We start from the raw sequence: 72,089 nt of genomic DNA on the forward strand, positions 1-72,089 counted from the left end.
GTGTCGGACCTCCTTTTGTCCGGCGTAGTGCAGCAACACGACGTGGCATGGACTCAACTAGTTGTTGGAAGAACTCAGCAGAAATATTGAGCCACGCTGCCTCTATAGCCGTCCATAATTGCAAATGTGTTGCCGATGCAGGATTTTATGCACGAACTGACCTCTAGATTATGTCACATAATCGAGAATGAAGTTGTAATTAAATCTAGACCTTTCTCTCATTACAGGCGTTAATAATTATCGCGGGGACAGTTGAAAAATGTGTGCTCCACCGGGACTCGAAACCGGGACCTCCTGCTTATATGGCAGACACTCTATCCGATTCAGCCACCGAGGAAGCAGACGATAGTGCTACTGCAGGGACTTACCTCTGGCACACTTCCCGTGAGACCCACACTTTCCAACTTTCTGTCCACACACCACATTTTTAGTGCCCCTGCCCACTATACTCACTATTCGCGGCAGTCAAGCTACCGATTCCCATAAGAGTCCGGGCAATTTGAGTGCATCCCAACTGAAGACGATGACTGGCCGGTAAGCCTTATATGTATGAAGCCGATAGTCTTCAGTGTGGATGCACTCAAATTGCCCGAACTCTTACGGGAATCGGTAGATTGACTGCCGCGAGCAATGAATATGGTGGGCAGGAGCACTACAAATGTAGTGTGGGGACAGGAAGTTGGAAAGTGTGGGTCTCACGGGGAGCGTGTCAGAGATAAGTCCCTGCTGTCGCACTGTCGTCTGTGTCTTTGGTGGCTCAGTCGCACAGTTCCGTTTCAGCCGCGTTAGCGAGTGGCCGCTGTTAACTGCTGCGCTACACTTCCGTGTTTACATCGCTGTACTTGTGCTTCGCCGAGTGCTGTCCGTCAGTTGATCTCCGTGTTCGTTCATATTCCTTGTGATCTGATCGCTTTTTCTGGTCTTGTTGCTGCTAATTGGAATTTCGGATGTGACTACGGGACTCATCAGCAGAAGCAGCATTTCCTGAAGATGGCGAACAGTTGGATCGCCGAAATATCGAGTCAAGTTGATTTTAGGATCCGGCAGCAAAGCCGAAAAGATTTTCAAGTCTGGAATTTCGGATGTTTAACCGAAATTGCGTCGCTGGATTAACCATGGCTACAAACCTCAGGAAGAGTACTCTTTTCTCAAGGAATCCCTTCATGTTTAGCCGACATTTCCGGAAACAGATGGATGCATAACACAGGTAAGTGGCCTCAGTACTGAAACCGTCCATACATGGCAACTGGATCAAGAAAAATACAGTCTTTTTGTCAAGTTAATCAATGCTGCAACTGTTGATAAAGTGTTATGAAAGTGGGATTATGAAGTAGATTTTGTGCATAGAAATGGTTATAAAAGTAAGTTTTCCATCTATTCAGCGGAAATTAATTACAAAACCGTTCATGTCTTGAATCTCCCCATTGAAATTGAAAATGATAAAATTAAGGAAGGTCTTCCAGACTACGGGCCGGCCGTTGTGGCCGAGCGGTTCTAGGCGCTTCAGCCTGGAACCACGCGACCGCTACGGTCGCAGGTTCGAATCCTGCATCGGGCATGGATGTGTGTGATGTCCTTATGTTAGTTAGGTTTAAGTAGTTCTAAGTTCTAGGGGACTGATGACCTCAGATGTTAAATACCATAGTGCTCAGAGCCATTTGAACCATTTTCAAGCTACGGGGACGTTAAATCGATTGGAAATGAAAGATGGTCGCCGCGCTTTAAACTGCAGTGTTTCAACGGGGTCTGATGTGTAGAGATGGACATTAAGACGAATATTCCGTCTCACATATCTGTTTGTGGGTATAAGGTACAAATTGTTTGTACAGGTCAGGAAGCTACATGTCATATATGTAACGAAACCGGCCACTTCAGACAGGAATGTCCGCGGCGAACTTCAGTTCTTAAAAGTAATTTGATACAGTGTCAGAAGCTTACCTTAAATGATCTGTTACCAAAGAATAGCCCGGATCAACTGGTTGAGGAAGTTAACGCAGCGGGCCAAGCCGATGTCTCCCTTCACGATAACAGTCAATTTCCCCGTTAACAACAAAGGGAAACCCTGTTAACAATACTCATGAAACTGAAATGCAACCGAAAAAACGACCTCTGGAGTCAACTGATAATTGTTCAGAGGACGAGCTGTCCTGTCCAACTCCCTCTCTTCGCAAGCAAAAACAGTGCATTGAGGAGACAGAGGAACCGGAAGGCAAAATGCGAATGGAAAGTGATGAACAGAAAGATAATACACATACGGTACTAGAAAATGAAGGGGACGTAATCAGTATTAATTTGCAAGAAACAACAGGTGTAGTAGCCGATTGCAAAGATCAGCAGCTATCTGTTAATAAACAAATTCAGGAAGAGGTTGAAAAACTGCAGTTTCCATTTATTTCCCTCGATCAGGAAGTAAGTGATATTAATAAAGAACGAGGAAGTGGTGGCCAAACTGAAATCACGGTCAACACCTCAGGGCAGGCGCCGGCAACAGAAATTGCGAAAGCGTCTGCTGCTGCTCCAGATACGCCGCGAAGTAAAATACCGACGCAACCAAATGAGAATGTAGCTCGTAACCAAAGGAGGGGAAAATCCGGTAAGGGCGACACAAGCCCAAAGAAAGTTCGGTCCGAAACGGTCCTACACGAATCACTGGAGGAAAAATCAGAAAGTTTACCAGGAAATCAGTCTGCTTGTGGTACCAGAGGAAACATCAGAAGTAGAAAAAAACGGGACAGTAACTGATAAACTGATTGAAGTGTTATTCCATATTCAGCCTTCCGAGAAAACTACTATAGCTTAACTGAACCCTGAACCACAGGTAGCTAAATTAGTTCATCAAAACAATTACATAGTGCAGCGCAATGACGCAGTTTTATTCTGTCACCACTATAAACATAAATATTATTACGTCCGGTTTGAAATTATTGGCCCTTAAGGAATTTTTGTACGAATCCGCCACTGATATTGCCCTGTTGCAAGAAGTTCTAATTTCGAATTTAGTTATTTCCGGTTTTATCAGTTACATAAATGTGTCTTTAGAAACAAGCGTTGGAACAGCTGTTTTGGTGCGGTAAGGGACTACAGTAAGCGAGGTGGAACGACTGGGATCCGGAAGGGGAATAGGACTAAATATCTATGACGTGACTATCATCAACCTGTATGCCCCTTCAGGAAGTTCTGGCCAGCTGACAGGGCACGTTTCCTCAAAGAAGACCTGATATGCTTGTTAAGGAAAACTCCAAGACAGTTATTACTTGGAGGTGATATTAATTGTGTTTTGAATCGAAAATATCAGTTACCGAATTTTAATTTCTCAAGTGAACTAAAACAGCTAGTTACTTGTTTAGAATTAAAGAATATATTGGAAATCAAATACCCCTCCATTGCCATTGTTGAGTTCACTTATGCCACGGCAACATCACGTAGCAGGATTGATAGATTACATATTTCTAAAAATCTTGAAACTTCCGTGACAAAAGTAGAAATCATTCCTACGTACTTTTCAGACCATTTAAGTGTCTTAGATCACATAAATCTAATAAGACAGCCAGTTCGCCAATTCAAGAATCAGTGGAATTTGAACACTTCCTTATTAGTAAATCATGATTTAGAAGACCTGAGTAAAGAAACATGGACAATATGCCTGCATGCTCGTAGTAGATATGTCACTGCTATCGACTGATGGGTTAAAATGGCGAAGCCAAAGTTGAGAAAGGTTCTTATTTAATACAGTGCCCAGAGCGCAAGAGAAGTGAAATGCACTATAGAATATTACTATTTCGTTTCGAGAGATCTATATGATCAAGTCTCAGCAGGTTCCTCGCATCAGATAGCAGAAAAAAAAAAAAAAAAAAGCCAAAGCCAAGTTACTTAATGTCAATAGAAGTCTAATGGAAGCGTTGAAAATAAAATCGAAGGTAAATTCGGTGCCAGAAGATGAAAATACTTCCCTGTATCATTTAGTGAAGCATACGAAAAACGGGAGAAGGGCTTTTAATGATGAAATTCGAACAAAACACGGTACGATTCTCAGAACCGAGCAGGGTATCATGGACGAGATTTATCGCTATTATTGCGAGCTATATTCTGTACATCAAAGTAGTGATACTTACTTGGAAGAATTCCTTGACATCCTAGCCCCACAGAACGAAAATTTTCTCGAGGTTATCAGTGAAGAGGACGTGTATGAGACTCTATGCGCCTCACCATAAGAAAAAAACCCCAGGACCGTATGGTCTGCCACCAGAGTTTTACATCCGTTACTAGCCAATAGTAGGTGCGAAAATCACAGACATTATAAATGAGGTTATTCAGGGTAAAATGATTCCGGCTGAGTTTCAGGTGAGTAGAATTGTTCCGGTGCCAAAAAATAATGGAAACAAAGATTTAAATAATTTTCGTCCAGTTTCGCTGCTGAATTCTGATTATAATTAATAGGTAGAATAGTGAACAAGAGAGTTTCATGCGTTACAGACAAAATTATTAGTCAACACCAGAACTGCGCGCAAGGCAGAACCATTTTTCAAAATCTATCAGAATTCAGGGATAGCATTGCAATAACTTCTGTAACGAACATAAAGTGTGCTTCATTTTTTTTTTAGATTTTTATAAAGCGTTCGATGTAGTAAATCATGAATATCTTCTACAAACGTTGAAGAAAATAGGTTTCAACGATAGGGTCATACAGTTGATTAAGAACATAGCAACTGAAATAAATGCTAAAATAGCGGTGAATTGTCAATAATCCAGGTATATGCAAATACAACGAGGTATTCCTCAAGGAAGTCCTCTGTCCATGTTGCTCTTCACCAATTCGCTGGAACCTTTCCTCCGACACGTCCGTTCTAGATAAAAAGGCTTAACATTGTCAGGACATAACACAGTTATGCTGACGATATAGGGGTCTTTATAATGAATAATGATGAGGTAGCCACGCTAGCAACATTGACTGATTCGAACTGTAGAGCATCTGGAGCCAATGCAAACGAAAGAAAAGTAAAATGTTAAATCTCAGAGGTTTTGATAATATCAACGTCGAGTGGGCAAAATTAGTCCGAAAATATAAAACACTTTGGATCACCCTGACAGCATGACCCAAGAAAACGACGGCTTTAAATTGGAAAGTTGCAGCAGATAAAGTGCAAGGAGCCATTAAAGAGAATTTAACTCGATATATGAACTAAGTTCAAAGAACAAAGTATATCAACTCATGCATCCTTGCTAAAGCTTATTATACTGGCCAGCTGTTTCCAATACCGAGAATGATAGAGAGGAGAATAATGTATAAAATCACCAACTTTTTGTGGAGATGCGAAGTGTTCAGAGTATCTGCTAAAGTAGCAACTTTAGATCCTAAAAATGGTGGACTAGGATTAACTGATATAACGGATAAAGCCTCTGCACTTTTTATGAAAAGGCAAGTTCATTTAATAAGAGACTCGCGAGAAAGCATAACCAGCCAACTTTTCGAGATCATTAAATCTTGAAGCCTGCTTCCCCAGATTGACGTGCAGAATATCAACAGTAATTTACAGCAAGTGAGGATTTGCTGTGTTAAGTTTGGTTATGTAAGTGTCGATCGCAGGCAGTCACGACACTTAACATCAAGAGCCATAATGCGGGAACGAAAGAAAAGCGAAGGAAGGAAGAAAATAGAACGACAGTTTCCGAACATTGAGTGGAGTGAGATTTGGAAAAAAACATTAGTACTAATGTGCTCACGTCTAATATAAAAACGTTATGGTACAAGTCAGTTAACAACTTAGTTAGCACCAATGAAAGACTGTAAGCAATCGGACTCCGTGAAACAGATTTATGTCAACAATGCCATCTAGTTGACACAATAATTCATAGATATACTTGCAGGGTCACATGAATAGTTGGAAGTGGATCCAGTAGCAAATAGCTCTAATTTCAAGGACATCTCCTGAGTATATATCGCTGTCCTTGATACACAGGCCTGAAACACGCTATTTCCCATAGGCAAAAAATAACGCTGTGTATTGGTTTCTGGGAAATTTTGTTAATTACGTCCTTAACAAATTAGCATCCGACAGCACCATAGAGTTTAAGGTACACACGCCGTGTGAATTCCACAAAATTAGAAGGTTAAAAGTTATATTTGAAAGAACGGGCATTGGTTAATATAAAAAAGAAGACTGTGTTGACAGTGATGTATTGTAGTTACCTTAGGGATATTATTTAAAATTTTACTGTATATTTTTGGTGTGTGCTTTTTCTACTTCAGAGAGTAGTTTTGGAAATTTTATAAGCTAATGTGCAGAACTTATGTGACAGTCAGATTGTGTGTGTGTCTAATAGTGTAAAAACACAAAACATTAAAGTTGCATTATTGGGGCCGGCCGGGTTGGCCGAGCTGTTCTAGGCGCTACAGTCGGGAACCTTGCGACCGCTACGGTCGCAGGTTAGAATCCTGCCTCGGGCATGGATGTGTGTGATGTCCTTAGGTTAGTTAGGTTTAAGTAGTTCTAAGGTCTAGGGGACTGATGACCTCAGAAGTTAAGTCCCATAGTGCTCAGAGCCATTTGAACCCATTTTTGCATTATTGGTTTATATTATAAATCTGGAAATTGACAGTTTTTATGGAAATGTCCTTATCGATTGGTTAAAACCATAATATTCTATCTGATATAATGTAATATTCAATGGCTGGCACATTGCCCTGTTCATTTTTCGCTGTGACATGTAAGTCAGTTTTGCAGTGAAAGACTTATTATATAGGTATGATCACTTCAGTACTTAACAGTCAATTAATGTGCAGAAAGTGTAGTTGGAAGGCTAGTCAACTTTATAATATCACCTTTCCGCCATTATCAAGTATTTAAGAAATTGTCTTATATGATTTTTAAGTTGTTTTTATGTGCGATGGGCATAAATCTTCCATATTCTGTATTTTCTGACTTCCATCCATTTGTGTGAAATGCTCATAGCTAGTGTGACTAAGCTGAGAAGGCTTAAGATCAGTTTCTACCTTAACGTGTTTCTCACAGAGACGATTTCCTTGTGTACATTAATATATTGAAAATTATCCCACCAAATTGCTGATATGCTTCATAAAGAGCTATTTATGCTTCTGTAAAGATTGAAGCACATGTTATTCAAAATGCAGATTTTATTTCTTCATGTTTGAAGTTTGAATATCTTTAAAAAAAGAAAAACTTTTCTTGATGTTTAACTTCATTCTTTCTGGTAATTTAGTCAGTAACACAATCTTCTGTTTTATTTCTTTAACATCGGCATAATTGCAATGATCAAACTGTTTTTGTTTAAATTATTTCATGTATAACATGTGTACATGGTTAGTATATGTACTTAGTATGTATATGGAATGTGTAACGTTGTTTCTTTAATAAATATTTTTATAAAAAAAGTCGCATAAAGCATCTGCCATGTAAGCAGGAGGTCCTGGGTTTGAGTCCCGGTCGGGCCACACATTTTTCAACTGTCCCCGTTGATAACTATCAACGCCTGTAAGCAGCGGAAGGTCTAGATTTAATTATACCTTCATTATTCGAGAGCTGCAGAATCGCCAATGATATTTGTACAGATACCAGCTTCATATAATACAGAATGTGGCCTGGTGATAGGGCGCATTCTCATCCATAAAAATTCCATCATTGTTTCGACTGCAAATGGTCTCCATGTATGAAATAGAGAATTACCAGGATCAGGGAAATGATATGGAAGACCTAGACCCCTTTAACTAACATCATTTATGCTTGAACAACAATATTTATTTTTAAGAATTTTTTTGAGTAATAACAGGTCCCCTTTTAAAAATAGATAAGAAAATTATGGGTGATTTGAATCTACAAACATGAAGGTGGCCCAAATGATGAATAAAACAGTCGTTAAATTACAATGATAATAATAACATTAAACCAATTCAAGAAATAAGACCATATCAATATCGGCCTTTAAAAAATTTAAATTAAACAGTTTTAAATAAACCAGCCAATTAAAATAATTAAAACAGTTCTATATTTATCTCTTCAAAACATTAGACAGACGTTCAACAGATTAGCCTCAGAAGATTTACAATAATCCTAGAATAAGGTTAGAATCTGTATTAAATATTAAAGGGAAAACTTCTTATGAGAAGCTAGGTAGGTAAATAAAGGCCTCTTGGCCGAGAGCAAAATTTCATTTACAGTGAAAGTCACATAACATAAGAAACTCAGCTTGAGCACGGACAGCCAGGACGCGCGACTGCAAACAAGCAGCAAGCTGCTCTAGGAAATGCTCGAGATGCGCAAGTAAGCCACGGTCAAATGGCGAGAAACCGCCGACACGAAACACTCTCCCAGCAACTTAGTATGTACTGTTACCAACAAGATAGATTATACAAACAAAGATATAGTTTAGCCATGATTGCATCTATAGAACGTTTATAATAAGTTCATACGCTAACAGAGAGCTGCCGGCCGGTGTGCCTGAGCGGTTCTAGGCGCTTCAGTCTGGAACCACCCGACCGCTACGGTCGCAGGTTCGAATCCTGCCTTGGGCATGGGTGTTTGTGATCTCCTTAGGTTAGTTAGGTTTAAGTAGTTCTAAGTTCTAGGGGACTGATGACCACAGATGTTAAGTCCCATAGTGCTCAGAGCCATTTGAACCATTTCAACCCTAAAGCCGTTATTGACAATAGCTGAATCTTAATGATGCTGCTGCTTCTTTATTCAGGCAGCTCCTCATCTGGCCTCACGAAGCTGAGTGGATGTCGTTCCAGATCTCTGAACGTCTGAAGAAAACTGAGTAAGTGTCGGGAATTTTAACATGGGACCTGTCGCACCAAAGGCAACGACGCTAACCGTTTTTCATTTTCATTTCGTTCATTTAATAATTCTTGTAAAATATTTGATCAAAGAAAAATAGTATTAATGTGGTTCGTCGGCAGAACGACGTATCACGCAAAATTTAGTACCTCAAGATGGGACAATAAGTAAAAATTGTCTCAGCCAAATAAAACGATGAATCGAAAACATCGGCTTAGAGACACCCCCTCCTGTTCCCTATGCCGATAACCTCGGCGTTGAGCGCCCATAGCCTACTTCCTGTTTTCTTATGCCCCTGCATTCCGAAAGTTATTTATGTCTGAGCGCAGAACCGCTTCCCCCGTTATCTTTGTAATCAGCGCTCAATTGTAATCATCGTTTAAGATGACCCTATCGTCGTACTACAGATCCGGCTTCGTGAGAACAGAGCAGTTGTTCTGAACGCATTATCAGTTACAGACTAGTGTACTCTGATGTAAAACATTCATTTTTGAATGACGTGCTAGGTATTATGTCAGCGACAACAATTTCATGTCATTTTTGTGGACACTACTTGTTTCCTATGTTAGGTATTTACCAAGTTCAGGTTGTAATAAATTTCTGATAAGTTGTGTGCGTTTTTTACTATCTGCTAGACCTTCTCCTGAATTATTAATATAAGTAATATATGAAAAAGTTTGTTGTTATTCTGTATTTACTATTGAAACCATTCGGCTGTGGAGGTGGTCATTACTGCGAATAAAATGTCAGAAATATTAAAAGGAGTGGAGATTAAAAAAATTATTGGCAACTTGAATACTGAAGTAACTGTAATATGTTAGATAGGATACAAAATCCTGGAGTCTGATTCCCCTCCCGCTAATAAATATTGGAGGTATCACTTAACGAACTGCATGATTACAGAAACCAGACGACAATCACAGGAAGTTTTTGTCTCAAGTTTTCTCACGTATTCTCGAGCAAACTCAGTAAACTGGAAATCAGTTTTCAATTAGCTGGTGAAATATGCACTCATTGTGTTGATTTTGGGCATTTATTTGTTATTCCAGTGTGTCAACAGGTCAACGGTGGTAAATTTACACAGCTGACGAAAATATCAGAACGCATATGGCTTTCTAATGACACGATACACGTAAAAATGTTTGGAAAACATTTGACATTTAGCAAAAAGCAGTGCTGCGATAACAGTGATGTTAAAAGCCCAAGCGGTTAAACTCATTCAGTGTTTGTTTGCGCTAAGGGATCGCTTTTTTTCGAACAGAAGTGGATTTTTATGTCATCTGACTGAATTGTCGATTCTCGCCGTGAAAAAGCTTTAAGTAGCGGTTCGCTATGCACGTACAAACAAAAAGATTGTTCCTTATGCTTTTAACTGGCAACGACCTACCCTGATTTATCTCTTTGTATTTCTGGAAATGGTTTGAGTGAAACTTTAGCGTAAATTACTCTGCAGCCTGTTCGTCCGTGCGTTATTTTATAGCTGGAAGCAGCTTGCATTAGTAATGAATTGGAATAGTTTTGAGATTAGAGATGCTTTTCTTTTAATTCCACAATTAATTCTAATTTGGGATTCGAATAAGCTTTAACAAAGGTAAGAGGTTTTCACATGCAGACAAGCAGTTCTATTAACATGAACTGAAGTAGGAAGTTGCACGCCACTTGTCACACATTTTTTCGAGAATGCAACGGGTAAATAGGCAAGACTGGTTGTATCAAGTGGTCTGAAAATACACATATCTCAGGCAAAGAAGAAATAAAATGGGTCATCCGTGCCTGGAGAAAATAAGAACTGTCTCAAAAAGTAGGAAAATCTCATTGAATATAAATGTGAAAGTCAAGGAAAGTATTGCCATGTATTGCATTATCTGCGTAGGTAGAAAAATATGAACAATACATAAAATGTAGGCTAACACTCAAGTGATGACGAAAACCAGCCAATTTCAATCTCGGATGTCTATGACGCTTAAGTGATAAACAGGGGTTTTGCAATAAGCAGACATACGATGTGTTGTTGATCAGCTGCATCCGCAGGAAGTCCATGCCTTATAAAGTGAAGGATAGCAGTGGATAAGTATTTATGACGATATAAAATGATGCATAACAAAAGGGGAAAGGAGGAGAACATAAAAGGAGATGGAAAAGAATGAGATAAGTGGAATGAACGGACACGCATAACAGGCAGCTGACACACTGTCGTCGTATCTACTGGATGAGAGGTCGGCAGATCGCAGTTTGCAAGCCACATGCGGCTCTTCGAACCCCTGAATGTGGCTCTTCTGCAAAATATTCGGGCTTTCACACTTATTTCCAGAAAGGTAAAATGTCAATATGTTTGTCATATCGTATCTTTGCACAGTGTTCTACAATGTGTTACTACCGATCGCATGTCCCCACTGGAAACACTAGAATAGTATTTAAAATCCTTGGCAATGCACCTGCCTCTGTCCGAAGCACTTTGCCTCTACTTCAAGATTCCCCCATCAGTTGCCCTTTCCCCTCCACTGCTGCCATTCTGCGCACTGGGGCCATGAAATTTCAGTCGTCCTATTCGCGCAGGAGATGGTTAATGCTAGCCGCGATCAAAAATCGGGTGCGCCCTACAAAATTACCTACTCGAGGCATTACGTTACCTGTGATTATCCAACCAGTTGCAAATCTGACACGTATTTTTGTCATCGACTTACGACTTGGAGTTGTTTTGCGCTGATGGCTTTATTATTATGAAATCAAACATTTTTAGTAGTCCTCATTGTCTTGAGTACAAAGAAAAAGCTAAGAAAAAACGGAAGAATTTAACAGTGCGTTTGAAATTGAATGGACCAAAACTTTCACTTTTATTAGAACTTAAACTGACCTTTAAATTGTCTTACTTGTCAGGATAAATTGGTGCATAACCAGAAATCAAATTTGAACAGATAGTTTACGACTAAACACTTGTCTTTTACTACTCAATATCCTGCCGGTGGTGCAAGAAAGAGAGCAGCTGACGAACTTCAGAAGAATCAAACAAATCTAATTCTGTATTTCTTTACTCTATGCAGTCTTCTAATAAAGTTAATACTGCAGTTTTGTGATGACTCAAGAGACTGTACAGTGAGGAAAACCATATAAAGTTGGCGAAATGTACGTGGGGACTTCAAAAAGTAAGTTACGTATGTCGTCCCACGCTAGCGAGCTGATCACACAATAATTGTATTTTTGTATTTTTTTATATTTATGATGCGTGAATTTCAGAACTCATGTATCAATCCCTCTAAGGAAGTCGATGCAGCTCTAAAAAATTCTAGAACAAATCGATGTTGAAGTTTCCCGACCGTCATTAATAAGCTAAAGGTTAAGTGACATTTTCGTAACAGGCAGCGTGACACTGTGAAAGAATGCTCGCCTGTTACTTAAGGGTCTTAATTTCAATCCCCGGTGGAGGCAAATTTGTAAACAGAGGTGCATCTACATCTACATCGATACTTTACAAATCACATTTAAGAGCCAGGCAGAGATTTCATCGAACCACCTTCACAATTCTCTATTATTCCAATCACGTATAGCGCACGGAGAAAATGAACACCTATATCTTTTCGTACAAGCTCTGATTTCTCTTATTTTATCCAGGTGATCGTTTCTTTCTATGTAGGTTGGTGTCAACAAAATGTTTTCGCATTCAGAGGAGAAAGTTGGTGATTGGAATTTCGTGAGAAAATTCCATCGCAACGAAAAACGCATTTCTTTTAATGATGTCCAGCCCAAATCCTTATCATTTCAGTGACACTCTCTCACATATTTCGTGATAATACAAAATAAGCTGCCCTTCTTTGAACTTTTTCTATGTACTCCGTCAGTCCTATCTGGTAAGGATCCCACCCCGCGCAGCAGTATTCTAAAAGAGGACGGACAAGCGTAGTATAGGCAGTCTCCTTAGTAGATCTGTTCCATTTTCCATGTGTCCTGCCAATAAAACGCATTCTTTGGTTAGCCTTCCTTACAACGTTTTCTATGTGTTGCTTCCAATTTAAGTTGCTTTACTAGTACTTCTACGGAGCATAAAATACATAAAGGCAGAAAATATCAATGGTGCTTGAGACTGTCGCTGGTTCGAGGTTCGTTTCGATAATTACTTTTCCATTTTTCCGTTCATTTCGAATGTCAAAGTCATTTAAATATAAAATTCATAAATATTTACTAATTAACAGAATTCTAATTGTCATCTTTATGAAAATGTCTTCTTATTCCTAATAAATATCTTACACAAAAATCCCGTTTTCATTGCAAATATAAATTGTTAATTAGGGATATTTTATAAAAAAGGCCGTTTAACTTCGAAAAAATTAATCACTTAAACTTTTCACCTTTCTATATTGTTCACTGCGTGGTAATGTTCATGGAACATGCATCTTTGTTTGAAATATTACCATGGTCGGGCATTCTACTACATAGGTAAGCTGACCGTTGTCAAGAATATATTATGAAATCATCTTATTGACGACAACATGGAATCGTGCCTAAAGTTAAACATAACAATATACAGTAGAAACTAGAATTTATGACTTTTTCAAAGAAGATACAAGGCCGTTGTCCACATGATTGTTTGTCTGTCATTGCCATCATTTAAGTTTACCATTTAATTTGATCAATAAATAACATCTTTATTAAGTATGATATCAAGTTTTAACGTTATCTGTATCATAATTAAGACTTATAACTTTAAGCAAAGTTTCTTACGTTAACTTTTGGTAGCATGGTGGAAATGGGTTCTGAGCACTATGGGACTTAACTGCTGTGGTCATCAGTCCCCTAGAACGTAGAACTACTTAAACCTAACTAACCTAATGACATCACACACATCCATGCCCGAGGCAGGATTCGAACCGCCGACCGTAGCGGTCGCGTGGTTCTAGACTGTAGCGCCTAGAACCGCTCGGCCACTCCAGCCAGCGCACTGTGGAAAGAATGAAAATTTAAGGTCGATTATTGAGAAAGGTATGTTGAGATAATTTGGACATAAAGAGAGGATGAACGAAAGGAAATAGACAAAACAAGTACCTTTAATTTATTTGTAATTCACAAATTTATCCTATTGTCTGAGAAACCAACATACGTCACACAACTCATATTTCTTGTGGATAATAAAAATGAATATATTTAAATATTACCAAAGAAAACTAGTATACAAGACGAGTGTGGATGTTAGAGTGGGAAGAGGCCGAACTCAGCGAATGTACCACAGTTAGATGAAAACGTTTGGTGTGATTGAGTTGAGCCATGAGTCAGCAATCCAAACAGTAAATATATGTGATGATGTGTGCGATTATGGCAGCAGCCAAAATGGCCCACTTCTCTGTAGCAAATCGAGACAAGAGCGCGACCACAGGTGGAGAAGTAAAATCGAATCGTATAAAACAAGGGCTGGGAAACATTCGCACCATCAGTATAACATCACCTTTGTCAAGGATTATAGTTAATGTAACAGAGATAAATTAACCACACAACAATGAGATAAATTAAGTCGAAATGTTGATGGATACCACTTGGGAGGGTGCTGGGGTGTGCGGGAAGGAGGGGTAAGGGAACAAGAATTAACAAAAATTTGCCTTAATATTGTGTTACAAAGTCCGATAACATGAGTTAATGCAGATTTGCCGCCGTACCGGCGTGCTGCTGCCAGTTATTTTCCATCCGCTGCAGAATAGAGATGGGAAAAACCGACCGATTAAAACTGGTACCGGCATTTCAGTTCTCAGTAACAGATATTTTTCGGCATTTTTTTTGTCACGGTCGTAAAAGGTATTTTTTATTTTTTTTACTGATAACTGAGCAAAAAGTACTAACTATTAATTAGTCGTAACAGCAGTGCTAAAATATTTCGTTTTTAAATAAATATTTTCAAAAAAACGGAGTAATTTTTATTCGTAAAATTTGCATTGGTTTGAAATATTGCGTCATTATAGAAAATCGGGAAAAACCGTCAGTATTGTTTTACTAACAATGCTTGTTTCTGTTGAAACGTACAACAAACACCTCGGACAAGAATTGGTGCAGCACTGCTGGAACAATAGTCTGTCTGTTGCGGTCTGTCGTGACTTAAAGGTGTGCATGTACGAGTAGTGTGCAAGACTTGCACCCGCCTGGTCTATACAGTAGTTTCCGGCTTCCGCATCTGTTGTATTGCAGAGTGGCACCAAACCTGGTCGGAAAATATGTTTACTAAGCGACGTAAAATGCTTTATTTGCTGTAAAAAATTAAAGATTCGTTTGCCATTTCTACGAAACAATAGTACACAATAAAAACAGAAAGTACCTGATCCGCTGCCTTCATCTCCATAATACGCCTTTATCTGCTTGTAGCACTTGAAAACAGACAAGTTAACACGAAAAATAGAGTTCTTCAACCTCTGTTTATAGCCTTTAGCACTTACTACTCGTAACGCCAAATAGTAGTACGATCCCTGGTTGCAAGTTGATTCCTGAGCAGAGTTTCAAAAAATTATAATCAATGGGAGAATACTGGTGAATTTTTTTGTATTATTCATCCACTTACCACTTTTTGAGGACAGCAGTAAACAGTGGACATAATAAGTTTTCTTTTATTTAGCTATTTAATTTAATATTTTGATTCCATGTGTCTTGAAAGTGAGAGAGTCAAAATTTTTGAATCTTTATTTGCTTTCTACGTTTATTACAGGAAATAAAAACCGAAAATTGGTTATTTCATAAATTATTTATTTTGAAAGATTTTGACAGTGAAGTTAAACTGGCATGGAGAAAAACCAGTATAACCAACAGTCTGTTGTTTTAGCGATTGCCACCATCCTTATTGCAGAACGAATGATCTGGAGTAATCGTCGTTATCGCTGCGCTGTGTCACTCATCTTCTGTTTCCAGTGACTATTCGTGTTAAAAATTCTTTATTAGAGATGCACTGGTTTTTTCTAGGACACGTACGTAATGCTGATTTTACGTGATCGCACCAGTCGTTCACGGTATTATCACAAACTACTTTTACGATTTGTCGCGCTCAACATGTAATCAAGTAGTATTTGGTTCGTTCCCTTTCAGTACATTTACTCACAAATAAAGAGAGGTGTCACTCATTAGACTATTCCGCAGTTTATTGCGAGTGTCTAACAAAGACAGTTTTCTGTATACAGCATCATCGTCGAAGAAAATGGCAATAGAGAGAAGCTGTTGTTTCCTCTTAATGTTTTGACGTAAACGACCTGTTACAAAGAGGTGGTATTGCGTCACAAGAGATAACACTGGTCTAGTTTTATAAAAGAAACGACGCACCACGTAAGGAGTATATGCAAATTGGTCGGAAGCTACTGGTCATATAGATAACGTCAGAAAATGGAAAACTGTAAAATATGACTACAACACTGTTTCACCCCGCGCCGCCGGCAAGGATAGTAAAAAGGAGACTCATCGATACCAGAAGTCATTGCGAATTTCATTTCCAGGGACAGTAACTATGCGTCGCAAAAAGGCATGTGAACTATATACACAGACGTCAACATTTGGGAGAAGACGTGTAGTTGGGCTCAAAGAAGCGGATTGGAGCTTTTGGCGAACCGCTCGACATTTGAATAGTAGCAAGGCCACTATTCGGTAGTGGCCTAACAGGCGGCTCACAGAAAAAGGGCAGAGCTCACGACGCGCCTTACGCCGCCTGCCATTGATCTGTGTACACCGACAAGCCCATTTGGAGTGGGGTTGAGCACTTTCGGCCTGGAATCTCATTGACTCAAGGATAACTGTCTTCGTTGATGAGTCCCACTTAGAACTGAGTCCCGATGACCAGCTAAAACGTATCTGGAGTCGCCGTGGACAGTGTTGGTATGCCGTGCTAAGTCGATGATACGTACGCTCCGTTTTGTTGCTCTTCACGGCAAGCCATCCTCGGCTTGCATTTCTGCAAGATAATGCCCGCCCGCACCCAGTGAGAAATCCTACTACTTGTTTTCGTGCTTACCAAACACTTACTTGACCAGCAACGTCAACTGATCTCCCCTCCCCTCCCCTCCACCCTCCGCCAGGCGAGAACGTTTGGAGAATTATGGACAGGAACCTTCAACCAGCTCTGTGTTTTGAGATCTAATGCGCCAGTGGGACAGAATTTGGCAAGATATCCCTCAGGAGGACATCCAACACCTCAAAGCTAATCCGAACAGCTGCTTGAATAAGGGTCAGAGGTGGACCAACACGTTATTGACTTGCTCAATTTGTAAAGATCTTTCTCTACAATAAATCATGCAATTTTTCTGAAACTGTAATTATTTGTTTGTCTTTAGATTTCCTTCCCATCGAGATAATTCCTTCAGGGTGTATCATTTTTTGTGTTAGAGTGCATGTGAACGAAACAGTTTAGATCAGTCATTTCTTTTTGTAACTGATGTCTTGAAGTGCAAGGCAAGGCACAAAATCAGAATAAAGTTGTACTGTGTCGCAGGAGATAACAGTTTCACTATTACATTTAGATGAACAAAACAGATTATATCTGCGCGATGAGGATGTTTTGTGCTTATGTTATGTTGCTTGAGAAGTTCATAGCGTTTTTGTATAAGTTTAATAAACACAGCTTATACACATACCAGAGGCTTAAGTCATCAATAATATATTCTCCTTCAGTATTTACAACAGTCTGCCAAAGCTGTGGTCACTTTTCGATTCACGCGGCTTTGAGGCGAAGTACTCGTCGAGCCGTGTTCGGAGCGCATTTTCGTCCGGAGAGGAAGTTACTTCAAGGTAGTTCGGTAGACAGCGGAAAAGGTGAAAATCTGAGGGTGGAAGATCAGGCGAATAAGGTGGGTGCGGAATGATTTCCCAACCCAAATCCAGTCTAGTGTTATTCGTCTATCTAACAGAATGTGGGAAGTAGTTATCGCGGGGTAGCATCTCTTTACGCAGTCTTCCTAGTCGCTATCCTTGCACTAAGTCTGCAAAACATTTGAGCTGTCGACAATAAGCGTCAGCAGTGATGGGTACAACTCGGGGAAGCAATTCGCAGTACACCACACCGCCATTGTTCCACCGGATACATAACATTATCTTTCGTGGATACGCTCAAGACTATGTTCAGGAAGTTTCTGCTTTGTCTGGACTCAAACATTTCTTTCTTTTCCTTATGTTAACATGAAGACACCGTTTATCGTTACCAGTAATAATACAGGATAGGGGAGTTGTTCACGAGCCAATTGATGAAGAGCAAGTAGAGATGCACATATGGCCACCTGCTGTTTTGTGTGATTATAGCTTAGAGCGTGCGGTACCCATACACCCGATTTGGAATCTTTACTATTGATGAAAGTTTTACAAGTTGACGGAATGATCACATTTCATCACATCTGCCAGTTCTCGAGTATACCGATGTGAACCAGTGTGGATTAGTGTGTTTAAACGATCTTTTTCAGTCCCCAAAGGTCTAGCAGAACGTAGAGAGTCAATAATGTCAAAAAGATCCACCTTACAGAAGACATTTTCTTGCTGTGCTGTGACCAGTGGCATTACCTGTACACACGGCGCAAATGTTTCTGTCTGCTTCCGGTGTTGTCTACTACTGCGAAAGCAAAGAGAGCTTCACTGCAGCCGGCCGCGGTGGCCAAGTGGTTCTAGGCGCTTCAGTCCGGAACCGCGCGACTGCTACGGTCGCAGGTTCGAATCCTGCCTTGGGCATGGATGTGTGTCATGTCCTTAGGTTAGTTAGGTTTAAGTAGTTCTAAGTTCTAGGGGACTGATGACCTCAGATGTTAAGTCCCATAGTGCTCAGAGCCATTTGAGCTTCACTGCAAATTTAAACGCAGCCAAAACCTCTCAGACAAATAGAAGCTAAACGATGTCAAAGTTAGCTTAAGGAGGGCTATGCGTGAAGCGTTCAGTGAATTCGAAAGTAAAATTCTATGCACCGATGTGACAGAAAATCCTAGGAAGTTCTGGTCATACGTTAAATCAGTAAGTCGATCGAAACAGCATATCCAGACACTCTGGGATGATAATGGCATTGAAATAGAGGATGACACGAGTAAAGCTGAAATACTAAACACCTTTTTCCAAAGCTGTTTCACAGAGGAAGACCGCACTGCAGTTCCTTCTCTAAATCCTCGCACGAACGAAAAAATGGGTGACATCGAAATAAGTGTCCAAGGAATAGAAAAGCAACTGAAGAGTTTAGAGAGTTACATACTCGCAAACAGCGGGCAGAACAGCAGAACAGAGGAAAGTCCACTAGACCTGACGGGATACCAATTCTATTCTACACAGAGTACGCGAAAGAACTTGCCCCCCTTCTAACAGCCGTGTACCGAAAGTCCCTAGAGGAACGAAAGGTGCAAAATGATTGGAAAAGAGCACAGGTAGTTCCAGTTTGCAAGAAGGGTCGTCGTCGAACAGATGCGCAAAACTATAGGCCTATATCTCTGACATCTATCTGTTGTAGAATTTTAGAACCTGTTTTTTGCTCGCGTATCATGTCATTTCTGAAAACCGAGAATCATCTCTGTAGGAATCAACATATATTCCGGAAACAGCGATCGTGTGAGACCCAACTCCCTTTACTTGTTCACGAGACTCAGAAAATATTATATACAGGCTTCTAGGTAGATGCCACTTTCCATGACTTCCGGAAGGCGTTTGATACAGTTCCGCACTGTCCCCTGATAAACAAAGTAAGAGCCTACGCAATATCAGACCAGCTGTGTGGCTGGATTGAAGAGTTTTTAGCAAACAGAACACAGCATGTTGTTCTTAATGGAGAGACGTCTACAGACGTTAAAGTAACCTCTGGCGTGCCACAGGGGAGTGTTATGGGACCATTGCTTTTCACAATATATATAAATGACCTAGTAGATAGTGTCGGAAGTTCCATGCGGCTTTTCGCGGATGATGCTGTAGTATACAGAGAAGATGCAGCATTAGAAAATTGCGGCGAAATGCAGGAAGATCAGCAGCGGATAGGCACTTGGTGCAGGCAGTGGCAACTTACCCTTAACATAGACAAATGTAATGTACTGCGAATACATAGAAAGAAGGATCATTTGTAGTATGATTATATGATAGGAGAACAAACACTGGTAGTAGTTACTTCTGTAAAATATCTGGGAGTATGCGTACGGAACGATTTGAAGTGGAATGATCATATAAAATTAATTGTTGATAAGCTGGGTGCCAGGTTGAGATTCATTGGGAGAGTCCTTAGAAAATGTAGTCCATCAACAAAGGAGGTGACTTACAAAACACTCGTTCGACCTATACTTGAGTACTGCTCATCAGCGTGGAATTCGTACCAGGTCAGGTTGACAGATGAGATAGAGAACATCCAAAGAGGAGCGGCGTGTTTCGTCACAGGGTTATTTGGTAAGCGTGATAGCGTTACGGAGATGTCTAGCAAACTCAAATGGCAGACTATGCAAGAGATGCGCTCTACATCGCGGTGTAGCTTGCTATCCAGGTTTCGTGAGGGTGCGATTCTGGATGAGGTATCGAACATATTGCTTCCCCCTACTTATACCTCCCGAGGAGATCACGAACGTAAAATTAGATTCGAGCGCACACGGAGGCTTTCCGGCAGTCGTTCTTCCCGCGAACCATACGCGACTGGAACAGGAAAGGGAGGTAATGACAGCGGCACGTAAAGTGCCGTCCGCCACACACCGTTGGGTGGTTTGCAGAGTATAAATGTAGATATCTATGTACTGAACTCAAAATGAAGGCCGGCTGGTGTGGTCGAGCGGTTCTAGGCGCTTCAGTCCAGAACCGCGCTGCTGCTACGGTTGCAGGTTCGAATCCTGCCTCGGGCATCAATGTGTGTGATGTCCTTAGGTTAGTTAAGTTTAAGTAGGTCTAAGTTCTAGGGGACAGATGACCTCAGATGTTAAGTCCCATAGAGATCAGAGCCATTTGAACCATTTTTTGTTTTTTTTCAAAATGTAGAAGTGCTCCTGTTTCTCCACTTGGCACCCCATTTCCTAGTGTGCACAGTTCCACTTACTATTGTAACAGATGTGTTACTAAATGTGACACTTCTGTCACTCAATGTAACTGGATTTTCCTTTTGATGCTGTCAATTTTCAGGATGAGCATTCTAAAGCATTCTATCAGGGTGAAAATATTAAATAAATTAACTTTTCTCTCTTAACAACACGTGGGCAGGGTGGGTTCTTCCTTGGCTCGGGTATGAGGTCGAATGAAACATCATTTTTACATAAGATAACTTTTATTGAAGATTTGTACAACTGTGTCTTACGGAATGTTCTGGTTCGGAGAGCGGCAGCTGTGTCGTTTGTGAAGTCTTCTGCTGCGGCAGCGGCGGCGGCGGCGGCGGCGGCGGCGTCTGATTACGCATAGCGGTGTGTATCTCGTGTCGCCGTCTCGCCCAGTTGACTGGAGACGCGCAGCGCGAGGTGGCCAGTTTAATTATTGCGAGCGAAGTCGTGCATCGGATGGTCATACCTTGGATGTGGTGTCCCAGTGTTTCTCTTCTCTAAGCGGCCGCGTGTGTTGTGTGTTGACCAGTGGAGCGGCGCGGCGGGGCAAGGCCAGTGTCCCGAACTCGAACCATGGACTCCCGCTTGCCAGTCTTCGGCTGTCAGGTCTTCATCCCAGCTCACAGGTGACTGCTGAGGTGGGGCCGTCTCCTTCCCGTCCTCACGAGTCACCCGGGTATGTAAAAATCAGACTTCAAATACCTTTTAACTTCTGTCTTGTGGCGCCGCGGCTGTTGATTGCTATTCCATTACAGCGGCGGACTTGGTGCGTCTGTGCATGATGCAGTCTCTTCTTGCATGACGGTCTTCAGCACCGAAACTGACTGAAAACTATTGCTACGCTTTGTCACTTCTTCGTCTTCTTCGTCTCTCATCTCCGTCTCCGTCTCCGTCCTCGTCTTCGTCTCTCCGTCTCCATCTCCGTCTTCATCTGTCTGGCCCACTGCGTCTCGCGTATTTATTCACTTCAATTTACTGGAGGTGAACGACTTTACGGTCATTGCCTCTTCTGTCACGTTGAGAAGCTCCTCGAAGAATCTTCTTAACGTCGGTCATTGGCTCTTGGAATGTAGGTGAGGGCCTTTGATCCCATGTGACGACTGAGAAACACATGAGCCGGTCATTGCCTCTTCTGTCACGTTGAAAAGCTTCTGGAAGAGTCTTCTTAACGTTGGTCATTGGCTCTTGGGATGTAGGCGAGGGCCTTTGCTCACATGCGACAACTGAGAAACACGTGAGCCGGTCGGGCGATGCCCTGACGGCTGAATCGACAGCGCCCGTTTATGTGGAACTTGCTGACTTCACGGTCATTGTCTCCTCTGTTCTGCTGTTCTGCCCGCTGTTTGCGAGTATGTAACTCTCTAAACTAAACCAAGTTTTTCATTTATATTCTAATTTCTAGTTCACTTTGATTTCACTAATTTATTTACTTAAGTACCACTCAACATTCCTCCACCCTTCGGAGAAATTCGCCCTCGAATTTACCACTCAACATTCCTCCACTCTTCACACGGCAAAAGCAGAAACAATGAAAACTCTCGACTTAGAAGATTACACACGCTTCATATTAAGTATGTGGAAAATACTTTATCACTTTACAAAAGCACTGTACGGTCATGAATCACATAGTTCACACATAAAAGGTTGTAATAAGTGTAACAAATCGTGATGACAATGAATAAACAAGAATAGATTTTTCACTTAGAAAATTACATAGAAACACCTGTTTAAAATACCCTATATTAATGCAAGAATATCTATTCTACAGTATTGTTTACTTTAACATAAGACTGTTTAGTAAAGAGTCAAGTACAAGAAACGAAATTAATACACTAATGCTGAAAAGTAACCATTGAAGTACACCAGTTAAGAGTGTGGTATCCAGTTAACAGGGATTTGATGAAGTGTCATATTATGATTTGGCTTATTTTTTCGTCTTAAATAAAAGGAAACTGTACAAAGCAGAAACACCAACACAAAGGTTGCAGATATACCCGTTTCTAGCATTATAATTTTAGTTTTGTTCACCTTTTAATTGTAAGACATGTTGCACCACAACATTAGTATCAATTTTGCCTTGCTGTGAGTTTATGACTTCAGAAGGAAACTGTCAAGGGAGTCATTGAGGTAGGACAGGTTTTATGTAGGAAATGCTTGCATGGCGTTTTCTGAAAAAAGCAAACAACATGGTTATGAACCTACCAGCCTAGTAAAAACAAAAACAAAGAAAAGAAGGAATACATTGTTAACTACAAGATCTACCTGTTTCTATGTTCAACTTTTTTTTCTTAAAAAAATAAACCATTATCGTTTATTAATTATTTACATATGTATACTACAGTCTAAGATTCAACTAGGACATTCGCACTCTTGGTCGAAGATTGTATGGTGCCATGTCTGTATGTTGTGCTGGCGTGGCCACTCTTTTTCCTTTTCGGGTACTTCCTCCGCCCTTCGGAAAAGCAGACACTATTGTTGAAGGAATTACATCTGGAGCGCCCTTAAAAGGTTTTAAACGACTTGCATGGACAATAGTAGTTCGGGTGGGCAGTTGCAGTTTAACATTGACTGGTGACATGATCTCAATAATTTGGTAAGGACCTCTGTAGTTTGTTACAAATTTCTTCGTTTTTTCTCTCGCAATATATGGAGTTGACAACATCCATCACTGACCGATTTTGTAATTTGAATATTTAGCTTGGGTATTACCTAATCTTTCCTGTCGTTCCAAAGCTTTTGTATTAGATTTTTGAACCTTTTTCCATACATCCTTCATCATTCGACTGAAATCTCTTACTGTTTCTCCAACTTTTCCGTTTTTCTGCCTGATTGCATCAAAAGGGAACTGCATTTTTCTCCCATAGACCACTTCATAAGGTGACATGCCAGTTGCTTCATGCGTTTTGGCGTTGTATACTGACACGATTATTGGTAAATACGTATCCCAATTAGAATGTTGTTCGTTAATATAATAACTAAGCATCTTGCCAGTTGTCCAATGAACTCTTTCTGTGCGCCCGTTTCACTGAGGGTGTAACGGAGTTGTGCGTAATTTGCGTATTTTTAATAAGTGGCATAGCTGTGTCATTAATTCAGACATAAAATTAGATCCCTGATCTGTGATAATAGCTTCAGGTACGCCAAATTTAAGTATCCAGTTGTTAACTAAAGCTTGGGCAACTGTATTTGCTTGCTGATCTGGGAGACTCACCATAGCTAGATAGCGTGAAAAGTGATCTATAATTGTAAGGACATACTTATTACCAGCCGGTGTTTTATGAAATGGCCCGTAGAGATCCACTCCGCAGATTTGAAATGGACATGAAGCCTCGGGGAGCTTCTGCAAGGATATTTTTGAACGAGAAAGTTCAGCTCGTTGTGCGCACGCAATGCAATTACGAACGTACTGCGCAGCATCCTGCTTTCTGGTTTGCCACCAAACTCGCTCTGCTACTCGTCTTTCGGTTGTCCGCTGTCCACCGTGTCCTGCAAGGATATGATCGTGGGCCTCTGCCATTATTTCTTGTCTAAGGTGTATGGGAACAACAATTCGCGGTCCAAGTTTTGTTTTACGGCATAATACACCATCTTCAAAGCAAAATTGTTTTTGAGTTGCGTATTTTTTGCATTCTGTTCCTCATCTTGTGCCTTTGTCCAGTCCTCAGCATCTCGGCCTGTTGCTTCCAAAAGTGCTATTTTCCGACTTAGACAATCTGCATTCGTGTGTTTTTTGCCTGGTTTATGGATAACTTCGAAATCCATTTCGGAAAGACATAGGGCCTAACGGGTAAGACGACTAGATGGATCCTTTAATCCAAGCAACCATTTTAAAGCTGCGTGGTCTGTAATGACCTTGAATTTCGTACCATACAAGTAGCATTTAAAGTATTTGATACCATAAATAACACGTAACAATTCTTTCTCCGTTGTGGAATAATTTCTTTCTGCCGTTGTTAGTTGTCTCGAAGCGTAGGCTATGGGGTGTTCCGTGCCATTAATATTCTGACTCAAAACAACTCCTACTCAATGACCACTTGCGTCACAGGATAAAATAAATTCTTTATTATAATCTGGGTAGGCTAATACTGTGTGTTAACTTATCTTTAATGGTTTGAAATGCAGATTCACAATCTTCAGACCAATGAAATCTTGCACCCTTTTTCAATAATTGGGTTAAGGGTCGGGCAATTTCAGCGAAATTTTGAACATATTTCCGGTAGTACGATGCGAGACCAATGAAACTTTGTACTTCCTTAACGCGTTGTGGTGTTGGGAAGTCCTTAACTGCCGAAATTAATCGAGGATCTGTTTTAATTCCTTTTTCACTAATGACATGCCCTAGGTATGTAACCTCTGTCAATGCAAAAGTACATTTTTCCATATTTAATGTTAATTTAGCTTTTCTAAGTCTCTGGAAAACATTACACAGACGCACAGCATGCTCATTAATGTCTTTGGAGAATACAATAATATCGTCTAGATATACACAACTTTGTTGAGTTTTGAGTCCTCGCAATACTCCATCGAGTAGTCTTTGAAAAGTTGCTGGTGCATTTTTCAAACCGAAAGGCATTCTTTTAAATTGCCAATGGCCTCCAGGGGTAGAAAATGCTGTTTTATGCCTATCTTCAGGAGCAACTTTCAATTGATGATATCCGCTACGTAGATCGATTGTTGAAAAGTATTTACTGTTACCCAAACTGTCAATGATATCTGTAATGTTTGGAAGAGGATAAACATCTGAGATTGTTTGTTAAGGTGTCTGTAGTCACAACAAAACCTATATCGTTTCGTACCGTCGGGAGACTTCTTTGGAATAATTACGATATTTGAATTATAAGGCGAATCAGAATATTCTATAATTCCATCTTATAGATGCTGTTCTAAAAATTCATCCAATACTGGCTGTAAGTGATGCGGAACTCTATAAGGCTTCCTATAAACTGGGGGGCTATTTCCTGTTGGGATCCTATGCTGTGTGATATCTGTTGCTGGCAGTGGACCTTCTGCATTAAATAAATCTTGGAACTCAACTAAAACTGCTTCTATCTTGTCTCTATCATTTTCTTTGAAATGCTCAATCTTCTGGCGTAATGCGGTTTTATAGGCGTCTGGTTTCTGACCATCATTAAGATCTGACCAAATGAAATCTTCTTCTTCAAAAGTACTGACTGTAGCTACTAATATTCCCTTATGCAACTCTTTGTCCTCCACCTCGAAATTTTCAATATGTACCGGTACTTTTCTTTCTCCCTCAACGTCTTGAACCTGTACAACACTCCTACGTACAAAACAATGTGATACATCTAAGTCCTCACTTTCCTCTAAAGGCTCTATTAGACACACTGTATCTGTAGGTACTTCGGGTTCAACGGTCATCCAGAAAAGTTTTCCTGAGCCAGATGATATCCGATCCCGCGAATCAACCTTCAAGGACGTTGCACGCAGTATAGTTGATTTCGCCTTCCGGTTAGGGAAATCTTGCGGCAGAGGGCCGTTTGCAGCGGTGTCACCTAGCCGAAACACTATTCCGCTAAGTTCTACAGTTTGCTGTCTGAGGTCGATTTTAGCGTGATGTTTATTCAGGAAATCCAGTCCTAGGATCGCGTCGTACCCGTCAGTTACGTTTGTTACCACTTCTACATCTTCTTGAAATTGTACACCGTGAATATAGAAAATCAGTGATGTACATCCTAATGACTTCACTGTACCTCCTCCTACTCCACTCAATCTATACCTTGGAGGGTTATATTTCTTTTCTCCAATACATTTATTACTCACTATTGATACGTTTGCGCCTGTATCCACCAGTATCCTTGCCTCTTTATCCTGTATGGTAGCAGATAACCAGCATTCCGCCTTCACATTCGCCTTAATGGCATGAAATTTTATTGGGAACGCCTGGCGGCGGTTCCGACATTCCCGAAGGAGTTTAACTGATTTCTATTTCCAAAAACTTTCTTAGACCTGCATTCCTTGAATGTGTGACCTATTCTTTGACAATTAGTGCATTTAGGTTGTCTGCAGTTTTTTGCTATATGTCCCTGTCGATCGCACCTAAAACATCGTACTCCTGCTGAAAATATGTTTCTTTTCTCCTTGTATCTGGTGGCAATGTCAATTTCTTCAAAAGCTGTCGCCACAGATACAGCTTCTGCTAAATTTTTAGGAAACTCTGCCCTGACACGATGGGACGTTTCAGGAGGTAACCCACGTAAAAATGTATCCAGAGCTCTATCTTCTGCCTCTTGTAAAATAACTTTATTTGCTTCATCACTTGTTGTCAACTGATAGGTGTTAATATTAACTTTTGTAATCCTATCTACAAAGCTTTCTAACGACTCGTTTTGCCTTTGAGTGATAGTGTTTAATTCTTCCCTATAAAATCTACAGCTGTTCTGTTTTTGAAAACGTTTAAGCAATCCTTTCTTCAATTCCTCAAATGTTGGAGCATTCCGTAATTCTTCATGGTATAAGACATGTGCTTTACCCTCTCCTGTCAATCTTAACTTTGTCATATGTAAGAGCTGTTCATCTGACCATGATCCTAACTTTGCAGCTGCTACTAAATCATCAAAAAAGGCTGTTATGTCCTCGCCAGGTTTACCTGAAAAACGAGTTACTAAGGCTGCTGCTGAGGAATCTAGGGTGGGAGGGATTGAACTGGTTTGCCTAACCTCACTCAACTGTTTAAATAATGCATTGTTATCATTTTTAAGCTGTGCTATTTGATTAACTAAGCTCTGAATAGCTACCTCAGTAGAAAACGCTTGTTGTGCTGGCTCTGACCTTGTACGATTTCGTGTCATCATTTTACAAACTATTAGTTACACAATCTTACTACACTGAATAAAAAAGATGTTTAAATATTTTCGACAAACCCTTACAATCATGAGAGAAAGTACACTTCTAAATAAAGAAAATATTACGACTGCTATGCAAACCTCTATCCTTTCACACATTAAACAATACTAACTGTGGACCTTTAGTGACTGTCATTCACACCTCATATTGAGCCAAGGGTTTTTTTCTCTGACACCAAATCTAACAGTTGTGTTACTAAATGTGACACTTCTGTCACTCAGTGTAACTGGGTTTTCTCTTTTGATGCTGTCAGTTTTCAGGATGAGCATTCTAAAGCATTCTGTCAGGGTGAAAATATTAAATAAATTAACTTTTCTCTCTTAACAACATGTGGGCAGGGTGGTTTCTTCCTTGGCTCGGGTATGAGGTCGAATGAAACATCATTTTTACATAAGATAACTTTTATTGAAGATTTGTACAACTGTGTCTTACGGAATGTTCTGGTTCGGAGAGCGGCAGCTGTGTCGTTTGTGAAGTCTTCTGCTGCGGCAGCGGCGGCGGCGGCGGCGGCGGCGGCGTCTGATTACGCATAGCGGTGTGTATCTCGTGTCGCCGTCTCGCCCAGTTGACTGGAGACGCGCAGCGTGAGGTGGCCCGTTTAATTATTGCGAGCGAAGTCGTGCATCGGATGGTCATACCTTGGATATGGTGTCCCAGTGTTTCTCTTCTCTAAGCAGCCGCGTGTGTTGTGCATTGACCAGCAGAGCGGCGCGGCGGGGCAAGGCCAGTGTCCCGAACTCGAACCACGGACTCCCGCTTGCCAGTCTTCGGCTGTCAGGTCTTCATCCCAGCTCACAGGTGACTGCTGAGGTGGGGCCGTCTCCTTCCCGTCCTCATGAGTCACCCGGGTATGTAAAAATCAGACTTCAAATACCTTTTAACTTCTGTCTTGTGGCGCCGCGGCTGTTGCTTGCTATTCCATTACAGCGGCGGACTTGGTGCGTCTGTGCATGATGCAGTCTCTTCTTGCATGACGGTCTTCAGCACCGAAACTGACTGAAAACTATTGCTACGCTTTGTCACTTCTTCGTCTTCTTCGTCTCTCATCTCCGTCTCCGTCTCCGTCCTCGTCTTCGTCTCTCCGTCTCCATCTCCGTCTTCATCTGTCTGGCCCACTGCGTCTCGCGTATTTATTCACTTCAATTTACTGGAGGTGAACGACTTTACGGTCATTGCCTCTTCTGTCACGTTGAGAAGCTCCTCGAAGAATCTTCTTAACGTCGGTCATTGGCTCTTGGAATGTAGGTGAGGGCCTTTGATCCCATGTGACGACTGAGAAACACGTGAGCCGGTCATTGCCTCTTCTATCACGTTGAAAAGCTTCTGGAAGAGTCTTCTTAACGTCGGTCATTGGCTCTTGGGATGTAGGCGAGGGCCTTTGCTCACATGCAACAACTGAGAAACACGTGAGCCGGTCGGGCGATGCCCTGACGGCTGAATCGACAGCGCCCGCTTATGTGGAACTTGCTGACTTCACGGTCATTGTCTCTTCTGTTCTGCTGTTCTGCCCGCTGTTTGCGAGTATGTAACTCTCTAAACTAAACCAAGTTTTTCATTTATATTCTAATTTCTAGTTCACTTTGATTTCACTAATTTATTTACTTAAGTACCACTGAACACTATCTAAAAATGATAGAATGACAATATGTAAACTCAAATGACACCAGTGAACTACAAATAATAAATCATACTCGATAAATAAACCTATAGCAACCGGAATACCAGAATGCAAAACAGAAACGCTTCTAACTTATGCACCAACCTAACAGTTGCTCGAACGCCAGATTTGTTGAGACGTATGATGAACAGCTGGAGGATGTACTGTCGGGAGAGTTACACCCTCGCCCGAGGACTGGAGTGCTTACGCAACGGACTTAGCGCGAGCTTAGCCGACACCCTGAGACGCGCCGGCCGCCGCGCTGGCCTGTGTTTGCCCTTGTCTCCAGTTTCGGCGTCGGGCAGCCTGCGACGCGCAGGGAGTTTGCGCCGGCGTCTCTCCCTGACGGGAGGACCAGCCAACTTTTCGGTGTGGGCCCGCTGCTGGGCAGTTACGAACTTGGTCCTGCGCCCAGCTGTTACTGCGATAGAGTTCTTTTCCGAGCACAGTCCAGCCAACGACTTCCGGAGTTTGGCTTCGTTACTGCAGGTGCGTTATTTCCTCCACCTGGAGTTTCTTATTAACTTCCGTCAAGACTTTACGCCAGAGACTCCACACATCCCTTCTTACGACAAGTACACTGTTACACAGGGGTGAGTGTTGTACCTTGGAAAACGTTTCACAGTCGTTTGTAGCCACCCTTGTTACAAAAGTTTAAAAAATGTTCTTATTCCATCTTGAAAGTATGGCATTCACTTTATGTACGCTGCAGTCTCTTTCGGAAATTGCGAAAATTAAACCCGAAGAGATGGTATTTCTAAATGAGAAAAACTGTTCAAGTGGACAACATAATCATGTACCAAAGAACAAAGTATTCTATTCAAATTTAAGAAAATATTGTCATCATTGTACTTAACTGTATATGAGAAACATTAAGTGAAATTACATTGAGAAGTATTAGAAAATGCCACATACAAGTTAAAAACTTTTTAAACTTAAGCTAGTGGCAACTAAAACACAGTTCTGTTTTAAAGACAGGAATGATATCAAGATGTTAAACAAACTCATTTCATTTGCTAATATCGTATGTTCCATGGTAGAAGACAGTCTTCCGTTTAAAGGTACAATACTGTTCGTGATCGAAGAAGTGTGGCTTGACCAACCACAATTATGAAACTACTTTCAAAAGTATACAGAGTTTTTTCCGCCATACAAGTGCTCACTGAAGAATTAACAACATCCGCGTAACATCATTGAGTAACTTTGCTACACAGCCGTCCGAAGTGGCCGAGCAGTTCTAGGCGCTTCAGTCTGGAACCGCGTGACTGCTACGGTCGCAGGTTCGAATTCTGCCTCGGGCATGGATGTGTGTGTTGTCTTTAGGTTAGTTAGATTTAAGTAGTTCTAAGGTCTAGGGGACTGATGACCTCAGATGCTAAGTCCCATAGTGCTCAGAGCCATTTGAACCATTTAACTTAGCTACAGGGATTCTGATGCACTGTGACCGGTGAACTGGGGTAGCATGTACAGGGGCAGTCACTTCTTCAGTGACACCAGTCTTATCAGTGATGTCATGATCTTTATCAATGAGAAACCACTGACTCTCCTTATCGCCAGCCCATCATAACGGAATATAAGTAATCCACAATGGGGGAAATAGTGCAATTGTGTTAGTGGAAAATTTAAAAATCCTCCCTCTATCTCCAACAAATCACACAGTGCAGTACTTCTTATCTTTAGTGCAGTATTGAAAAAAATACGGAATAATGGATATTGCCAAATTGTGCTAATGGGAAGTTAATAGTCCCTCACTCCCCCATATATTCAGCCAATCATAGTGCAGTAATCGAAGTTTATTGAAACAGACATATTGCGTGCTAAATATCCTACAGCCCCTTCTCCTACCCAGCCATCAGAACATAGTATTCAAATGATGTCTAAAAATACAGTACAATTATAGCATTTAGACGAACATTTCCCTGTCAACAGGCAATCAGAGTGTATTATTAGAAATAATGCCAAACGTGCAGAAAGAATTACGTATACTTGAGATATATGAAAAGATATTCATTAATTCTGGAAGGCATTTACATCTAGGGTAAAAATAGTACCAAATGAAGTTACTGACCAAACGTTTGTAGCGCTGATGCAATACTGAAATGACTGTAAGGTCAAACATATGTACCATACTGGTATAAGTAAAATGGCGCAAACTCATTGCATAGTCTCCCACTTACCTCTCTCCTCTCACCTTCTCCAATCACAGTCTGGTATTAAAATGCAACGGTAAATTATAATTTAGTCTCGTGAGGGTTGTGCTCAAAAGTAACCAACAATTTGAATTATATGTATAGTCCTCTTTATCTCTCTTTGTCTCTCTCTCTTCTAATCAGAACCTAGTATTACTATTACAATCATCCCCGTCATGAACGAATCTTACATTCTTTACATCGTTTGTGATTTGACTCACCAGTAACATGGGTAAATTTCATTGAAAGCTGTATATCATCCAGTATGGAATATTGTAAAGAGTTTATGATGTTTGCTTATAAAATATAAATAATGAATTAGGAATATGTAGATGTAGAACAGGACTTTTACCATAAATACTGTTTTGCAGGCCTTGAAAATACAAAAGAAATCAACTTCTGTTTTACATCCCAGTTGCTTGTTGTCACCAACAGCTGGCTCCACTGTTGACAAGCTTCAGATGTTCATTGTCTGTACCACAAGATGTTCTCACTGTTACCAACAGGTGTTTGCACCAGATAAACATTCTCATTTCGATCCATCAACCACTCTTGGTTTATGAACAACATAGCCTTAAACTGATTCCACATCTAGAAGTCACAATATCTCAAAATGTCTTCTAAAACAATCGGCAACACAAAGTTCATCAAGTTATTTTCTTCATGTATAAGATATGATTGTGAACTGTAAAATACATGTCGGGAGGAGGGGGGAGGGGGGGGGGGGAAGGAGAGTGAAGAAAATGTATCACTAAAAGAATTTAATAGATAACAATTAGAGCGAATGACTGGCAGCTAGTTGACTTTAAGATAAAAAAATGTAAGTCTCAAATTAATTATTTTTCCTCGTCTACCATGACTCGAAAAAAAAAAAGAAATGTCAGCTGTACCATTAACTAATAACGGTACCACCACACGCACAAGACGATTACTTTAGGGAAGATGGTTCAATGTAGGAAGGAAAAAGCTGTTTATTGCAACGTATCGCTTAAAATGCAGAGCGATATGGATTTTGTGTACACAAACATATGTGAGACGACCGAAGACGGTAACCGTGACAGGTGTGACATTTCCAAAGACAATGTCAGACTTGATATCTCGTAACTTTTTACCATTTTAGGGTATTATACGTGAGATATCTCATACTTGCACAGTGAAGCTTCAAATTAAATATTCCTGCACTTAAATTGTCTGCCTTACTTATTAGTATACTTACAGCTCCCTTGTTAGCACTACTCAGAAAATTTTAGGTTAAGCAGCACTCTTAAGCGTTACACAAGTATGTTATACCTAAGTCTTCTACCATTAAAAAATCAAATTACGTTCTTGTAACAAGAATGATTTATTTTTCATGGTCTACAAACTAAAATAATGTATATCAGCAATCTATTTTACATGTCAGGACTGTTCATTGATGCTAATTTTTATTATTGTAGCTAAAACAGGTTACTGACTCTCAGTACATGATGAAAGGGACGGTGTACATTCAACGCACTCAGCGATGCGTCTATGTGGAAAGAATAGCTCTCTCTTTTCTCCCTGGAAACAAATTTTACGCAGACGAGCACTGTCAAAAGCCGAAGGTGTCATTTGCTTTTCAGATGACGAAGTAATTGCTGCTTTCGGATTAGCAATAGTAGCACTTTCCTGAAGATTTAGAGGAAGTCCAATATTAGTTGCACACTTCACTTTATTTAACACACTTTTTGTTCTGGCATATAGTATCCACAAAATCTATACCCTTAACAAGAAACACCAACACTTAGGGAAATACAGAGCATGTTCAGCCAATGGATCGTGTGATAGTTCCCAATGCTTCAATCCTCCACCACAATGGAAATACATGTTGTGGTCTTTGTTACATGTGTAAAAGAATTAAGCTTTACAGAGTTTGTGTGGATACTTTTCAATGGATAGTGAATAATCACTGAAGGGTTCTAGTTTCACCTAATATGTCTTGAATTTAGGATGATCTAACCTTATTGAGCCGCTCGCGGCTCGCGGCCATGCCGTCTTTTGCTCGTCATCTTGTTTTTATGGTTCTGTAGCGTCTTTCTTATTCAATTTTTTTGGCATCACTAAGTTGCTGGTTTGCTTGCCCGTGAGTGGCAACAGCAGCGATTTTCGATAAGTGCACTGTCGTACTGTCTCTGGAGCGACCTTTAGTATTTCCGAGTCGTCGTCAGTCAGGAGTTGAGTCGGGGACGGAGCACCAGTGAGGCGCCGATAGCCAGTACTTGCCAACCACTGGGCACACACATGAACTGTCCGACGGAAGGAGACTGGAGTGGGTACGACAGCTGGTTGGTCGTTCGGTTGGACGTCTCATTGGGCAACTTGTATTTGGTCTTTTGACCGTTTCTGGGTCTCGTCAGTTGGTCATCGTGCAGAGATGTCGTCGCCGATGGGTAAGGGTTACCTCTGCATGGGTGGGTCTGAGCCAGTGTGCCCGGGTCGCCGTATCTTCGAGTTCCGAACGACATCGAGTTGCGTTGGATTGGAGCTGCAGTGAGCTCCGGACAGCCAAGACTCGCTCGACTGTTGCTGACACTCATAACTTGAGTGGGGACGACCTTTGTTGGTCTTCCGGTCGGTCGTCTCATCGGACGACGTGTATTTGTCGCCGACCGCTTATGGAAACTCTGTGTGTGTGTGACTTGTCATTTCTCCTTGTTGTTCCACAGTGAGGTTTTAGGATATTCAGAGTTCTTGGTGCAAGTGTTTTCGTGGAACGGTGTGTAGCTTCTGTGATTTCCGCTGAGCAGATGAATGCTGTCTGTGTGCTCGAGTAGCCAGTTGGTCAGTTGTGACAGAGCAGCGAGGAAGTCTCCACAGCATGAGGTCAGGTCGGGGCCACTGGTGGCGTGCACGTGTGATCAGAGCTGTGAGGCACTAGCTGCGATACCTGCAAAGTTCGTCGCCCACCAAATCTGGATACTGAAGTTGAGTAATCAGTTCACCTGTTATGAAACCTCAACTGCCGTGACATCTCTTCGTTCATTGCCGGTTGTTGCTTCCTGGGTCGTTCCCGCTTGCGGGCAAATTTTGCAGCAGTCTTTCTGTATGGTGTTTAACTATTGAAATGATTGTAACTTATTAGTGAAGTGCACCAGCGGTATCTTCTGTCTTGTGGCCATTAACGTTCTGGTTACCTGCCCTGGTCGTTTGCATAGTTTTCCGGTAGCGTGTTTTCCTCTCTATGTTGATGCTGTCCGGCACGGCGTGTAGTTCGACAGCTTTGGTGTTTTTCATTTTTTTGTCTTTGAGTGGTTATTGTGCCATGACTGTGTTTAGATGCCAATTGTCGGCAACGGTCGGGCGAATCTTGGCTGTCCAGAGCTCACTGCACCTCCAACTCGACTCAACTCGAAGTCTGTTTGGAAGGCGGAGATACGGCGACCCGGGCACACTGGCTCGTACCCACCCATGCAGAGGTAACTCTTGCACATCAGCGACGACATCTCTGCACGTGGAAGGAACCGACCCACGTCTGGCAAGATGACCAACTGACGAAACCCAGAAACGGTCAAAAGACGAAATACACATCGCCCAATAAGACGACCAACCGGACGACCAACCGACGGTCGTTCCCACTCCAATCTCCTTCTGTCAGACAGTTCATGTGAGTGGCCAGCGGTTGGTAAGCACTGGCTGTCCGCTCCTCACTAGCGCGCTGCTGCTGCCACTCATGGGCAAGCAAATCAGCAACTTAGTGATGCCAAAAAAATTGAATAAGATAGAGGCGACAGAACCATAAAAACAAGATGACGAGCAATAAACGGTATGACCGCAAGCCGCGCATGGTTCAACCTCCTCCCCTCAAACATCAATCTGGGTGTGACATTCCAAAATGAAATTGACCAGCAGCCCCTTAAGGAAAACAAAAGACATTGGCCATGAAAAGCCCCAAGCAAAACCCTCGCTCGGACCCATCCATGCAACACCTGGCCATCGGCCACCCGACATTTCAGCACCGGAGAAGGGCCTGACCGAAGTGCCGCAAGATGACCAATTCGAAATCTATTGCTAGATCAACAATGAAACAAAGCGAGATACTGCTCGGAGCCAACCAGGCAGAGGAAACACATGCCTATAGGCAAACTGACATCCCTAGACTGAAGAAGGTACCAAGATAAGTCTCAAAAGATGACCAACTTAAAAGAGTATTCGCAGTTGAGAACGAAAAGAGCTACCAGAATTTAAGACAATAAGGTGATGTCTGGGAACTAAAGCATTAACTATACCTGTACTGTACTGTCTACCACTAATTTGAGTGCCTTTGAACACAAACAATGTCCTCAAGGCCCCTAATAGCCTAAAACAAATATTCGAAGGCTGCTTCTGTCTCACCCACCACCGCCAGCATGATGTCAACTGGGTGGCGAATGGTATCACGCAAGCGGGCCACTAAGTCCGGAACACTGTCCTCAATAGGCTGGCGCCTTATCGACAATTCATAAAGAAGGTGGTCCTTCCTCAACAGGCTGATCCCCGGACACTGCCTGACCGCCATTTAAACAAGGCACCTGAAACAATCAACAACCAAAACAATATGGTGCAACACTAATAGAAATAAAATTCAAAGTAACAGCAACTGGAATGGCAGTAACACAAACGTTACCCCGCTTTGCTACCAGATTTCACTTATGTTTCACATATCGTGCATTGAACTGCACAACGGTGTTGGTTCAGGAAATTTACGCAGGTGTACTTCACTTCTAGGTGAGGTATCTCTCACACCACGTATAGAACTGAACGACTGGGAAACGAATGCTTGGAGCCTATGATAACGTGCACGTGCAGACATCTGCATCTCTTTGCACTGACTAAGCAAGATGAGATTTAGATGAGATTTATCAAGTCATTGTTTGGTGGTAAACCTGTAGTCTCTTTCTAACACGTCATTGTCTGGAAGTTTACTGTGGTGTATAAATTGGAGAGATGATTATGAGGCAGATATGCAAACAGTGTTGAGCTGTATCGGCTGATGTTGACATTGCATGTGGTTAGACGTTTTGACTGTAATGAAGCAACAGCTTCATGTGTGGTGGCATGCGTGGTGTGCAGGCCGAATTCCAAGCATTATTCAGATGTACTGGACTCTTGATGTGGAGTCTTTGTCTGGCAGTCAAGAGGCCAGGTAATTCCAGCGATGTATTCACTCCAAGTAGACAAGCTGAAGGGGTGTCTTCAGCGCTGTACATGGCTGAGAGTATGAAGTCAGCCTCAGGGTTTGTGCGAATGAGCAGACAGCAGTAGTATGTCTGTGTTCGTTCTGGAACACTTTGAAGACGTATATATGCAGCGATTACGCGTACGCTACGGCACCGTACCCTTCTGAGTCATCGCCCTCTGGCCGTTGCGCAAGGTCGGAGCAGCTGTCCAGATGAGTCGGTTACGTAAGTACACACATATATATATACACAATGTTTACAATTACAGTTTTCTTTGTGATCAAATATACTTTGATTTGTTTCTTTAAAGGACACACACACAGATAAACTCATGTGAATCAGCATATTCTACGTGTTGTAACTGAGCAATGGCTGTGATTATTTTTTCCCCCTTCAAATTAATCCAGCCGTTGTGTGAATTGCTGAATCCGAGCCATTTTACCAAAGCTTAGTTTCCTTTTTTGCGTATGATTTTTTCAACGAGGAATGTTGATGGATATTTAGTTTTCTGTAGCTCTGGAGCGTAGAAACCTCCAGCTATGGGCTGAGACTTGTAATCTTCGAGGAGATACGTTCTTGGATTGGTTTCTTGTACTTTACGTATTCTGAAAATTTCCGTGGACCAATTTGTAGTGTATCCTTTGTCAAAGACCGCTTTCTGTTTACTAATTCTGACATAATCACCAATTTTGAATCTCGACCGGTGTGGATCAATCATTTTAATTTTATTCTACACGGTAGATAGAAGACTATTATCTCTTACGTCCACTGGCTGTGTTTTAATTGTCCTGTGTTCTGTGTGATTATATTGCTTTACTAATTTGCGTACAGTATTAATCCATTTGTAATAACCCTGAACAATAAATTTTCTGAACATAAAGTTTTTGAGAGTTCTGTTAAAGCATTCGACTACTGAAGCTTTCATATTTAGAAAGGTTGAGTAATGATTAATTTTGAGATGGTGGATTAATTTCTTAAAACTAGTATTGTAGAATTCTTTTCATAGATCGGTTTGTAAATGTACTGGAACCCGCTTGCTTTTGCAAATGCATCACCAGTTTTAGTCTTCAGAGCAGCAACCCAGGCAAATTTGAATAAACATCAATTACTTTTAATGAATATTTACACCCAGAATTCCATTTTGAATATGCAATCATGTCAACTAAATCTGCTTGATGAAGGTCATCAAGTCCTTTTGTGATAACTGCTCGTTAGCAATCGCATCTCTCTCTCTCTCTCTCTTACTCATTAACTTGTTGTTTATTGAACATAAAATGCTTTTGGACTGAGAAAACTGTGATAAAATGTTTACTTATAAGAGGTATGGAGTTAAAGACAGGAAAAAAAAGGAGAGGGGTGAGGGGTAGTAAAATTAAGACACAGATAACTGTATTCTAGAGGAGATTATTTTTATTTCCGAAATACCATTTCATAATAAGTCTTACATTAGTTTTGCTAAACACTGTTGGGTAGAAATATTATATTCTTTTTTCAGAAGTTTAAGTGATGGACGGTCTATTGTTTGCATATTTAGTACTCTCCCATGCTCTACATCAAGTAAAGTCGCTGCCCATTCAACTTTTTCTTCCCCCATTGCCATAATGTAATCACGCGATTTACAAAGTTCCCACAACGTGGTTTTCGCCGTATGGAGCGGCACTCCGTCCATCCCCCACTGTTGATGGTGGTGATTGTGTGTTAACCACAAGTTCATTTTTTGGTTTTTTTCTGATCAGCTGTTAAATGACATAAGCTGTGCAATTGTCAGATACGCTTCCGAAATGACTTGTGTACCGTCGAGGAGGATGGCAGCTGCTTGTTTCGGGATGAAAGTATTAGAATCCTCTTTGAAGCCATGCAGAGCTAAGAAAGCCACTTTAATTCTGCAAAACAAAAAATCTTTTAATGTTGATTGTAACACAATGACACATATGATATTGAGACTGTAGAGAAAATAGGATAAAGTCCTACCCGTAAATTCTTTACTGACTGGGTTGAAAGCAGGAAAAAAATAATAAATGTATATATAACTGAACCAACAAAGAATGGTCTTCACGACAGATGTGTGTACTGATAGAAGTTCTCTGAAAACATGTCATTTTATAGGTATGGTAAGTAACAGGTGGAGGTAGCGTCATATCTCCATCCCTCTCTGTCTCTCTCTATGCAAAATTTTTTGCACTCATATGAACAGTATAAAACCTGACCGTGTGAGCCCTCGAAGTTCTCCATTTGTGGGAGAGTGCTGTGTAACATGTTGATTATTCCTTGCTACTGTAGTGTTATCGTGAAGCTGTGAGAAAGGACAGGCGCTCCAAGGCATGGAAGCAGAGACGATGCTGAGGGCAGACGAAACTAGGAGAGATATCGTTACATGAAGTAAACAGTAAGGGGAGATCCTTGCGAAAATGCAGACGCCCCAAACGCTGTCCCAGGGCGCTAGTTACTCTTCAAGGAATTAACATGTAACCTCATATGTCGTCTAGACGCTGTGGTAGGTTGTCACCGTAGAAATTTGTAACCAGCAGGCACGTATTAGCGTATAAAGACGGCTTGATACCAGCCCTGAGAACAGCAACGTCAGTAGGCTCAAAAGGGTAGAAAGAGAGCGACAACGCTAAAAAATTGTTGACCTAGCAGTCCCTACTCCGAGGAGCCGGAGGGCGGGGCTAAATGACGCATAACAATAATTTTGTAAGCCTTATGTGGCAGAGCCGTTACGTTTAGCTTTCACCTGAACGATGTTGATACCAAATACGGACTTAGTTAGTGCAACTGCATTAACATCCCCGCCTTAGGAACAGTAGAGGGGATCTAACTAAACCTTGATTGGCAGGCGCCTGCTGGAGACTGGCTTTAAGTGGAAAAAACAGTGCCCCCCCACACAACTTTTTAAAACCCTTTTTCTCCCTCTCTCACCTATGTCAGGACACGACATCTACTGCTGCTACTGAGCGTCGGTCATTCTTCTTCTTCTGCTGGTGTTTGCTGTTGCTTCGCACTGCCTTCGGACACGCATACACATACGCATCTCTCACCAGAATGTAAGTAGAACATATATAATTCACGGTTACAATTAACTATCATACATGTTTTGTTTATTGATTATTTACTGTAACGCAGAAGAACAGGGATGCTTCATTGTTACAGAACTTGAAGACGTTGGGCGAGGGCGGGAGTTCGAAACAAACACAGCGGGTCTCGTCACTATAACCAAGTGAAAAATACCCAGTCCTGAGTGCGAGACAAACAACAACCAAGTTTGGAGCAGAAGTTCTCGTTTACCTGAAAGACGTCAAGGTATACCTCCCGTCGCGCTTTTCTGCCCTCACGGAAGAAGAACTGGGGCTCCTGAACTCTGGACACGTCGTGATGATCTACCATGGTAAGCAGAATAGCATGGATGTGATAGATTTTGAGAATGTCCTGTAATTACTAACATATGTTGTTTTAATTTTATGAATATTATAGCACTAACAATGTCCATTCCAATTCGCAAAATATCTAAACATGGAGAGATTAAGGAAATTTATTTACGTTCACTAAAAGAAGAGGATAAATGTGGAACAGAATTTGTTTCTCGCGACAAATTAGTATTCTCAATTACAGTAGCAGGTTTTAGTGATAATACAAATGCGTATTCTGAAGTAAACGCTGAAATTGTACAATTGCTCAAGAAAGAGGTTTTCAAAGAAGGTGAACATTTTGTTGCATTTGAAGTGTATAGTAAATGTGAATGTTTATACTACACAGAACTATTTGTAAGCTCCTTCAACAACCTAGTTGACAGATACGTCAAAGAAATACTTTTTGTATTATACACAGTTTGTCCTAATAACGCAATTCATTGCCAGTTTGAATTTGTGAACGGAGTAGCTTGTTTAAAAACGTGGCTAGGAGGAGGGGATGTTTCCTTCATTTATTCAAATTGTAAAATTTTTTTATTTGCTATTGATGATATTGTGATACAGAGTGAAAATGAATAATGGGTGAACCACCACCACCAAAGAGCATTAAATTAAATCAGGAAACCAATGAGTTAGAATGGGTTTCCATCGAATGTGCTTTTATGAATCGGATATGTAGAGGAGATATACCGAACAGAATTGGATTTAAGGATCCTGGATACTTTTTGGATGCTTGTTTCCCTGTGTTTGAGAGCAGACTGTGTAAAATCAACATGGCTCTTAAAATTAATTTTTCACTCGTCTGTGAGATTCTCTTGCCTAAATCAGGTGAAGTACAAGAGATGAGCATTAATACAAAGAATATAAATTTATTTTCGTTCGAAATCAGCAATGAGTAATATCCGAATAATGTTAAGAGACACATTATTAAAAAAACTGGAGAGTTTTAAAACAAGAGATTCCGGTTGGGCATTACTAAGAATAATTAAACTGTGTGTAAATGTTAATGAGAATAAAGGTTTCTATGCAGGACTGCACACAAAATTACCAAAAGTGATTGCTGATAAACATGCAGTAATAAACATTCAGTCAAGTGGCAATGCATGTTTCAAGTGGTCAATTCTCGCTGCCCTATATCCTGTAAATAAAAACGCACATCGTGTATCTGCCTATTTTCCACATGTGAGTAAATTAAACTTTGATCACATACCGTTTCCTACAGAACTGAAACATGTCCACATATTCGAAAAGCAGAATCAAACCATCTCAGTTAATGTGTATGGTATCATGTATTCTGATAATGAGTGGATGGTAGTAGCTAAAGAAGAAAATGTGGAGGATGAGGGGGATGAGGAGGAAGGAGGGACGGAAAGAACGAGGCGAAGGAATAGGAGTAAGACGTCGGAAAGAAAAAGATTTTCAAGTAGTACCATTATATGTAACAAAGTACCATCGCGGCAAACATGTAAATCTATTAATGTTGCAGGTTGTTGGTACAGAAACATATCACTTCTATTATATAAAAAACTTGTCAAGGCTTGCACGCAGTAATATTACTGCAAACTATAATTCCATTTTCGTGTGTGAGCGCTGTCTCTGTTATTTTAATTCTCAGGTAAGATTAGATCTACATTTAATTGACTGCACACAGTTTAAACCAGTCACCAGTATCATGCCTGATGAATATAATCAGATTGTTAAATTAACAAAATTTCGAATTAAACTGAATATGCCGTTTGTTATTTATGCTGATATGGAATGTATCTTGCAACCAGTGGCCGGTTGCAGTCGTTATCCTGACTCTGGTTTATATTCAGATCCGGTACATATCCATAAACCATTTAGTATTGCATACTATATACACTGCAGTTATGATCAGAGATATTCCCAGTTTAAATCGTACAGAGGCAGTGAACGCATAGAATGGTTTATAAAACAGCTCTATGAAATCACCGAGAATGTGCAAGACTTCCTTTTATTACAAAATAAACAAATAAAAATGAGCTCTCAGGAAGAATCGGTGTTTCAATCGGCAAAGATTTGTCATATCTGCAAGAAACCGTTCAAGAAAGACGGTGTTAAACACAGAGATCATTGTCATTTCACCGGTGAATACCGAGGTGGGGCTCATCCTGCCTGCAATGTAAACTATAGACCTTCCTTTACAGTGCCTGTTCTATTCCACAATCTGACCAATTATGATGGACATTTCTTGATCACAAACATTTGCGAACAAACGGAGAAGAACAATTAAATTAAATCCAGCTCGTGTTTCACTTATACCCTCGAATATGGAAAAATACAAAGCTTTTACTAAAAGTATTCCAGTAACCCACAAAGAGCGTGTCTGCACCATGAATTTGCGATTTATCGATTCACTAAATTTCCTGACGTTTTCTCTTGAAAAATGTGCATCATATCTCAAAATAACGAAGTCATATTTTCCAACGATCACGAATTCTGTCTTGTCAGTCAGAAGGGGATTTTTCTGTATGAGTATGTCAATGACGTCTTTGTTTTACACGAAGGTCGTTTGCCCTCAATTGAAAATTTTAAAAGTCTCTTAACAGGTGAAACGATAATAGATGCAGAGTATCAAAGAGCGTGTAATGTTTGAAATGCATTTAATTGTAAAACACTTGGAGAATATTCTGATTAAAAATTGATGTTCTACACCTTGCTGATGTGTTTGAAAACTTTCGCAATCTTTGCTGCGATACATATGAACTAGACCCAGCACATTAAATTACCTCACCTGATTTAGCATGGGACGCTTTACTGAAAACCACTAAAGTAGAATTACAGCTTATTACTGACATAGAGCAACTTCAATTTATTGAGAGAGATATTAGAGGTGTAATTGTTCATTATTCATAACGACATGCGGTTGCAAACAACAGATCAGGCTATGATGAGAATATTAATGAATCTTATATATCTCGATGTTAACAGTTTATACAGCTGGGCAATGTTGCAACTTTGCCTGCATCCAATTTTGAATGGCTCTCTCCAGAGAGAGTCGAAAGTTTTGTCGTAGAAGATGTACCTAACGATTCAGATACAGGGAACATGAAGTAGATCTTGAATATCCTGAAAGTATTCACAATCTACATTCTGATTTACCATTATGCCCTGAGAAAAAGGTTCCACCAACTAGCCACATCAGCAGTAAACTTGTTGTTATTGTTGTGGTCTTCAGTCCTGAGACTGGTTTGATGCAGCTCTCCATGCTACTGTATCCTCTGCAAGTCTCTTCATCTCCCAGTACCTACTGCATCCTACATCCTTCTGAATCTGCTTAGTGTATTCATCTCTTGGTCTCCCTCTACGATTTTTACCCTCCACGCTGTCCTCCAGTACTAAATTGGTGATCCCTTGATGCCTCAGAACATGTCCTACCAACCGATCCCTTCTTCTAGTCAAGTTGTGCCACAAACTCCTCTTCTCCCCAATTCTATTCAATATCTCCTCATTAGTTATGTGATCTACATATCTAATCTTCAGCATTCTTCTGTAGCACCACATTTCGAAAGCTTCTATTCTCTTCTTGTCCAAACTATTTATCGTCCATGTTTCACTTTCATACATGGCTACACTCCATACAATTACTTTCAGAAACGACTTCCTGACACTCGATGTTAACAAATTTCTCTTCTTCAGAAATGCTTTCCTTGCCATTCCAGTCTACATTTTATATCCTCTCTACTTCGACCATCATCAGTTATTTTGCTCCCCAAATAGTAAAACTCCTTAACTAATTTAAGTGTCTCTTTTCCTAATCTAATTCCCTCAGCATCACCCAACTTAATTCAACTACATTCCATTATCCTTGTTTTTCTTTTGTTGTCCTTTCAAGACACTGTCCATTCCGTTCAGCTGCTCTTCCAAGTGCTTAGCTGTTTCTGACGGAATTACAATGTCATCGGCAAACATCAAAGTTTTTATTTCTTCTCCATGGATTTTAATATCTACTCGGAATTTTTCTTTTGTTTCCTTTACTGCTTGCTCAATATACAGATTGAATAGCATCGGGGAGAAGCTACAACCCTGTCTCAATCCCTTCCCAACCACTGCTTCCCTTTCATGTCCCTCGACTCTTATAACTGCCATCTGCTTTCTGTACAAATTGTAAATAGCCTTTCGCTCCCTGTATTTTACCCCTGCCACCTTTAGAATTTGAAAGAGAGTGTTCCAGTCAACATTGTCAAAAGCTTTCTCTAAGTCTACAAATGCTAGAAAAGTAGGTTTGCCTTTCCTTAATCGTTCTTCTAAGATACGACGTAGGGTCAGTATTGCCTCACGTGTTCCAACATTTCTACGGAATCCAAACTGCATTCCACAGTAAACTTAGTGCTCCAAAAACAAAAAAATTAATTTCTACTTTGTATGATAAGAAGAATTATGTAGTATACTACAGAAATCTAAAACAGTGTTTGCAACATAAACTGATACTGAAAAAAATTCATAGAATACTGTCATTCAACCAAGCGTCATGGACGAAACCACATATTAGCATTAATGCAGGGAATCCTATGAAGGCAAACAATGAATTTGAAAAAAAAATTCTTCAGCCTCATGAGTAATAGTGTCTTCGGTGAAACCAAGCAGAATGTAAGAAAAATGATTGATATAAGACTAGCGTCATCCTGGAAAGGCAGATATGGAGCATCAGCATTAATTGCAAGACCTAATTTTAAAAGGAGCATTGTATTTAAAGAAAATTTAGTTGGCACTGAATTGAAAAAAACTTGAGGTAGTGTTTGATATACCGTTAGCAGTTGGAATGGCAATTTTAAATATTTCAAAGACACTTCTTGTGGACTTTCATTATGGATATATACTAAATAAGTTTACAGCAAAGCATGTAAAACTATGTTATACTGAAACTAATAGCTTAATTTACAACATTAAAACTGTAAATATTTATGAAACCATCAGAAGTGATGTAACTAAATGGTCTGACACTTCAGGATTTCCTGAAGAAAATAAATAAAGTATTCCCCTTGTTAACAAAAAGGTGGTAGGATTATTGAAAGACGAGTTTAATGGTGAACCTATAACTGAATTTATTGGTCTTTGAGCTAAAATGTATTCCTCTGTTAAGGAATTAAGCATTGATGATTATCGACAATGTATATTGGATTCAAAAGCTAAATCAACTGGACAGTTTGTAATTCAGTCCAAGTGTCATGTAGTTTCTACTATTAAACAGCAAAAGCTATGTTTGTCAGCAGATATTGTATATAAATAGCATTTCTACTATGGAAGAAGTGAAAATATTAAAAGTATTTTGTAACTGATTTATTGTGTGAAAAATTATGAGCATAAAATACATACATTGTATCACAATAAAGATATGTAATAGATTTATTTTATTTCATCTAAAAATTCCAGTAAGCAACCTCTACAATAAATCTTTATAGGAGGTGGACCATCAAACTGACAATGTGCATTCAGATCATAATGCCTATAACAATATTGATACTTAGAAACAGAAAATGTCATTCTGAAACATTTGTGGTAACCTATGGAAGTTATGTGAAATATCAAATAAAGAAGGTAACAATTGTTTAGGAAACAAGTAATAGTCAATAGCATTCAAATTTTTATACTCTTCTTCTATAAGTTTCTTACAAATTCCACAAAGCAGTTCACAAACATTTTTCGATTTAATCCAGTTGAAGAAAAAGTAAGTATTATCATCATCATCTTCAGCAGCAGCAGCAGCAGCAGCATCAGCAGTACAGTCGAATCCATAGTCTTCCAATTGCAGCATTTCAATATCTTCAGGTAGAATTTGTTCCAGAATACTTAGGACATTTGGGCAGAGTAAATGTTTTGAAAACACCAATGTTTTACAGTCATTGTTCTCTTTTAGCAACGAGTGAAATAAAGAGTGTAATGCACTGAAAGAGACTTCGGTGGTTACAGCTTGTAGCACAGATTCATTTCCAACACTTAAATTAGCAACTAACTCTCTTACTGGATGTTTGTCTGATTTAGCATCAACTATCAGAACTTTATTCATTTTCTTTTGCTTTTGTTTACGTCTCCCTCAACTACTGAAGCGATAGAATGTTAGAAAATGAAGTGGAGGTCTTACTCAACACTGTTTTTATATCTGAGTGCTCTTTGTGACGTGATTAGTTGATGGAGTCATTTCTATTATCGAATCATGAATGACCAGGCAGTAAGCAATTGTATTTTTTTGGGAATTTTTTTTGTTTCTATTTCAATCTTCATGTCAACTATGGAAGATTTCAGTGTTTCATCTTGATGTGAACAGTCAATGAAAACTATGGAACAGTTCTCAAACCCCATACGGTTCAGGAGTGGCTTTCCTCTTCATCTTATATCACTCACTCCATAATGCAGTGATTGAAAATCAGCGTAGATTTCAATCGCTCGTGCAGTATCTTTCGTTTCATAATCAACTGCAAAGTTCTTCTCTGGAAATTTAGATGTATTTAAATACACCTTCAAATCTGATATGTTTATTTTGTCAAATACACTTGAATCAGTAGTAACCGAATTTCTGTTTGACTGAAAAGCCATTATTACATACTTGGCTGTTTCAAGAGCTGTGTTACATTTAATTTACCATGTCCATGAGCTAATTTCTCGTGCAATACACTCAGTCAGGTCCCAGTGACGAAAAGCTAGACTTAGACTGTCATCATTTTTTAAAATATTCCAAAGTGATATTTGTTGCCTTTCTTCCAGTACATTTTCTACAGCGTTATTTTTGACTTGGTATCTGCTTTATCTGTGATAACCCAGCTAACATCTGGTCTGTTACGAATCAGCACCAGTTCATGACGAGCATTTAAAATAATATCATTTTGAGCAGGATGCAAAAATTCAAACGTCCATCATTATCGACTAGTTTTTTCAAATCATCTCTTGTGGCCCAGCCTGCATTTTGCAAAGCATTAGCTTCACCAGGTGGAAACGAAACATATCCTTTCATTAATGCTGCAATTCCTGGATTACGCACATGATCGATAATTTGTTTATTGAAACGGTACTGAATGTCTGAAAACAGGAAAAGTGCACAGTTTTTAATTAACTCAATATCGCTAGCTTTACCTTTTCCCTCTGCATTAAGAAGCTGTCCTTCAATATACAACCGGCTCTCAGTAGGTAACAGGTAGGTGTTTTCATTTTGTATAGCAATTGATATGGAATCGTTTGGAGCAAAAGGTGGTTGACCAAAAGGTTTATACTTATGATACTGAAGGCGAGTAACAGAGTCGTCGATGAGTATTTTTTCTATTACATTCAACATCCCTCTTAAATTTCTTGCCCTGTCTGTTGTTGTTGTTGTTGTTGTTGTTGTTGTTGTAGTTCATTGTGAAAGTAAAAAACACTCGAATGAGAGCTAGCAGAGGATGGTGTATGTCTTTATAGCACTCTGTATCCCAGTGATGATAGTATTTGTCTGTTATGAGGAGTTAAAACATTTTTCACTTTTCTTTTCTATGCTTTTCGTTTCTTGTTATACTTTAGAGTGTCAATGCATCTAGTGTCTTTGGTTAAGCGAACATCTTGTTTGTATACAATATCCATTTTTACACCGTATTTTTCGTAAGTGTAGTCGAACAGTTATGTTTTCACCGTCAAAATCGACAAGATTTCCGTCTTGATCTCTTATTGCTACACTTAATTCTGGTATGTATCTTGCAGCTACTGGCATGTAAATGGGCGAGTTTGGTGTCCCCACAATCTTATATCCCGGTGCAACTGTGGGCCAAAACTGATGCAAATTGTGTGTAGGTTCACCATTGTGAAATGATCCACCTGAGATGTTACAGTCAACACATAAGACGCTAACATTCTGAATATTAACTGCATGTTCTGCTGTCTTCAAGGTATCTTTAGCATAACCTAAAGCTGAACCTATATTGTGAGAGATTTTGAAATCTATAGCCACATTGCACATTTTTATTTGACATCGACCTAGTGTTTTATTGTAGGTAATTTTTACCAATACTCGAATCCTTTTCTTTTTTGTTGATTTGTCATTGTCATTTTTGAAATTGTATGTAGGAATTTCTCTTGACAACGCTGTAAAAATATCATCGAGTTCATATGTTCCATGCTTCAAGCTAACTTTATCCAAAATTTCTGTATCACCTATGTAGTTTTAGAAGTAGAAGTTATTATTTGCCGATGTAATGTTTGGAATGGAATTGTACGTAAAGAGATTTAGTAGAGCAATTTTATAAACATGTTGTGATAAATTTAATGCAGGATTGAAGACGGTAGTTAGATACCATTCTTTGCCTGTCAAGCTTAACGTCAATGTCCATTGTGAGACTGCAACTATCAATTGCAACATGGGTTATTTTATTTTAGAAATCAGAAACTTTAAACACAAATGACCACATCTCTGACTGTTAAATGATTGAAACATATTATAATTATATTATATTACACAATTTTTCAAATATCTTACTATTTCTGGAGGAGGTGGTAAATTACCAAAGCTATCGAAATAGTAGACAATATTACCATTTTTTTGTAAGCTACCCAATGCGAACCAGATTCATCATCAGTCTGAAGATTAACAATAGCCCACACTCACATCTGTTAGGTCTAGAAGGTAAAGTATTTCTCATAAAGATACCTCTAAAGTGAGCTATCTTTAGCTTTTCTGCATAGCGATATAAATCAATGTTGGTAAGTGGTGTTGTAGGAATGTTGCTGAGCCAAACTTTTTTTTTCGCTTTATTTACACTTGTTAGATACAGTCCTAAACCATTTTTACTATAGGGTCCTAAATATAGACCTTTCCTTTCACGCAAGGCAATCGCCTCGAGTACTTGATAATGCCTTTCCATCTCAGCTAACTCTTTCCGAGTACTCTTTGCATAATTTACAGCTTTAGCAATTCCGGCAGCGCCACCGGCTAGTCTTCAAAGCGCTGATAGAGTAGCAAATATTTGAAGTAGAGGTATTACTCCACCTGTTTTGGGGACAGGTATTACGCGTTCTCTGTCTAGTAATTTCCCCATAGCTTTCGTCGGAGCAACATGTGAAGCAATTTTACGAGCCGCTTTCACAACGGTCATCAGATTAGCAGCAGGCTTCAAGTACTTAAGACCACTTCGAACTTTTTTAATTACTTTGTTCATTACATTACCTTCAAACACATTTCCGTTTTAACTTTGGCTTTCATTGCTCCAGTCACTGCTAGGACAGCTAACTTTTCCTTCAAATTAGCGTCTCTTTCTTTTACTCCGCTCCATGCCTTTCTAGCCAGAATTCTGTCTGCTCGATGTCTGTCAGGTAAACTGTCTGGATGACATCTGTCGTGTTCTTCACACGCCTCACCTAGTGGATTGATACCGTCATCACCTCTTTTGAGTCTTTCCTCTAACTTTGCGCCAGGACCACTGGACCTGACGGGATACCAATTCGATTCTACACAGAGTACGCGAAAGAACTTGCCCCCCTTCTAACAGCCGTGTACCGCAAGTCTCTAGAGGAACGGAAGGTTCCAAATGATTGGAAAAGAGCACAGGTAGTCCCAGTCTTTAAGAAGGGTCGTCGAGCAGATGCGCAAAACTATAGACCTATATCTCTGACGTCGATCTGTTGTAAATTTTAGAACATGTTTTTTGCTCGAGTATCATGTCGTTTTTGGAAACCCAGAATCTACTATGTAGGAATCAACATGGATTCCGGAAACAGCGATCGTGTGAGACCCAACTCGCTTAATTTGTTCATGAGACCCAGAAAATATTAGATACAGGCTCCCAGGTAGATGCTATTTTTCTTGACTTCCGGAAGGCGTTCGATACAGTTCCGCACTGTCGCCTGATAAACAAAGTAAGAGCCTACGGAATATCAGACCAGTTGTGTGGCTGGATTGAAGAGTTTTTAGCAAACAGAACACAGCATGTTGTTATCAATGGAGAGACGTCTACAGACGTTAAAGTAACCTCTGGCGTGCCACAGGGGAGTGTTATGGAACCATTGCTTTTCACAATATATATAAATGACTTAGTAGATAGTGTCGGAAGTCCCATGCGGCTTTTCGCGGATGATGCTGTAGTATACAGAGAAGTTGCAGCATTAGAAAATTGTAGTGAAATGCAGGAAGATCAGCAGCGGATAGGCACTTGGTGCACGGAGTGGCAACTGACCCTTAACATAGACAAATGTAATGTATTGCGAATACATAGAAAGAAGGATACTTTATTGTATGATTATATGATAGCGGAACAAACACTGGTAGCAGTTAGTTCTGTAAAATATCTGGGAGTATGCGTGCGGAACGATTTGAAGTGGAATGATCATATAAAATTAATTGTTGGTAAGGCGGGTACCAGGTTGAGATTCATTGGGAGAGTCCTTAGAAAATGTAGTCCATCTACAAAGGAGGTGGCTTAGAAAACACTCGTTCGACCTATACTTGAGTATTGCTCACCAGTGTGGGATCCGTACCAGATCGGGTTGACGGAGGAGATAGAGATGATCCAAAGAAGAGCGGCGCGTTTCGTCACAGGGTTATTTGGTAACCGTGATAGCGTTACGGAGATGTTTAATAAACTCAAGTGGCAGACTCTGCAAGAGAGGCGCTCTGCACCGCGGTGTAGCTTGCTCGCCAGGTTTCGAGAGGGTGCGTTTCTGGATGAGGTATCGAATATATTGCTTCCCCCTACTTATACCTCCCGAGGAGATCACGAATGTAAAATTAGAGAGATTAGAGCGCGCACGGAGGCTTTCAGACAGTCGTTCTTCCCGCGAACCATACGCGAGTGGAACAGGAAAGGGAGGTAATGACAGTGGCACGGAAAGTGCCCTCCGCCACACACCTTTGGGTGGCTTGCGGAGTATAAATGTAGATGTAGATGTAGATGTAGACCACAGTAGGAGTATTCAGGTATATGAAGTTCGACAGGTAGTTTATTAACGATGCGGTTAAGAAGGGAACCACCACGCTTTTTTGTCCTCCTCCTCTTCTTATTCTTGTTGTTGTTTTTGTTGTTGTTGTGATGCTTCTTCATAGCTCGAGTGTTAACAAACGACTGGTCTTTGCCACCCAGAATGCTCTATTATAATAGTAAATGTAACACATCTGTCAGATTGGCCAAGAGGCCTAAGGTGCTAGGTTTAAGCTCTGCTTTCCGCTACAGGGAGCGAGGGTTCGAATCCCGCATTTGACAAAAAATTTTAAGTTTGAGATAACCACAATCATTGCTCGAGTGCTAACCTTGTCACCTAGAGTGCTCTATTATAATAGTAATTGTAAGATATGTAGAGTCCTTAGTGTAGTAAAAGATGCAGTTCAGGAAATAGGCACTTCAACTTCCTATCAAACCTATTGCTGATCACAGAAATGAACTACAAAGGCTAGATCGTAGGCACGTTGATCTATTTCCTGATACGATTAGATGTATTGTTGCAGGTTCTTCCAATTGAGGAAAAACAAATGTGATTGTTAATCTCCTAATTCACGAAAATTGTCTCAAATTTAAAAACGTCTACATATTTTCCAAATCGCTACAACAATACAAATATTTTTTTTTAAAAAACCTACATGATATTGGCTACTTTACATTTTGCAGTAAGGAAGATGTAATACCACCAGATCAAGCCCGACCACTTACAATTTTTATTTTCGACGACATTGCCTGTGACAAACAAGATCACATGAAAGCTTACTTTTCGATGGGTCGCCATTACAGTATAGACAGTTCCTATTTTTGCCAAACATGCAGCAAAATTCCTAAACAGTTAATAAGAGACAATGCCGCCGTTATTGTTCTCTTTAAGCAAGATGAGCGTAATCTAAAACATGTCTTCAGTGATCACGTTAATCCTGACATGACATTCAATGAATTTCTCGAAATGTGTAAACGAGCATGGAATGGCAATGTCCACGATTTTCTTGTTATTAGCAAAGATGATGAATTAAATGATGGTCGTTATCGTGTAAACTTTGATAATTATATCTGTATTTAAAGCAAAAGCTTGATCATTACAGATTATTATTTCTCATCATCATTATCATCATCACCATCATGCTCCTCAGACTCCTGACAGCCGTCTACGAGTGCACATCTTACGCGCTAGCATTAAAGACCTAAAAAAAGAAAAAAATTAGGAAACGGAGAATGTGAGAAAAAAGAAAGTGCACTTTCCAAATGAACTGTGTACCACAGGGAACAGTTTAAATGATTGGGATTTTTCGGTGCACAGAGAGACTCGCATAGGGGTTTGCTGGCAACAGGCAGCCATTGACAGTCTTCGATTCAAGCGACGTATAGAAGAGATGTGTAAAATTATCTCACCAATCCTCGGCGATGTGCATAGGCAGCATGTGATAAACACATACTTGAAACCTCTAAGTGAAGGAGAAGGAAGTAAGGAATCAGGGTTATAAATTGAGATGCCTACTTAGATTTAGTTCAGATAGTGTGTGGACAGTTTTGAGCTAAAAACATGCTGCAAGATTCGATTAAATGAAACATTACTCTTAAAAAGAGATTGCTAAAGCTCGACAGAATATCCGAAGAAAGATGTTATCTCTCCATAAAAGAGAAACTGAAACCAAATCTGTGCTAGGAAAAACATTTAAACCCATTTCACAACCACTAAAAGAACTGATTTGCCGATTTCCGAGAGAAAAGAATAGCAATTTTGCTGCTAATGCAGCTAGATGCCAAGACGATATCAATAGCTGTGACATTAAAGAACAATATGATGTGTTGTTGATATGAAGAAAGAAATGAAAAGTAGCGGAAAATTAGAAAATTAGAAGAGCCACATATAGCAGAAACTGCTGGTCGACTGTCAGGTTTGTATTTTAATAAACCTATAGACAAAACCCGTGACTCCGTCTACGGCATCAGATTTGATCCGTTATGCAGTGGATGGATGATTGGAAACTCACCAGTGCATGTTGATGAAAATGATTTAATAATTCACAACGTAAGATATTCTGGAACTAGAGGGTTATACAATTTATTGTTCAAAATCAAGCCTAAGAATTACACGAACCGTGATCTTCAAAACTATGCAAAAATTCTGAATGCAACCAATGCCTTTAGACAGGAATACCTCTCCTTCAAGCCTGTAAATGCAAACAAAGGATATAAATATACACGTATCATAAAACCATTAATTGGAATACTTCAGGCTGCAAAAGGTCGTACTGCAGCAGCAGCAGCAGCAGCAAAGGCTTCCCTGACATCTGCAGAAGAAAACCATGAAGAGGATAATAATGCAACGAGGACGATGGTAGTCATGATAACGATGATGATGATGGTGATGATGACGAGGATGATGATGATGATGACAGTGTTGATGAATATAAAATTGGTAAAGCAGCGAAAGTCATAAGTGAAATAGGTACAGGAAAGGGAAACCCTCTGCACCTGGAGGAAACATAGAAGAAGAAGAAATTGACTGGAAAGACTACTCAAACAAATCACATGTTGGCTACATTCACTGGAATAGCCCAAACGAACTTGTTGAACGTCTAGTTTTTCTCCTTGCATCAAAAACTGCTGGCAACAACTCACACGACAATGAAATTATTTCAGTAGAGGAAGAGCTCCGAGAAGCTGCAATTATTGCTTAACATAAAGTGGAAATTTTATATGTGCATATCAACTGAGTAAATAAACATTCTCAGTTGAAACTATTTTTGTGTTTTCCTCTTTTATTTCTCTTGTCCTTTAAAGACCTTAAAGAAACAAATCAAAGTATATTTGATCACAGAGAAAACTGTAATTGTAAACATTGTGTATGTGTGTGTGTGTACGTGTGTGTTATTACGGCTAGTTTCTCAGATGCTCTGGTAAAGTCGAAGGATAGCGACAGACTTGATCAATCGTGATACACAGGACGTTATACACAGAACGAATTATCTCCGTGATACTTAAACCGAACTTTGTTGGTGGTTGACTGTGTGTGTGTATGTATGTATGTGTGTGTGTGTGTGTGTGTGTGTGTGTGTGTGTGTGTGTGCCTGTGCGTCCTTTAAAGACCTTTAAAGAAACAAATCAAAGTATATTTGATCACAAAGAAAACTTTAATTGTAAACATTATATATATATATATATATATATATATATATATATATATATATATATATATATATATATATGTGTGTGTGTGTGTGTGTGTGTGTACGTAACCAACTCATCTGGACGGCTGCCCTGACCTTGCGCAACGGCCAGAGGGCGATGGCTCAGATGGGTACGGTGCCATAGCGTACGCGTAATCGCTGTGTATATACGTCTTAAAAGTGTTCCAGAACGAACATAGACATACTACTGACAGCAGTTGAAATGGGCAGCAGTACATCAGGTGAAGGTATTACGGGGTCACAGGCTGTGATCAGAGGAAGATTAATGTAACGTTGTCCACTTGGGAGAGCCCTTTTCAACTGGAAGAAGTAAACATTGTGGGCACATTTCAAACATTCCCCACTGCTGTCAACTTGTGCTGCAAAGCGGACATTAAAATACATTCCAATCGGTTCAGTGCTATACGATGGACCTTGTTCCCTATGGTGAACTGCAGTCAGTTACTATCTCATTTATGTTACTAAATATGACAGGCTTGAAAAGACTGCGTTATGTGTGGTTTCATGTTAAATAGCTTCTGTCTATAAATATGTTTTGTGATCGTGAGTAGGAGTCAAATTTTTGTCTGAAGGTTCAAATTGTTCCTTTATTAGTTTGGGTTCTGGAGAGCACTGAGATAGTAATTTTGTGTGTTACAAAAAATGGTTCAAATGGCTCTGAGGTCATCAGCCCCTAGAACTTAGAACTACTTAAACCTAACTAACCTAAGGACGTCACACACATCCATGCCCGAGGCAGGATTCGAACCTGTGACCGTAGCGGTCGCGCGGTTCCAGACTGAAGCGCCTAGAACCGCTCGGCCACTCCGGACGGCTGTGTGTTACAGCTCATTTGAATTTACATATTGAGTATGCCTCGTTTCAAGTCTTTTGAAGTAATTCCTTGTAATTCGTTTTAGTTGGTGTTGTACCTCGCTTAACTCTGTCTGATTAGGCTTCGTTTATCAGTGCTTTCTATTGGAAGTATCAGTCCGGCTGTATTAACTTTCACCAGATTTACGAGGACTTGCTATTGCCAATTGGCTATTCAAAGGTTAACATCTTTTGCTATCAGATATAAGAACTAATGTTTTAAGTTGTCTTTGTTCGTATTTGTGGGCTTTCAGCTCTTTATTAGTGTCCTTAAAGGTTATCTTAAACATATTTCTGTCCGCGGGCAATGTAAAGTGCATTTAGGAAGCACATCTTGCTTTTGTCATCTGATTGTTGTGTGTCGGTTAAATCTAATATTTTTATATGTTTTAGAATTACTGGTGACACTGTTATTAGGACACATTCTGTAGAACGTCAAGTCCAGACTATGAACTGAATCTAGCCCATAATGTGATGATTGGAAAAGGAGTCTTCTTGGGCATCTGCTGTCATTTACGGTTGCTTAGTCTATTTCGTACCGTATATTCAAGAGTGGACCACAGGTTTACTTAAACAAAATCATTGTTTTGTTCCCAATATCGAAGGACTGGAGCGCTGGATTACTGTGTGCCAAGGCTGTAATTGAATCAGTCTTTTTAATTTCTTTAAATTGGTTTCAACAGTAAAAAGATCAAACACTTCCGGATGTTCAACACCCGTCGCCCTCTGTGGGATGACAGGAAGGGAACGCCGTCTCGGTCTTGAAGGAGCTCTGGATGCTGCCCGACCCCCAGGAAGACCTCCCGCAAGAGGTGGTGAGAGTTGAGTCCAGGCCCAACGTGTGACACACGTGTAACTGACACTGAGACCATGATCACTACTTTCCTCCTGGAAGTAATTTAACGCAAACTTAGCAGCGAGCTTCACAGTTTAAATTTCCAATAAACAGTTACATTTTTATAGCCATTTTTAGTTCTAATGTGCGTGGCCCACGTCCGAAGCTCAACTACTTAGCCCCATGGTCAGTATAAGTACTACAGAAAAAGAAAGGGCAGTAGGAAAATACAATAATATGGTAATGTTATAACCATGAAACACATAAATGGCAGGCAAAACAGTTTCAAGCTCTAGGAACAATGTTCTTGCAACTTAAACTTAATTGTGGCCAAGCGCATGATTAGTAAATCAGGCTAACAGGGCACAGATTTGGAAACAAGGCTTTTAAAACTTACTATGTAAATAAAACTTCATACTGGCCAAGAGCCTGATTCCTACACTCAAACAGAGTAGGCTAACAGAGCTTAGAAACAAGGCCTTTAAAACTTACTGCACTCAAATTAATACTGGGCAAGCTCAATGACCACTACATTCAAACAACAAGCTACTGTCACGCAGACGCGCTGTACGCTCACAGGACCACAAGAGCAATGCGGCAGCTTAACCTTAACGGGGCGCAGCAACGCAAGCGAGGCCGAACACTGGCCAGGCTGCAATCGTGCAGACACTATAGCCGTCGGCACACGGACCGTGCATCCGAACGTTGAGCGTTGAGCGTGCCGAGTTTCTGACGTCATAGCGTGGAATACCACGTTCGGGAGTCTTTCCGAACGTGCAGAGCAATATCTGGCATGTCAGATATTCTGAGCATGCGTCTCAGCGTTGACCAATGAGATGGCACAACGCCACCGACGTCACACGCACTCCGTCTCCCTTCAGTACAGAGTTGTGAGGCGCCATATTGGCGTTCATTTCAAGCCTATAAGTATATATGCTGTTTCTGAGCACCAGAAAATTGAGAATCACTGGAAAACCCGTTGTTAGTTGTGTGAGAAACATCATATTCGTGGCAAAAGAATTATTGTAACTTGCGTATTATGAGAGTAGGCTATCTGAAGGCAGCGACACACTGAACAATCACCAAAAACGCATTGTTCTTGGTACAACTTGTTATAATTTAATTTCAATTAGTAACATCATTATCTACATTAAAGTTTTTATCAAGGAGTAACACATATGGTTACTCACAAGGAGGGAACTGTTGGTTTAGCGTAATGAGTAGTTCCATTATCCTAAGGGTCTTTAAAATAATAATAAAAAAAGTAGCGTCTGTGTTCACGAATGACATTTTGTTGAGGCGATGGTTCGCGTCTTCACACTTCGAATTTTTTTTCTAACATTCGCGTTTTTATTAGGTTCTGATACTTTATTATTAGTTTAATATAAGTATAGTTTAATATAAGTATATGCTATAATATTTGATGTTATGGAAATATAAGTTCACCCTTTTTTGAGGGGTGACTTTGTTCGATTGGCTTAATCAACAGGACAGCTTGCGCTACTTGTATAAAGATATTTCCCTCCATTTTCTTTTACGCTTCGTAATTCACATGTTGCAAAGATTCTGCTACTCGGTAGGAATAGTAATTAAGTAAGACTGGCCTTGAGGTTTTACTGAAATGTGGGAATGATGAAATACCGGTAATGTTTATCTTATGCAGAGAAGTATTCCAAATTTGTACCGCGCTGTTGGTAATGGAACTTTTATAAGCCTGTGTCCTTATTGATTGGACATGGTACTTTCCTTTTCGTGGACGATGGAGGAAATTTACGTTTTAATACAGCTAACGTGGGAATTTTACTCGCGCCCGTTGAGTAAACAGTGTGATTTACCAACTAGAAACATCCCTCAACTGCCGCTGGAGTGCGTTGCGATCGCGTATACCACGTTGGGGCCCACGTACAGTATGCACAAGTCGCGTCGTTCCTGAGCGTTCAGCTGCACATTGAACTTGGCACGCTCAGCGTTGACGTTCGACAGCACGGTCCGTGGGCCGACGGCTTAACTCTCTGCGCGAAATGATGTTAAATAAGCCCGCGCGACCGTACCCAGCTCATCAGTTGCGCTCAAGCACTCTCACTTAAAATTTACTAACTGCAATGGTGTACCGCTTTGCTATTCTAGAGAAGCGAAGCGCTCTATTTCAAAAACACTCTCCGCAATACAACCGCCCCAACGGGCAACGTACACACTTCATAATAAAAGCTTTAGAGACAGTTTAAAGGAACAATATGAGAAAAGCCCCGACCATACAACGCCGTGCACTGCCAATACATTGTAACCACACAATACAGCACAGGGACGTCTCCACTTCTCACAGTTCAAGCTTCAGTATTTTTTAAAAATACAAAGGACCCACGCGACAGACCACCAATACAACAACCAGATACAGACGGTCCAGAATCCTTCCCATCCATGTGCTAACACTCCGTTGCAACTGATGAGACTTTTGTCATAAACATAGCCTCCGGAGCATTCCACAACGGCCACATCATTTCATAACAAGACAAGGGGAATCAAAGGCGGCACCTCTAGAATGGTAGCAGCTAGTCCGTAACGGTCGTTTCCGTTACTTTACTTCGGTGGACATTCTTTTGTAGTTCGCCCTTGCAACAAGAAAATTATCTCGCACAGCTCTTGTCGGAGTCAATCCTTGCAATAATTCACAACGGCCGCACCACAAAACAAGACAAGCAATCAACACGTTGCACACAGTTGAAGAATATTGCTAACAATTCGCAGTCGTTACCGGCACTTTAATACAATAGAAAACGTCACCAAGAAGCCAATGAACCAACGTAGCTGTCCTAGCCACTTCTCACAGTGAACCACCGTGGCAACACCACACAGCTTCTTAACGTCGGCGTGGAAGATCGGCGTTGTCTTATTAAGGTAGAAATAAACGTTACAACGGTGCCACTCACCACTCAATCTTGGGTGCGAATTACTCTCTCCTGTATCCTGAATAAATTCAGCTAATAACGAAACCGATGAAGAGCAACGTAGAACTAAACCACCACAGACGTATTTAACGGACACACTTGCTGTCGGCAGCCACGACCCTGCGAAACAAAACTCTGCCTCGTTCGTGCAGTGCCACAATGCATCGCTGCCACCGTAGACACCGGCAGTCAGGAACTGGTCGCCGAGATCGGGAACTGGTCTCGCAGCCTAGCTTGCACTAATCCACGCTGTCACCTTTGACGCCGCTAGCGGCACTCTACAGACAAAAAAATGGCTCTGAGTACTATGCGACTTAACTTCTGAGGTCATCAGTCGCCTAGAACTTAGAACTAATTAAACCTAACTAACCTAAGGACATCACACACATCCATGCCCCAGGCAGGATTCGAACCTGCGACCGGAGCAGTCACGCGGTTCCAGACTGAAGCGCCTAGAACCGCACGGCCACACCGGCCGGCTCCCTACAGACAGTTCGCGCACTTAGGCACAACCAAGACTCTGTAGAATACAGAGGAACAGAAGTAGAGCCGCAGTAGCGCCAAAGGCAAATTGCCAGAGGACGAAACCAACTGCACAGTTGTTACGCAAATGGTGCTTATTTCGTAGCCAAGTCCTTCACTCCCTAAGCACCTTGCTCTACTCCATTTCAACTGTACAATTTTTTATGATGCGCACACTACTAAAACGTATCAGATTAGCCCCCCCTTCCGAAAGTGTATCACATTACCCCTCAAAGTGTACAAAAGTATCTTAAATTACCCCAACTGCATCAAATAACCACTCATGGTGTGCCAGCTTGCCCCACACCGTATCTACGTGTCACAAACTGTATGAGTTTGCCCCAGACTGTAACAACTAGCCCGAAAAAGTGTATAAAATTACCCCTAAAACGGTATCAAGTTGACCCAGATGTGTATGAACTAGCCCTCTAATTGAATCACTTTGTCCATTGCGTATCAAATTGGGCACCTCAAACAGTACCAAATTGCCGCAAAATTTCTATTGAATCTTCACGATCGCAAATCCTCAGAAAAATCTGAGGAGATACAGAGAACCAACTCTATGTGCTTCAGAAAAGAAAACAGCAACACTGACCATGATGAGGGACACATGTAACTGTTTCTATAAGATGTAGAGAGCTTTTAAGAAGAGTCATCAATGTGAATTTTGTTTTCAAGAAGAAAAGGAAGTGTTTGTTTTCATGTAAGCACACGTCGCTAGTTGTGTTCAATGTGCATCATCCCTTTCCTCATGTATTGTGTGTCAGAATACTATTTTAGTTACAGTAAGAGCACATCTTACGTAGTATATTTACTATCAATGAATAGTTTTGACAAGTAAAATGAATTGTTAAAATATAAATTTTTTACTTTTAATTGTAAAAAGTGAATCCCTATAGTTAAAAGGACGTAAATCGATTTTTTATGGTAGCAGGTTCATGTATAGCACACTCGAATAACTCTTAAGAATGCTGTTCCCTGGCGTTGTCCTGGTTCGGCAGCTCTGCGTTGTGGACTCGTCGTTACTCCGAATCGACATCAGACTGGGAGTAAGACTGCTAGAGAGCTGCAGCCGCCGGTCCTATAAAGGTTGCCCGACGTATCCATACCAGGAAGTGGCCGACGTCACATGGCTTCTCGGATGCGAAATAGTGCCATCCTTGTGCGGTGATCGTGCTGTTTTCCCTGCAGCAGATGGCGCTGTAAAGTCGGGCAGTGTCCCGCTGTAGCGCTACCCGCAGTATAGTGATGAATGGCGGGTGTGCCGGGTCATCAGGCAAGAACCGTACACGGCATTTATGAAAAGGTTTGCACAGGACAGATTGCTTAGCGTGGGGAGTTGTAACCTAACTAGTCTTCTGATAGAAGACGTCAACAATAATAGCATGTTAACCAATGTAGATTCCATAAGGAACCGAAGTCCTAGCGAGTACATTAATTAAGGAAGAATAGGAACACAGCAATCAGTAGCAAGCCCACAATTTTTTTGAAATTTTCTTGCATATCCAGATTTTAGCTAGAAATAGCTATACAACAGTGCACTGAAGATGGATATTTATATCTGAAATCTGGATATTCAAAAATATTTACAAAATCCCTGGGATTGCGACTGACTGCTGTGTTCCTGTCTTTCATTAAATAATAGCATGTTATCGATTTGTGTCACACGTATTTAGTGACTAGAAGAAGACTACATGAATAAAAAATGCTGGAGACACCACTGACACGTGTGGTCGAGGTTCATCTTTTGTGCAAGCCATCATCACGTTGCATGATACATAGAGTTTACGAATTCGATCATAAGCTGCGTAGGCAACCATAATGGTCACATTGCGCATCTTTCAGCATCACATTTCGACCACGTCAAAAGACTTGTGACGTCAGTCTACCGATAGATTATAAAAGACGCCTTTACAGAAACTCTATGAAAACTGACAAAAGAATTTGAGGGTAAATGAGAAATATATTAAAGGCGAATGAAGCTATGATGGTATGATATTATTCACAGAAATTTTCTAGCGCACAAATTAATTGCTAATTATGGCTGAAAATATTCTTACAGTGTCATGAAGACATTATGAAAGACTTTGGTCGAAATACGTGCTGTAACGTATCTGAAATTTCACAGCTGCTGATATTGTTTTGAAGATGGTGAAATTATTAGTGGATGTACTAGCTGAGATCACTGGTCACTTCATCCCTGTCAATATCTCATACGCGGTTGAGGAAAGTGAAGTTTACCGCTGACGTTGCAGATGTCTGAGATTCACCCATTCGGCTTGGATATGTATCATTCTCATTGACTTGATTGTGGTTTCATATAATTATTACACAAAAGTTTCGCATTTATGTTTTTAACAAGGGGTACGCCTTAAATAATTTTCCTACTTTCCTGAAGATCGATGTAATACCATAAACACAAGCGAGACATGCGAATGTAGAACAGTATGATAAATGAGTGACTGTAATCAATGAAAAATCTGTATTTGTCATTTTACGGTCTCATCTTTTCATACGGTTGCAGTTGTGTGATGTGTTTATTGTCATATGTCATACCTTGCTTTCTTCACGACGTAATCATGAGCTACAGACTATTTCTTCTGGCTGACTTTATTTAGCGTATGGATATATCTCTAATAATTACTATTTACCATTACCACTAATTGCAAACTAAAATCCAGGCCTCGAATTTAGTCTACTGATCCCTTCTTCATTACCAGCAACTCTGCTGCATCGACAGCGAAAGCTCTCAGAGGATATTCTTGAACTACATGGTGGAAAGTCTGATTTTCAGTGACAGTCTGTAGAAGTTATTATCTTCCACTTGCCAATGGTGGTTCGCATTCAGTTAAGAGCCGACCATGTCTAGCTTGGTAATTCAAAGCCAGTTGGCTTTGTCGATACACATGGCAGCTTAAATTCTTCCGTCGAAGTATGTATCTGGCACGTATATTGCAACTGTTGTCAACTAACATCACTGCAATTTCCAGCGGTGGGTGACGAGAGGAAATCCCTCCTTTACTGATAATGGAATGTCTGGGATTCGACTGAGGTTAGCATGCTGGAATAACTATTCGCCCATTCCCGGTTCTGTGGCAAAATGAGGGGAACACTCAAAAAATAGCGTATAAGGTGGAAAGCAGTAATCGAGAATCAGCTGAGTGTATAGACGTGATGCGCAAACAGGTTACAGAAATTTACAGTATACCAGATAAGATTACGGAACAGCTAGACCACGAACATGAAGCAATGACAGAGGAAGTGGGCGAAATCCACCGGAGCCGATGCACACGAATATCGCTTCCGTCCGGTAAGCAAGTGCAAAACAGAGAAAGTGGACCATAATTTCTAAAAGATAACATGTAGGCAGGATAATGAAGCCACCGTCATTGCGGCTGTAGAATGAGGCGCTACTGCGATCGGACAGAGAGCGACGATTTGCAGCCGCTTCCTCACCAGCAAACACTAATTAGTGCCAGATTTAGGAAACACTTCACGCTATCGAACAATGTCTAATTTTTAGCTGCACAGTAGTTAAACGGAAAAGCATCTTAGCCACAAAACGAAATAGCAACGTCTGTGGAATCCCACGTATGCCACACTTCCGTCTCGATGATTAGAATTGATTTAATATATGGACTTTTACAGGTAGTATGGGTAGGCAAAACAGGTGTAAATGTATGCTGTGCAAAGAATGTACAGCGTAAGGCACTTCACTAGAATGACGGACCAACCTGTACAGGAACAAAGTAGATGAGCTTCTTGTTTGTTTTGAACATTTAGAAACTGAGGGTGGAATGGATGTGCTATGCCTGTCTTAACATCGCACAGTCACAGGTATGGAAGTGGTAAATGTAGGTAGCTATAAGGTTTCAGAATATGCAAGCAGAGACATTATGGAGAGATGAGGAGTTGCTGTTAATGTTAAAATCTGTCGTAGTGTAAAAAATGTGGAAACTAATAAATTTTGTGTAGAGCAACATAGAGATGCTTGTGCGTGTGAGCTTAAACTAAATAATGGCACTTTTCTAATTGCAGGCGAATATAGGTCCCCATTGGAAAATTTTCAACTATTTTTAAAAACTTGGATACTTTGTTGTGCTATCAGTCAGACAAAGGGAAGAAAATTATTGTTTATGGTGATTTCAATGTATATTTTCTGAAAGATTCCGATAGGAAGCTTGACCTTGAAGTATTACTTTGTTCTTGCAATTTGACAACAGTTATCGATTTTCCTACTCGGGTGGTACAGGAAAGCAGCACACTGATTGATAATGTTTTTATGGAGCAAGATAAATTTAATAAAATAAAAACTTTTCCTGTCAAGAATGTTCTGTCTGATCATGATGCACAGCTAGTTACAGTATATAACATATCCCCACATAGTAATGCAAAACAGTCCCCCAAAATAGTGCATTCAATTAACGATTTAACAATTGAAAATTTGAGGGAAAGCTTGCAGCAGTTAGCCTGGAATGAGGTGTACAGGGAACCTGATTCTAATTTAAAATTTAACCTATTTCATGATACCTTTGTGAGTATGTTTTTGAAACAGTTTCCCGACGGAAACAGTGAAATATAGCTGTAAGAAACCATTTAAAAAGCCATGGCTTACTAAACGGTTAAAAATGTCTTGTAAACAGAAAAGGAAAATGTATCTTGTAGCTAGGAGGAGTAATGATCACAAAACAGTGAAACATTATAAAAGCTGCTACACTGTATTAAGAAAAGTTATTAAAAAGTCCAGAAGTATGTGCATTATGTCTGAGATTAGCACATCAGGTAATAAAATTAGAACAATTTCGAATATTGCTAAAGGGAAACAGGATAACCGAGAAGACTGTGTTTCTATCACACTCAATGAAAGGATTGTTAACAAGAATTGAGTAGCAGAAAATGTTTAATAATCATTTTTTAAGTGTTGTAGAGAAAATAGGATCCAGCTCTTCATTAGACAATGCAAGGCAATATATTGAAGAGGCAATACCTATGCAATGTGATCAAACTAAAATTCAACCCATCCCTCCTACTGAAATTAGGAGAATAATAAATTCACTCAAAAGTTAAAGCTCACATGGAACTGATGGCATTTCTAACAGTGTACTAAAAGCTTGTTCCCAACAGGTAAGTAGGATACTCAGCCACATATGTAGTAGCTTACTGAGAAAGGGTATTTTTCCAGATAGACTGAGATACGCTATTGTTAAAGCATTGTATAAAAAAGTGGATAGGTCTGATGCTAACTAGCGCCCAATCTCACTTCTGACAGCTTTATCCGAAATTCTTGAAAAAGTAATGTATTCAAGCGAAGCATCACATATTTGTAAAAATGAATTACTAAAAAAATGTCAGTTTGGTTTTCAGAAAGGTTTTTCAACAGAAAATGCTATATATGCTTTCAGTGATCAAATGTTAAATGCATTGAGTAACCGAACATCACCCACTGGGATATTTTGAGATCTCTCAAAGGATTTGCGTTGTGTGAATCATGAAATTCTTCTATACAGGGTGTTACAAAAAGGTACGTCCAAACTTTCAGGAAACATTCCTCACACACTAAGAAAGAAAATATGTTATGCGGACATGTGTCCGGAAACGCTTAATTTCCATGTTAGAGCTCATTTTAGTTTCGTCAGTATGTACTGTACTTCCTCGATTCACCGCCAGTTGGCCCAATTGAAGGAAGGTAATGTTGACTTCGGTGCTTCTGTTGACATGCGACTCATGGCTCTACAGTACTAGCATCAAGTACATAAGTACGTAGCATCAACAGGTTAGTGTTCATCACGAACGTGGTTTTGCAGTCAGTGCAATGTTTACAAATGCGGAGTTGGCAGATGCCCATTTGATGTATGAATTAGCACAGGGCTCATTTTATTACTTCTCTTCAAATCACATTAATCATGGAATGGAAACACACAGCAACAGAACCTACCAGCGTGTCTTCAAACACTTTGTTACAGGAAATGTTCACAATGTCCTCCGTTAGCGAGGATACATGCATCCACCCTCCGTCGCATGGAATCCCTAATGCGCTGATGCACCCCTGGATAATGGCGTATTGTATCACAGCCGCCCACAATACGAGCACGAAGAGTCTCTACATTTGGTACCGGGGTTGCGTAGACAAGAGAGTTCAAATACCCCCATAAATGAAAGTCAAGAGGGTTGAGGTCAGGAGAGCGTGGAGGCCATGGAATTGGTCCGCCTCTACCAATCCATCGATCACCGAATCTGTTGTTGAGAAGCGTATAAACACTTCGACTGAAATGTGCAGGAGCTCCATCACGCATGAACCACATGTTGTGTCGTACTTGTAAATGCACATGTTCTAGCAGCACAGGTAGAGTATCCCGTATGAAATCATGATAACGTGCTCCATTGAGCATAGGTGGAAGAACATGGGGCCCAATCAAGACATCACCAACAATGCCTGCCCAAACGTTCACAGAAAATATGTGTTGATGACGTGATTGCACAATTGCGTGCGGATTCTCGTCAGCCCACACATGTTGATTGTGAAAATTTACAATTTGATCACGTTGGAATGAAGCCGCATCCGTAAAGAGAATATTTGCACTGAAATGAGGATTGACACATTGTTGGATGAAGCATTCGCAGAAGTGTACCCGTGGAGGCCAATCAGCTGCTGATAGTGCCTGCACACGCTGTACATGGTACGGAAACAACTGGTTCTCCCGTAACACTCTCCATACAGTAACGTGGTCAACGTTACCTTGCACAGCAGCAACTTCTCTGACGCTGACATTAGGGTTATCGTCAATTGCACGAAGAATTGCCTCGTCCATTGCAGGTGTCCTCGTCGTACTAGGTCTTCCCCAGTCGCGAGTCATAGGCCGGAATGTTCCGTGCTTCCTAAGACGCCGATCAATTGCTTCGAACGTCCTCCTGTCGGAACACCTTCGTTCTGGAAATTGTCTCGATACAAACGTACCGCGCCACGGCTATTGCCCCGTGCTAATTCATACATCAAATGGGCATCTGCCAACTCCGCATTTGTAAACATTGCACTGACTGCAAAATCACGTTCGTGATGAACACTAACCTGTTGATGCTACGTACTTATGTACTTGATGCTAGTACTGTAGAGCCATGAGTCGCATGTCAACAGAAGCACCGAAGTCAACATTACCTTCCTTCAATTGGGCCAACTGGCGGTGAATCGAGGAAGTACAGTACATACTGACGAAACTAAAATGAGCTCTAACATGGAAATTAAGCGTTTCCGGACACATGTCCGCATAACATCTTTTCTTTATTTGTGTGTGAGGAATATTTCCTGAAAGTTTGGCCATACCTTTTTGTAACACCCTGTACAAGCTTAAGTATTGTGGTATGAGTGGGACAGTGAGAAATTAACAGTACAGATAGTCTGCAAAAATCAGCATGGCCCTCTCACTGTGGAGGTTTCAAGAATGGTGTCCCACAGTGCTCAGTATTGGGTCCCTTATTGTTCTCAATATATATTAATGACTTGCCTCTCTAAATTCACGAACATGGAAAACTAGTTCTTTCTGCTGATGATACAAGTGTAGTAATCACACTCAACAAACAAGAATCAGCTGAGGAAATTGTTAACAATGTCTTTCAGAAAATTATTAAGTTGTTCTCTGAAAATGAACTCTCACTAAATTTTGGGGAAAATACAGTTTATACAGTTCTATACAGTAAATGGCATAACACCATTGATAAATATAGACTATGAACATAAGTCTGTAGCTAAGGCAGAACATTCAAAATTTCTGGGTGAGTGCATTGATGAGAAATTGAATGGAAGAAACACATTGATGATCTGCCCAAATGGTTAGGTTCAGCTACTTATGCTATTAGGGTTACTGCAAATTTTGGTGATAAACATATCTGTAAATTAGCCTACTCTGCCTATTTTCATTCACTGCTTTCATGTAACATCATGGTTTGGGGAAATTCGTCATCAAGAAAGAAAGAATTCATTGCACAAAAGAGTGCAATCAGAATAATAGCTGGAGGCCACCCAAGATCATCTTGGCGACATTTATTTAAGGAACTCGGGATGTAACAGTACTTTCGCAATACATATGTTCACTTATGAAATTTGTTGGTAATAACCAATACCGAATCAAAAATAACAGGGAAGTGCATAGCTACAACACTAGGAGAAAGGCTGGTCTTTACTGTTCTGGATTAAATTTCACTTCGGCACAGAAAGGGGGAATTATGCTGCCAGAGAAATCTTTGGTCATTTGCCAAATAGTATTAAAAGTCTGACAGATAGCCAACCAGAATTTGAAAGCAAATTAAAAGAATTTCTGAATGACATCTCCTTCTACTCAATGGATGAATTTTTAGGTATGAAGATGCAACTGTAAAAATTATATTAATTAATTATTTTGTGTAAAGAAAACTTATGTTAAAGCGGCATGTTCCACGTCGTTACGAAATGTCGTATTCATGAGCAATGGATCAAGTATTAATGTATGTACGTATGAACCTCCAAATTGGAAGGGGAGGTGCGAGGAGGTAACACAAATGACAAATAAATCTCAAGGGTACCGCTGGGACAGGACTCTAGCCGAAAGTTCTGAATAAGTAATGACAGGAGACGTAAAACGTTCATGAGATTTTCTGCGATGCGAAAGTGAGTCAAAGGAGCCCACAACTTAGGACAAAAGTTGATAGACTCGAGACATTCGTCTGCGTGGTGATTGTCTACTTATTATAGAAGTTTATAGTATACAGTTACTTCCTCAAAATACCTAGGAGAACGCTACGGAGAGATTTGAAATGGAACGACTACATAAGTTAATCGCAAGTAAGGCAGAAATCAGACTGAAATTCATTAGAAGAACCCTCAGGAAATGTATTATATCAACAGAAAACAACTGTTCGACCAATAACTGAATATTGCTCCTGAGCCTGGGTTTCGTATCAAATCAAACAGATAAAGGACATAGGGAAGATCTAAAGAAGAGCAACGCATTTCGTCACAGTTTAATTTACTAAGCACGAAAACGTCACAGAGATTGTCAAGCAACTCCAGTGGCATACGCTACAAGAGAGGCATTCTGTATGGTCCACTGTTCATGTTCAGAGAACGTAGTTTATAGAAGAGTATTTCGCGAAAAGATCATGAAAATAAGATTAGAGAGATTCGAGCCTGTGACAGAGCAGGTTGGCATACACCATCTTGCTTTGTATGCACTCCTGTTTCGCGTATTAAGGTCTACATGAAATTTTCGTTATTATTTTTTTCAAAATTCAGATTTTACAATTCCTACATTAAGAACATATTATGCATGTTAACAAAATGGCAGTCACAAGTTCCCCCTACAAAAAATCATTATTCAGATCATTCAGTTTGTTGTCTGTACAGGATTTTCATGAACCCAAATTTAGATATTTTCGGTAGAAGATTTCAATTACTCCAGACTTTCAGTGGCAGTTATGGCCAAATTTCCGGGGACTGTTAATATACTTTCAGTTGCTTGATTTTTCTGAACTTGCGAGGTGCTGGGGCAAGCAGTGTATTTAACACTAAATTCTAGAATCTACATATGTAAAAGATGCTCTAAGCCCCCCCTATTCTAACTCCGACTTTTGCTGTTGCACATGGATTAAAAAATATACGCGAACTGACTGTAATCAACCCTGCAAGTGGAGTAGAAAAGAGTTTGGCACCTGCAATAATTTAATTTGATAAATAAGTTAAATAAAGGAAGGTTTCATTAACGTAGTGGGAAATGATGGGTTACTCTACCGATTAACAGAATGAAAGTTCTGTCCAAAATAACAATATGATTTATTAAGAGAGACACACAGCTAACCCAACATTAATTGCTGCTACTCAAGACAGAACAAAGTTAGAAAAAGACGAACAGGTGCACTCTGCTGAACTCTGATTATCACCTAGGAAAATCCCCATCTGCCGGTGCTGCAGACATACATTACCAAACTGTCTTCTTAACTGCCAGAACACGATCTGGCGTACCGGAGGCGATGGCTGGTTGCTTCGACGTCCTGGACCGAAAGGCGAGAGCCAACTACGTAGAGCACCCGTACAGGCCGAACACACAACATTCCCGCCCCCACGACAGTGGCCGTGGTTAAACGTTCCAATCAGCAACTCGAAAACCGGCGGAAAATTCCACTCTATTGCCGGAGCACTACCATTCCACCAATGGAGATTCTTGGCACCAATTTCTGCGCTGATTTAGCTACGTCACGGAGCTATGCCCTGACCAAGCCAATCACAGTTACTATTTTGCAGAAAGCGCGGGAATTTTCCCGCCACAACTGCCTGGGTACACAAGTCATTCCCACGCCTCGCTGGTAGCCCGCCAGAAAGTGTTTTCGCTAAGTTTCTGCGAAGTAACGGAACCTCTAGCCCAGCTGCTACTTCAGACCCCTCTGGGCGTGTCTTTTGACAATGTCGGCGTCTGCAAAGCATTCACTCGACTTCCTCACACCCGTCGGCTTAACCCTTTCCAGATCAGCATTGCCCGCCTGTCACCGGACCACCCGGGTGATGAGAGACACTGCGTGGGAAGTCCGCGTGTGAAGAAATAGCAACTTTTCACCACATGCAATTAGAGACGAAAATCGTAAGATAGAAATGTGAGAGGGGGCTCATGCCACCTCTCATAGCCCCTACGCCATTTTAGATTGTAATTGGTGAGCGGTTGGCTCACTTAGGAGCAAGGTAGTGAGTCAATCGCCCAAGAACAATCTTACAAACTGACTCCACATGCCGCACTCTATAAAAAATCATTGTAACTGGAGAAATGCAGCTCATAGAGGGAGGATTATTTATGATGTAGCCAACTTCACCTTCTTAATATGGAACACTAATACTCACATCACACATCCATACCCAGGGAGCCCCTTCCAAACACCGATTCACACAGACATTCACGCTCTAAATATGGCCCGGGCATGTGAGCCAAATATGGAGCAGTTTATTCTTTACAATCAGAGTTGGAGTGCTCTGCAATTAAATGCCCAAGATTTTACAACAATTTGAATCATGAAACTAACCTGAACTCACTCACACATGATACTACACTCCTGGAAATGGAAAAAAGAACACATTGACACCGGTGTGTCAGACCCACCATACTTGCTCCGGACACTGCGAGAGGGTTGTACAAGCAATGATCACACGCACGACACACCAGACACACCAGGAACCGCGGTGTTGGCCGTCGAATGGCGCTAGATGCGCAGCATTTGTGCACCGCCGCCGTCAGTGTCAGCCAGTTTGCCGTGGCATACGGAGCTCCATCGCAGTCTTTAACACTGGTAGCATGCCGCGACAGCGTGGACGTGAACCGTATGTGCAGTTGACGGACTTTGAGCGAGGGCGTATAGTGGGCATGCGGGAGTCCGGGTGGACGTACCGCCGAATTGCTCAACACGTGGGGCGTGAGGTCTCCACAGTACATCGATGTTGTCGCCAGTGGTCGGCGGAAGGTGCACGTGCCCGTCGACCTGGGACCGGACCGCAGCGACGCACGGATGCACGCCAAGACCGTAGGATCCTACGCAGTGCCGTAGGGGACCGCACCGCCACTTCCCAGCAAATTAGGGACACTGTTGCTCCTGGGGTATCGGCGAGGACCATTCGCAACCGTCTCCATGAAGCTGGGCTACGGTCCCGCACACCGTTAGGCCGTCTTCCGCTCACGCCCCAACATCGTGCAGCCCGCCTCCAGTGGTGTCGCGACAGGCGTGAATGGAGGGACGAATGGAGACGTGTCGTCTTCAGCGATGAGAGTCGCTTCTGCCTTGGTGCCAATGATGGTCGTATGCGTGTTTGGCGCCGTGCAGGTGAGCGCCACAATCAGGACTGCATACGGCCGAGGTACACAGGGCCAACACCCGGCATCATGGTGTGGGGAGCGATCTCCTACACTGGCCGTACACCACTGGTGATCGTCGAGGGGACACTGAATAGTGCACGGTACATCCAAACCGTCATCGAACTCATCGTTCTACCATTCCTAGACCGTCAAGGGAACTTGCTGTTCCAACAGGACAATGCACGTCCGCATGTATCCCGTGCCACCCAACGTGCTCTAGAAGGTGTAAGTCAACTACCCTGGCCAGCAAGATCTCCGGATCTGTCCCCCATTGAGCATGTTTGGGACTGGATGAAGCGTCGTCTCACGCGGTCTGCACGTCCAGCACGAACGCTGGTCCAACTGAGGCGCCAGGTGGAAATGGCATGGCAAGCCGTTCCACAGGACTACATCCAGCATCTCTACGATCGTCTCCATGGGAGAATAGCAGCCTGCATTGCTGCGAAAGGTGGATATACACTGTACTAGTGCCGACATTGTGCATGCTCTGTTGCCTGTGTCTATGTGCCTGTGGTTCTGTCAGTGTGATCATGTGATGTATCTGACCCCAGGAATGTGTCAATAAAGTTTCCCCTTCCTGGGACAATGAATTCACGGTGTTCTTATTTCAATTTCCAGGAGTGTATTTAAGTTAACAATCTCTTTGTGAGCTTTCAGAATCTAGTTACAACCTCCGATTCATTCTGTCTCCCTGCAGCAAGAATAACCTTTACAAAATGTTCCCTGAACTGATGGTCCATTCACAATGACAGTGGTGGTATCTGCTTCAGTTCATGTGGACTTCAGGCACACTGTTTGCATACCCACAACAATAAATACAAAATACAAAAAAAACATGGTGTGGAGAACAATACAGTAATTTGTAATAAGAATTACAGTGTAAAACACAAACACATACAAGGTATAACATACATTACAAAA

The sequence above is a fragment of the Schistocerca serialis genome, chromosome 4, assembly GCF_023864345.2.
Source record: "Schistocerca serialis cubense isolate TAMUIC-IGC-003099 chromosome 4, iqSchSeri2.2, whole genome shotgun sequence".
NCBI lineage: Eukaryota > Metazoa > Arthropoda > Insecta > Orthoptera > Acrididae > Schistocerca > Schistocerca serialis.